Genomic DNA, 70,922 nt, shown 5'->3' with positions numbered 1-70,922 from the left:
AAATATATCAGCCGTTCCTTCACTGTCGCTGGGTCAGAATCCTGGAAATCCGTCCCTAACAGCACCATGGGTGTACCTACATCACATGGACTGCAGTGATTCACGAAGGCAGCTCACCACCACCTTCTCAAGGGCAATTAGGGATGGGCAATAAATCCATGAAAGAATACATTTTAAAAAGATTTCTGACCCTGATAATGAGACAATTTACTCAACGATGGATTCATGTTTTGGACCCTGGGCTGGGACATGGTTCCTCGCCACTGCAGTAAAACCAACAGTGGTCTTGCTCACTCCGCCTCCAGCCTTGCTGTGGACATGGGGCCACTCCCGATAGTTTTAAAACCAAGGCAAGGGTGAAAAATAAGATTTTGATCAAAAAGGGGTGAAGTTGATCACAAACCCACTTGACGAGATCTTACTTCCTGCAAATTGAAGTTCCTCCTCTTGCCTCTTGCTTTTCATTTCCTCAACCCACGCTCATAGCAGGACCAGGAGCAGCGAGCAGGAGAGTTGGAGAGCCGGAGATTCAGCAAAAGCAAGGATCGATAAGAGGGTAAGTCAGGGAGCGACAGAGGCAGTGAACTATAGGGTTGGCGAATGGAAGGGTCCACAGCAGCCAGGAGGGTCAGAAGGCAGGACATGCGCAGGTACAGCAAGCGGTTAGGAAGGCAAATGGTATGTTGACCTTCCTTGCAAGAGGACTTGAGTACAGGAGTCACTGCAGTTGTACAGGGCCTGGGTGAGACCACACCTGGAGTACTGTGTGCAATTTTGGTCTTCTTATCGAAGACTTTCCATCGAGGGCGTGCAGTGAAGGTTCACCAGACTGATTTCTGGGATGGCAGGATTGTCGTACGAGGAGAGGTTGGGTCGACTGGGCCTGTAGTCAGTGGAATTGAGAAGAATAAGAGGGGATCTCATTGAAATTGATACAATTCTGACAGAGCTGGACAGACTGGATGCAGGAATTTTGTTTCCTTTGACTGGGAGGGGGGGGGGGTTCTAGAACAATGGATCATAGTCTCAGGATATGCAGTAGGTTGTTTAAGACTGAGATGAGGAGAAGCTCCTTCACTCCGAGGGTAGTGAAGTTGTGGAATTCTCTACCAGAAGCTGTGGAGGCCAAGTCACTGGATATACTTAGAATGAAATAGTTAAGATTCCTAAGAGTGTCAACGGGTATAGGGAGAGTGTGGAAGTATGATGTTGAGTTAGAAGATCAGCCATGATCATGTCGAATGGCAGAGCAGACTTGAAGGGCTGGATGGCCTCCCCCCTGTTCCTTTCTCCTTCTTTGTAAACAATGTTTTTTTCCAATTGAGGGGCAATTTTAGCATGGCCAATTCACCTACGCTGCACATGTTTTGGGTTGTGGGGGTGAGGCCGTCCTCTCCCTCTGCCCCCCTCATCTTCCTAACCACCACCCCCTCCCCTTGCCCCCTCCCCCCTGTGAATAGTCCAACCAACTCCCCAAAACACCATTCCTCCCCAATGAAAACCCAACCAACCTAGCCATGCTGCCTTCCCCCACCAACCTAACCAGCCCCCCCCTGCCTCCCAGCTACCCTGTGCTGCCCCTCTCTCACACCATTCCCATTTACTCGCGCTCCTGCCAGCATGGTGACCCCCACTTGGAAAACGACAAAAAGAACCCAACCCAAACTCCACTCCCCCATCCAAACTACTGCCAACTGGGAAGAATAAATCCATACCCCCCCACTTGACGGGCCCAATACCTCAAACTCCCAAAATGCAGAACTCCAAGTAATCCCAACATCAGCCATGGTGAAGAACAACGCCATGAATATGTAAAACCTCCAAACATTCAAATAACAATAACACCAGAACTGTACATCATCGGTATTAATTCCCCCCCAAACCATTCTTTCTCACAAAGTCAGTCACCTCCTCCGACGTGTTCTCTGTACTTGAAGGTGATCCATTTGTTGTGCGGGGTACAGGATCCCAAATTGGACTTTGCTCCCAAAGAGTCGCCTTGGCCTTATTAAAGCCCACTTGACGTTTGGCCAGGTCGGTCCCAATGTCCTGGTAGATTCGTATGGACTGACAATCCCAGCTACAGTCTCGGCTGGTCTTCGCCCACTTCGAGATTCGCTCCTTCTCCGAATATTTATGCAACCAAACATTTACGCCCGTGACAGATCCCGGTCTCGCGTCTCCTGGCATGCAGCCATGATGAACCAAAATTATCCAACTTTACAATTGCAAATCATATTTCTATTCTAATTCATTGATAAAAATACAAGTCATGGAGTGTGGTCTGATACATCTTATCAAAATGATTGGGTTTTTCATATCTTAAACAAACATAAATGCTCCTTCCGTCATACACAAAGGTTCAAGGTTTTGGAGGCTTTGTGTTATTGTGTGTTTCAAAGTGACTTTGTATTCGGGGAGAGAATGCAGATATTACCTGCCCAACATCCACAGTAATTGAGTCTTGCTAACCAAGTAAGCAGGACAGTCTTGTTTATTCAGGGTAAGGGTCATTCATTGTGCAAAAGTAGAGAGTCACTGTCTATTCAGGGTAAGGATCACTCCCTGTACAGAGTCACTGTCTATTCAGGGTAAGGATCACTCCCTGTACAGAGTCACTGTTTATTCAGGGGGAGGAATCACTCACTGTGCAGTCAGTGTTTATTCAGGGTATGTAAAAGTAAAGTCGTCAATAGCTGCTTTCCCCTTTGAGGGGGTAAGAGCTGACTGGTGGTGATTTAACCTGAGGATCACCACACCTCAAGCGAGGGACAAGGTTGAGAAGGCAGGGCCTTCATGAACAATCTCAGCCGGTACGGGAATCGAACCCACGCTTGTCGGCTCCGCCTCATTCAGGGTATCGATCACTGTGTAACTGTCCAGAATCACTGTTTATTCAGCAGGGTACGGGCTGAGCAACATTGTTCCTTATTTATTTTTGATGTTAGGACAATTGAATTGACCATGTGCGTTTTTTGCAGAATTAAGAGCTGTTTGGGGTTTAATGTCTTACAACACCAGGTTAAAGTCCAACAGGTTTGTTTCGATGTCACTAGCTTTCGGAGCGCTGCTCCTTCCTCAGGTGAATGAAGAGGTCTGTTCCAGAAACACATATATAGACAAATTCAAAGATGCCAAACAATGCTTGGAATGCGAGCATTAGCAGGTGATTAAATCTTTACAGATCCAGAGATGGGGTAACCCCAGGTTAAAGAGGTGTGAATTGTCTCAAGCCAGGACAGTTGGTAGGATTTCGCAGGCCAGATGGTGGGGGATGAATGTAATGTGACATGAATCCCAGGTCCCGGTTGAGGCCGCACTCATGTGTGCGGAACTTAGCTATAAGTTTCTGCTCGGCGATTAGGGTAGCACGGTAGCATTGTGGATAGCACAATTGTTTCACAGCTCCAGGGTCCCAGGTTCGATTCCGGCTTGGGTCACTGTCTGTGTGGAGTCTGCACATCCTCCCCGTGTGTGCGTGGGTTTCCTCCGGGTGCTACGGTTTCCTCCCACAGTCCAAAGATGTGCAGGTTAGGTGGATTGGCCATGATAAATTGCCCTTAGTGTCCAGAATTGCACATAGTGTTGGGTGTGGTTGCTGGGTTATGGCGATAGGGTGGAGGTGTGGACCTTGGGTAGGTTGCTCTTTCCAAGAGCCGGTGCAGACTCGATGGGCCGAATGGCCTCCTTCTGCACTGTAAATTCTATGATTCTGCGTTGTCGCGGGTCCTGGAAGGCCACCTCGGAGAACGCTTACCTGGAGATCAGAGGCTGAATGAAGAGCAGTCAAGGGCATTCAGCCTCTGATCTCCGGGTAAGCGTTCTCCAAGGCGGCCTTCAGGACCCGCGACAACGCAGAATCGCCGAGCAGAAACTTATAGCCAAGTTCCGCACACATGAGTGCGGCCTCAACCGGGACCTGGGATTCATGTCACATTACATTCATCCCCCACCATCTGGCCTGCGAAATCCTACCAACTGTCCTGGCTTGAGACAATTCACACCTCTTTAACCTGGGGTTACCCCATCTCTGGATCTGTAAAGATTTAATCACCTGCTAATGCTCGCATTCCTAGCATTGTTTGGCATCTTTGAATTTGTCTATATATGTGTTTCTGGAACAGACCTCTTCATTCACCTGAGGAAGGAGCAGCGCTCCGAAAGCTAGTGACATAGAAACAAACCTGTTGGACTTTAACCTGGTGTTGTAAGACTTCGTACTGTGCTCACCCCAGTCCAACGCCGGCATCTCCACATCATGGGGTTTAATGGGCAGTCTGATTCAAAGGGCTGCTTCCCCTGCACATCCTGTTTGGCAGGTTAGAGATTCAAAACCCCAAAGCTGCCTTCATTCTGTCCTGACACATCATTCAAATTAACGAGCCTCTGGCTATTTTAGGTTGTTTGTTACTTTGAACCACTGTTAGTAGCAGAGGTCAGAGGTGAATGAACAATGAATGTTGGGGCTTCTGTATAATTGGCAGATTGCCTGCACTGGGTTTAATTGGTTAATTAAATACCCCTTCCAGAGTTCAATCTATATTGTAGGAAATGCAGGGTATTCATCTCTCCAGAACTGCATTCATTAATACATACCCTGCATGTTTGCATGGCAAGAGGTGTTGATCGATGGAGCACGTGAATCTGGTTGAATATGTTCGCTGGGAAACCCCATGCCTGCTGTGGGGGGTGGTTAACGCCAGTCATGTCCACACGGACTCTTACCAACCTTTACAGATGCATCCTACCTGGCTGCATCACAGCCTGGTATGGCAACTGCTCAGCCCAAGACTGCAAAAAACTTCAGAGAGTCATGAACACAACCCAGTCCATCACGCAAACCCATCCCCCGTCCATTGACTCCATCTACACCTCCCGCTGCTTGGGGAAAGCGGGCAGCATAATCAAAGACCCCTCCCACCCGGCTTACTCACTCTTCCAACTTCTTCCACCGGCAGGAGATACAAAGGTCTGAGAACACGCACAAACAGATTAAAAAACTTCTTCCCCGCTATTACCAGACTCCTAAACGACCCTCTTATGGATTGACCTGATTAATACTATGCTCCTGTATGCTTCACCCGATGCCGGTGTCTATGTATTTACATTGTGTTGCCCTATTATGTATTTTCTTTTCATGTACTAAATGTTCTGTTTGAGCTGCTCGCAGAAAAATACTTTTCACTGTACCTCGGTACACGTGACAATAATCAAATCCAATTCAATTCAATATAGACCCTCAGAACAAGGCCTGGCACTGGTCAACAAAACTCATTATATTCAAATTGTGATGAGATTTGTGCAGCATTTCAACCTCTTCTGTTCTGGGTTATAGATCACCTCAATGGTCATTGATCTGAAATGTTAACATTCACAACGATAATGCTGGAAGCCAGGAGGTCATGCATTTCAGGAAAGCTGTTGAGAGCTGTCTTGTGAAGTGACAGAATCCAGGATATTCTAATACGATTTGGAATCAGCGTGATGTTGGCAAGGAAGGACATGAAACCACGGCGGGATGTTAAAGTTCAACAACATTTTATTTTACTTTTCCCTTCCCTAATACAAAAACAAAAATAGTTGGGAATTCCATAGAAGGAAATGCTGAGTCAGGGAATGGTTATATAATCGGACAATGCACACAGCTCTCACATCAGAAGCCTGGAAGACCCTGGGTTCCATTCCTGGTCAATGTTGGGTTAATTGATCTGAGTCAGGATAGGGGCTTCAGGTGGTGAGAAATTAGCTGGGGTTCCCATTCCCGAATCCACAGTCAAATAGCTGTGCAACACCCTCCCTGTGTGGATTCACATAAAGAGTGAATACGGAGGATGAGGAGCTATGGCGGTGGCAGCCACTCATCTTCCCCACCCCACGTGTATCAGGAGAGAGGCAACATTTGAAACAAAATAGATGGAGTGTGCCGACCTTACTCAGCAAAACAATCTTCCACTTTGATGCCAGGGGGTGAAGGTGAATGAAACATGTCCGTCAGTAAGTCTCCATGTATTGTCCAATATATTAAAAATAAATTCCAATTAAGGAGCAATTTGGCATGGCCAATCCACCTACCCTGCACATCTTTTTGGGTTGTGGAGGTGAGACAAACGCAGACACGGGGAGAATGTGCAAACTCCACACGACAGTGACCCAGGGTCGGGATCGAACTCAGGTTCTTGTGCCGTGAGGCTGCAGTGCTAACCCACTGCGCCACCGTGCCGCCCTTTTGACCAAATTTAAACCCACATGCTTCCATTCCCTCAGCTTGATCCAGGGAGCTTACTGAATGACCTATAACGTGTTCCCTGGACCTGAATCCAGCAGGCTATCTGGATGCCTCAATGGCAACAGTTCTCTTTACACAGCTTAACACATCTGTCCACGCGAGGACTCTAGATAGCGTTTAAAATAAATCAAACACGAGCACTTTCTCCTGTGAAGTCAAGGCCTCAGTACATCATGAGAATGTTCTGTTTCACTCGCATCTGAAAATGATGCAAGTACGAACGATTAGCAGGAAACCAGCCCTTAGGAAGCTGTGGACACTGACCGCTAACCTCTGGGAAGGTCAGCAGGGTTCCTGCCACCTTGTGCAGACTGTAACCACTGACCAGATTAAATCTACTGAATTCAGCAAAGACCCAATTCTGTTCCCGTTAACCCATCTGTGTCACCTGATAAACGATTCTCCCCATTAAGACACCAAGTCAGTTCCTTCCACAGATTAACAGGAGATGGGCAACATTAAAAGTTAACAATGTCCGTTGAGAAGTCTGAATACATCTCCACTACATCCTTAAAATTTTCCAACAAAGAGCTTAAGGACGGATAATTTCAGTTCTATTAAATAGATCCTCCGATGTTAATATGTCTGTTTTAAAATATTCCTACATTGGATTTCACTGAATGTGGCACTTAAATCAGGAAGTTCCACGGCCCCATCCCAGGTTTTGCTAAGTTCTGCCGAGTTGGCATCTTTGGCTCCAATATATTCCCAGCTTGGTGTCAGGGAGAGAGGTCCAACTCCTGACCACAACTCACTTTGTGTCAAGTGCACTTCAGTTGAGGACAGGATCCAATATGGGTGCAAAGCACCCCCCCCCCCCCCCCCCCCCTACATTTGAACCCCCTCCTTACGCAGTAAAACTGTCTTTTGAACAAGGGTGAGGAAAGAGTGACTGCCTCGGACATCAAGGCGGCATTTGACAGAGTGGCTTCAAGGAGCCCTAGCTAAACTGAAGTCAATATGAATCAGACGGAAACTCTCCGCTGGTTGGAATCACACTTGGCACAAAAGAAGATGGTTGTAATTGTTGGGGGTCCATCATCTCAGCTCCAGGACATCACTGCAGGAGTTTCTCTGGTTAGTGGCCTTCCCAACAATCTTCAGCTGCTTCAGCAATGACCTACCTTCCATCATAAGGTCAGAAGTGGGAATGTTCACTGATGACTGCACCATGTTCAGCACCATTCGGGATTCCTCAGATATTGCAGCAGTCTATGTTCAATTGCAGCAAGACCTGGCTTGAGTTGACAAGTAACAACCATGCCACATAAGTGCCAGGCAATGACCATCCCCAACAAGATAGAATCTAACCATCTCCCCATAACATTCAATGGCATTACCATTACTGAATCACCCCACTATCCCCATGCTGGGGGGTTACTATTGATCAGGATCTGAAGTAGACTAGCCATATACTGTGGCTACAACAGCAGGTCAAAGGCTGGAGATTCTGTGACAAATAACTCACCTCCTGACGCCCTGAAGCTTATCCAACATCTACTAGGCACAAGTCACGAGTGTGCCCAGATACTTTCCACTTGCCTGGACGATTGGCACCCCTTCCACAAACATTCACTCCTTCCACCACCGCACACAGTGGCAGCCATGTGCACTGCAAAATCGCACAAAGGCTTCTTCCTTAGCACCATCCAACCCCACAACCTCTACTACCGAGAAGAACAAGGGCAAAAGATACAGCAAAACCTACAGGTTCCCCTCCAAGTCATTCACCATCCTGTCTTGGAAATATATCACTGTTCTTTCGCTATTGCAGGTTCAGTATCCTGGAACTCCATTCCTAACAGCACTGTGGGTGCATCTACACCACATGCAGTTCAACACCACCTTTTGAAGGGCAATTAGTAATGGGAATAAATGCTGGGCTAGCCAATGACACCCACATCCATTGAAAAAAATAGATAGATGTTATATAACATTAGGAGATTTATGGTTTCAAGCTCCACTCCAGATACTCAAGCACATAATCAAGGCTGACACTTCCAATGCAGTGCTGCACTGTCGAGGGTCAGTACTGAGGGAGTGCTGCACTGTCAGAGGGTCAGTACTGAGGGAGTGCTGCACTGTCAGAGGGTCAGTACTGAGGGAGTGCTGCACTGTCAGAGGGTCAGTACTGAGGGAGTGCTGCACTGTCGGAGGGTCAGTACTGGGGGAGCGCTGCACTGTCGGAGGGTCAGTACTGGGGGAGCGCTGCACTGTCGGAGGGTCAGTACTGAGGGAGTGTCATACTGTCAGAGGGTCAGTACTGAGGGAGTGCTGCACTGTCGGAGGGTCAGTACTGGGGGAGCGCTGCACTGTCGGAGGGTCAGTACTGAGGAAGTGCTGCACTGTCGAGGGTCAGTACTGAGGGAGTGCTGCACTGTCAGAGGGTCAGTACTGAGGGAGTGCTGCACTGTCAGAGGGTCAGTACTGAGGGAGTGCTGCACTGTCGGAGGGTCAGTACTGGGGGAGCGCTGCACTGTCGGAGGGTCAGTACTGGGGGAGCGCTGCACTGTCGGAGGGTCAGTACTGAGGGAGTGTCATACTGTCAGAGGGTCAGTACTGAGGGAGTGCTGCACTGTCGGAGGGTCAGTACTGGGGGAGCGCTGCACTGTCGGAGGGTCAGTACTGAGGAAGTGCTGCACTGTCGGAGGGTCAGTACTGAGGGAGTGCTGCACTGTCGGAGGGTCAGTACTGGGGGAGCGCTGCACTGTCAGACGGTCAGTACTGAGGGAGTGCTGCACTGTCGGAAGGTCAGTACTGGGGAGCGCTGCACTGTCGGAGGGTCAGTACTGAGGGAGAGCTGTACTGTCAGACGGTCAGTACTGAGGGAGCGCTGCACTGTCAGAGGGTCAGTACTGAGGGAGTGCTGCACTGTCAGAGGGTGAGCACTGAGGGAGCGCTGCACTGTCAGACAGTCAGTACTGAGGGAGCGCTGCACTGTCAGAGGGTCAGTACTAAGGGAGTGCTGCACTGTCAGAGGGTCAGTACTGAGGGAGAGATACACTGTCAGAGGGTCAGTACTGAGGGAGTGCTGCACTGTCAGAGGGTCAGTACTGAGGGAGTGCTGCACTGTCAGAGGGTCAGTACTGAGGGAATGCTGCACTGCCGGAGGGTCAGTACTGAGGGAGCACTGCACTGTCAGAGGGTCAGTATTGAGGGAGAGCTGTACTGTCAGACGGTCAGTACTGAGGGAGTGCTGCACTGTCAGAGGGTCAGTACTGAGGGAATGCTGCACTGCCGGAGGGTCAGTACTGAGGGAGCACTGCACTGTCAGAGGGTCAGTATTGAGGGAGAGCTGTACTGTCAGACGGTCAGTACTGAGGGAGTGCTGCACTGTCAGACGGTCAGTACTGAGGGAGTGCTGCACTGTCAGAGAGTCAGTATTGAGGGAGAGCTGCACTGTCAGAGGGGGTCAGTACTGAGGGAGAGCTACACTGTCAGAGAGGGTCAGTACTGAGGGAGCACTGCACTGTCAGAGGGTCAGTATTGAGGGAGAGCTGTACTGTCAGACGGTCAGTACTGAGGGAGTGCTGCACTGTCAGACGGTCAGTACTGAGGGAGTGCTGCACTGTCAGTGGGTCGGTACTGAGGGAGAGCTGTACTGTCAGAGAGGGTCAGTACTGAGGGAGAGCTGTACTGTCAGAGGGTCAGTACTGAGGGAGAGCTACACTGTCAGAGAGGGTCAGTACTGAGGGAGTGCTGCACTGTCAGACGGTCAGTACTGAGGGAGTGCTGCACTGTCAGTGGGTCAGTACTGAGGGAGAGCTGTACTGTCAGAGAGGGTCAGTACTGAGGGAGAGCTGTACTGTCAGAGAGGGTCAGTACTGCGGGAGTGCTGCACTGTCAGACGGACAGTACTGAGGGAGCGCTGCACTGTCGGAGGGTCAGTACTGAGGGAGTGCTGCACTGTCGGAGGGTCAGTACTGAGGGAGTGCTGCACTGTCGGAGGGTCAGTACTGGGGGAGCGCTGCACTGTCAGACGGTCAGTACTGAGGGAGAGATACACTGTCAGAGGGTCAGTACTGAGGGAGTGCTGCACTGTCAGAGGGTCAGTACTGAGGGAGTGCTGCACTGTCAGAGGGTCAGTACTGAGGGAGCGCTACACTGTCAGAGGGTCAGTACTGAGGGAATGCTGCACTGCCGGAGGGTCAGTACTGAGGGAGCACTGCACTGTCAGAGGGTCAGTATTGAGGGAGGGCTGTACTGTCAGACGGTCAGTACTGAGGGAGTGCTGCACTGTCAGACGGTCAGTACTGAGGGAGTGCTGCACTGTCAGAGAGTCAGTATTGAGGGAGAGCTGTACTGTCAGAGAGGGTCAGTACTGAGGGAGAGCTACACTGTCAGAGAGGGTCAGTACTGAGGGAGCACTGCACTGTCAGAGGGTCAGTATTGAGGGAGAGCTGTACTGTCAGACGGTCAGTACTGAGGGAGTGCTGCACTGTCAGACGGTCAGTACTGAGGGAGTGCTGCACTGTCAGTGGGTCAGTACTGAGGGAGAGCTGTACTGTCAGAGAGGGTCAGTACTGAGGGAGAGCTGTACTGTCAGAGAGGGTCAGTACTGCGGGAGTGCTGCACTGTCAGACGGACAGTACTGAGGGAGCGCTGCACTGTCAGAGGGTCAGTACTGAGGGAGTGCTGCACTGTCAGACGGTCAGTACTGAGGGAGCGCTGCACTATCAGAGGGTCAGTACGGTGGGAGTGCTGCACTGTCAGAGGGTCAGTACTGAGGGAGCGCTGCAGTTTCGGAGGATCCATCCTGCGGCAAAGCTGCTGTTGGAGATGCTGCCTTTCAAATTTAATGTGTAACTGAGGCTGTCTGTCCACTCAGGTGCATGTAAAAACATGTCTATTGGATACCTCAATCTTGCCAGCCCCCATCACCCCCTCAGGAAGTTTGTTCCAGACTCGGTGCAATTTGGGATTTGCTGAAGCCGTGTTGTAATAATACCCTGTAAATAATGTCACATTATGACTAGGATAGCAATCGTTTCTCATTAATGCTGTGACAGCAATAATGTAACACTAAGTAGCTGTAATAATGTGGTTTAGCACAGTGGGCTAAATAACTGGTTTGTAACACAGACCAAGGTCAGCAATGTGGGTTCAATTCCCGTATCGACCTCTCCGAACAGACAATGTGGCGACTAGGGGCTTTTCACAGTAACTTCATTCAAGCCTACTTGTGACAATAAGTGATTTTCATTTATAGTGATAGCATTCCTGACACAAAGGAGTCCCTCAGTGATAATGACTTAATATAGTACCTAATGGGGGCAGCCTGATGGCACAGTGGTTAGCACTGCTGCCTCATGGCGCCGAGGTCCCAGATTTGACCCCGGCTCTGGGTCACTGTCCGTGTGGAGTTTGCACATTTTCCCCGTGTTTGCGTGGGTTTCGCCTCCACAACCCAAAGATGTGCAGGCTAGGTGGATTGGCCACGCTAAAATGCCCTTTAATTGGAAAAAATTAATTGGGCTTCTAAATTAAAAAAAAATAAAATATATAGTACCTAATGCTGGCCTAGCCAGTGACCCCATGAACAAATTAAAACAAAAAAAAAAAATTAGGACAGACACTCTGACAGGGCAGCATTCCCTCAGGAAATACCCTCCGACAGTGCAGCACTCCCTCAGTACTGACCCTGCGACAGTGCAACACTCTCTCAGGAAATACCCTCCGACAGTGCAGCACTCCCTCAGTACTGACCCTCTGACAGTGCAGCACTCCCTCAGTACTGACCCTGCGACAGTGCAACACTCTCTCAGGACATACCCTCTGACAGTGCAGCACTCCCTCAGTACTGACCTTCTGACAGTGCAGCACTCTCTCAGTACTGACTCTCTGACAGTGCAGCACTCCCTCAGTACTGACCCTCTGACAGTGCAGCACTCCCTCAGTTCTGACCCTCTGACAGTGCGGCACTCCCTCAGTACTGACCCTCTGACAGTGCGGCACTCCCTCAGTACTCAGATAGAGAAATAGAGAAACAGCCCATTGAGAAAAATAAAGGAAGAGAGATAGAAAGAAACAAGGCCACCAAGAGAAAAAGTGTAAGAAATGCTCACTGACTTACATTAGACAACAGCCCGATTTTAAAGTTCTCAACCTTGCTTTCAATCTCTCCATGGTCAGCCCTCACCCCATCTCTGAAATCTCCTCCAGCCCTACAATCCTCCAAGACATTTGCACTCCTCCAATTCTGGCCCCTCGTTTGTACTTGATTTTAATAGCTTCACTCTGGGTGGCCGTGCCTTCAGCTGCTCAGGCCCAAAGCGTCCCTAAACTTCTCCAGCTCTCTTTCCTCCTTAAGACACTTCTTAAAATCGGTGTCTTTGACCAGATTTTTGGTCGACTGATTCTAATATCTCCTTATATAATAACAATCTTTATTGTCACAAGTAGGCTTACATTAACACCGCAATGAAGTTACTGTGAAAATCCCCTAGTCGCCACATTCCGTCCCCTGTTCGGGTACACCGAGGGAGAATTCAGAATGTGCAAATTACTTATGTGACTTGGTGTCAAATTTGATTTGCTGATGCTCCTGCGAGATAGTGTGACAGAGGGCAAATGATTCAGACCAAAGAGGGACAGAGTACGAGAGAGAGAGACAGAGAGAGAACAAATAAACAGAGCAAGCAAGACATTGTCTAAGCTCTAGGCAGTTAAAAAACTTTACAATAAATTAAATTAAAAGTTAAATGGGGAGAAAACCCAAGGGACCTAGTGAACGATGGGACAACTAGCTGCAACACCCAGTGCGATACTAAAGTACTCAGAGCAGATAATTCTCATCTTCCAGCTCTGACCCGGCGGGGGGTGGTGTGTAGAGAATCAGTCAGGGTTCCTACTCTGATCATCACACAGTGGAATGTGTACATGCAGGGACTGCAGGTGAGGACCTGAGAACATTGGGAGACAATTCAGTCCTTGGGGCTGCCTCGAAACTCCATCTCCATTAAAACGGGCTCATCAGCGACGCCTTTCACTGTTGAATAGCTTGCCAATGCTCTCAGGCCACACATGATGAATAATCACTTTGCTGGTGTGCCAGAAGTTTCTTCTTCTCACGGAGTCCCAAAGGCAGCAACAGGCCCCCAAGATTATCAGGAACTGTGATGGATGTACTGCACTTATCAAACCTAGCCTTGGGTGTGGGGGTAACCAGAGGCAACATACAATTCATTTTGGGGGGGGGGGGGGGGGTGACTCAATCAAACAAAACTGGCTCCCTCAGAGTCCTCATCAACATTCAGGAGCTGTTGCTGAATTAACTCTCCCAACACTCACATGGGCAGACAATCACAATATTCCATTTCTTTCCATGTATATTTCCTCTCCTGGTTACAGAAACTCAACAGCCAACCTTTCCTTCCTGTATAAAATCTGCAAAGTCATGGTTGGCGTGGGGGAGGGCAGGAAGAAATGCAACACTTCCAGGTTAGCAGGAAGGCTAATAGATTTGACCCTTGCCTAGTTGAGTTGAAATGAAGCAAAGATAATTCCCCTGGTGTTTTGTCCATCGTCCAACACAGGGTCCCTCTTAAAAGACAATTTATTCCCCAGCCCCATCTCAAAATCATATACTCATCTAAACCCACCTCCTGTAGCTCAGAATCCACGAGTCAAAATCCAACACTCCCTCTCCATAATTCAAGACCAAATGGATCCTCCCTCCTCTCAATAGCCTCCAGTCCAGGAATCCCTTCAAAGTCTCCAAGAGAGACTTGACTCAGATCCCCCTCCCCTAAACTCACTCTGTCACAGTCACAATGACCAAAGATCAAAGTAGGATCCTCCATGACAGGGTCCAAGTCACTGAGAACACGTGGTCAGGTCAGATCGGGGCCACAATAAGGTCGAGAGGGATCTGAAATCTTCCCAGAATCCTGCAAACTCCTCCTTTAGGACTCAAAAGAAAGATTCAGGAATTTGGGATCCTGGGCAGTCTGATGTTTACGTGGTGTCTAAAGGTTTTTCAATCTCCTGTTAGATTCCAGAAAGTGGAATCCAGGAGATTATTTCACTGGGTGACAGTCCTGAATATGAAAGGAGCTATAGGGGAAAACATGTCAATATTTCTCAACTTTGTTCAGAACCTTGAGGAAGTTAGGGCAGGCTTTCTCTTTAATCTGGGAATAGGAAAGTTCTAGATAAGGGTTTTATTCAGATCCACTTTCACAGGCAGAGGTCCCACATCCTCCTCCTCCTGCTCCCTCAGTGACACGGCGATGAGAGCCGTCAATCCATACGAAGGGCTCTTCTCCTCACCCTCCTGATCACCATTAATGCTCAGGGGCTGCAAGTCAATAAGAGAGAGTGACAGACAGACAATAAGCAGAGAGAAATAATGACAAAACCCAATCAAACACTCCCGGACAGGTACAACACAGGATTAGATACAGAGTAAAGGTCCCTCTACACTGTCCCCATCAAATACTCCCAGGACAGGTACAGCACGGAGTTAGATACAGAGTAAAGGTCCCTCTACACTGTCCCCATCAAATACTCCCAGGACAGGTACAGCACGGGGTTAGATACAGAGTAAAGCTCCCTCTACACTGTCCCCATCAAACACTCCCAGGACAGGTACAGCACGGGGTTAGATACAGAGTAAAGGTCCCTCTACACTGTCCCCATCAAATACTCCCAGGACAGGTCCAGCACGGGGTTAGATACAGAGTAAAGCTCCCTCTACACTGTCCCCATCAAACACTCCCAGGACAGGTACAGCACGGGGTTAGATACAGAGTAAAGCTCCCTCTACACTGTCCCCATCAAACACTCCCAGGACAGGTACAACACAGGATTAGATACAGAGTAAAGGTCCCTCTACACTGTCCCCATCAAATACTCCCAGGACAGGTACAGCACGGGGTTAGATACAGAGTAAAGCTCCCTCTACACTGTCCCCATCAAACACTCCCAGGACAGGTACAACACAGGATTAGATACAGAGTAAAGGTCCCTCTACACTGTCCCCATCAAACACTCCCAGGACAGGTACAGCACGGGGTTAGATACAGAGTAAAGCTCCCTCTACACTGTCCCCATCAAACACTCCCAGGACGGGTACAGCACGCGGTTAGATACAGAGTAAAGTTCCCTCTACACTGTCCCCGTCAAACACTCCCAGGACAGGTACAGCACGGGGTTAGATACAGAGTAAAGCTTCCTCTACACTGTCCCCATCAAACACTCCCAGGACAGGTACAGCACGCGGTTAGATACAGAGTAAAGTTCCCTCTACACTGTCCCCGTCAAACACTCCAAGGACAGGTACAGTGTGGAGTTAGATACAGAGTAAATTCCCTCTACACTCCCAGGACAGGTTTGGAGATATCCGCTTGTTGTATAAAGTGATGGTTTAAGGCAGGAAGATCCTGAACTCTGACAGATCTTCAATCAGTATTTACGTCAGCTTATAAAACCGTAGTAAGATTCTTGAGTAATTTTAAAGCACATAGAACATTACAGCGCAGTACAGGCCCTTCGGCCCTCGATGTTGCGCCGACCTGTGAAACCACTCTAAAGCCCATCTACACTATTCCCTTCATGTCCATATGTCTATCCAATGACCATTTGAATGTCCTTAGTGTTGGCGAGTCCACTACTGTTGCAGGCAGGGCATTCCATGCCCTTACTACTCTCTGAGTAAAGAACCTACCTCTGACATCTGTTTTATATCTATCTCCCCTCAATTTAAAGCTATGTCCCCTCGTGCTGGACATCACCATCCGAGGAAAGAGGCTCTCACTGTCCACCCTATCCAATCCTCTGATCATCTTGTCTGCCTCAATTAAATCACCTCTTAACCTTCTTCTCTCTAACAAAAACAGCCTCAAGTCCCTCAGCCTTTCCTCATAAGATCTTCCCTCCATACCAGGCAACATTCTGGTAAATCGCCTCTGCACCCTTTCCAATGCTTCCACATCCTTCCTATAATGCGGCGACCAGAATTGCACGCAATACTCCAAATGCGGCTGCACCAGAGTTTTGTACAGCTGCAACATGACCTCATGGCTCCGAAACTCAATCCCTCTACCAATAAAAGCTAATACACCGTACGCCTTCTTAACAACCCTCTCAACCTGGGTGGCAACTTTCAGGGATCTATGTACATGGACACCGAGATCTCTCTGCTCATTCACACTGCCAAGAATTTTACCATTAGCCCAGTACTCTGTCTTCCTGTTATTCCTTTCAAAATGAACCATCTCACACTTTTCTGCATTAAACTCCATTTGCCACCTCTCAGCCCAGCGCTGCAGCTTATCTATGTCCCTCTGTAACTTGTAACATCCTTCCGCACTGTCCACAACTCCACCAACTTTAGTGTCATCTGCAAATTTACTCACCCATCCTTCTACACCCTCCTCCAGGTCATTTATAAAAATGACAAACAGCAGTGGCCCCAAAACAGATCCTTGTGGTACACCACTAGTAACTGGACTTCAGTCTGAACATTTCCCATCAAGCACCACCCTTTGTCTTCTTCCAGCTAGCCAATTTCTGATCCAAACTGCCAAATCACCCTGAATCCCATGCCTCCATATTTTCTGTAGTAGCCTATCGTGGGGAACCTTATCAAACACTTTACTGAAATCCATATACACCACATCAACTGCTTTACCCTCATCCACCTGTTTGGTCACCTTCTCAAAGAACTCAATAAGGTTTGTGAGGCACGACTTACCCTTCACAAAACCGTGTTGACTATCTCTAATCAAATTATTCCTTTCCAGATGATTATACATCCTATCTCTTATAAACCTTTCCAAGATTTTGCCCACCACAGAAGTAAGGCTCACTGGTCTATAGTTACCTGGGTTGTCTCTACTCCCCTTCTTGAACAAGGGGACAACATTTGCTATCCTCCAGTCTTCTGGCACTCTTCCTGTAGACAAAGATGACTTTAAAGATCAAAGCCAAAGGCTCAGCAATCTCCTTCCCAGAGAATCCTAGGATAAATCCCATCCGGCCCAGGGGACTTATCTATTTTCACACTTTCCAGAATAGCTAACACCTCCTACTTATGAACCTCAAGCCCTTCTAGTCTAGTACCCTGAATCTCAGTATTCTCCTCGACAACATTGTCTTTTTCCTGTGTGAATACTGATGAAAAGTATTCATTTAGCACCTCTCCTATCTCCTCGGACTCCAAGCACAACTTCCCACTACTGTCCTTGACTGGCCCTACTCTTACCCTAGTCATTCGTTTATTCCTGACATATCTATAGAAAGCTTTAGGGTTATCCTTGATCCTACCTGCCAAAGACTTCTCATGTCCCCTCCTGGCTCTTCTTAGCTGTCTCTTTAGGTCCTTCCTAGCTAACTTGTAACTCTTGAGCGCCCTAACTGAACCTTCATGTCTCATCTTTACATAAGCCTCCTTCTTCCTCTTGACAAGTGTTTCGACTGCTTTAGTAAACCACGGTTCCCTTGCTCGACCACTTCCTCCCTGCCTGACAGGTACATACTTATCAAGGACACGCAGTAGCTGTACCTTGAACAAGCTCCACATTTCCATTGTGCCCATCCCCTGCAGTTTTCCTCTCCATCCGATGCATCCTAAGTCTTGCCTCATCGCATCATAATTGCCTTTCCCCCAGATATAACTCTTGCCCTGCGGTATATACCTATCCCTTTCCATCACTAAAGTAAACGTAATCGAATTGTGGTCACTATCACCAAAGTGCTACCTCTAGCACTATCACTACCTCCAAATCTAACACCTGTTCTGGTTCATTACCCAGTATCAAATCCAATATGGCCTCGCCTCTCGTTGGCCTATCTACATACTGTGTCAGGAAACCCTCCTGCACACATTGGACAAAAACGGACCCATCTAAAGTACTCGAACTATAGCATTTCCAGTCAATATTTGGAAAGTTAAAGTCCCCCATAACAACTACCCTGTTCCTTTTGCTCCTATCCAGAATCATCTTTGTATTCCTTTCCTCTACATCTCTGGAACTTTTCGGAGGCCTATAGAAAATCCCTAACAGGGTGACCTCTCCTTTCCGGTTTCTAACCTCAGCCCATACTACCTCAGTAGACGAGTCCTCATCGAGTCTCTCCCAGAATGGAAGTGATTGTGTTCCCACCTCACTATAGAAATATAGTGCCTCTCCTTTTGGGAACTAGATTATAAAAGTAATATAGAGAAGGTGCAACAAATTCATAGGCGGAGAGGTTATAAGCATCAGGAAAGGCTGAACAGGCTGGAGTGCCTTTCTCTGAGAGATTACTGAGAGGAGGCCAGAGAGAGAGCTTTAAAAAGATGAAGGACTTTGTTCAGGTAAACATAGACAATGGGCAAAAATTCTCCGCCTCCCGACGCCACAAACGCGAACAGCGACTGGGTGGACAATGGGGCGTCTGAGCAAAATCGAGGACTGTGCTCGGTGCGGATTCGGGCGCCATGGTCTGATCCCTCGCTGGTGACGATAACGAGGTGCGCCCCCGTGCCAGCGCGGCCATGCAATGCCGGCATTTTCATTCATTTACATGGGATTAGCGGGTTGGACACACTATGCTCCTCCCTTCCGCGATGCTCCGCTCCCCTCAGGCGGAAGTCTCGCGGGTGTTAATTACTACAAGTATTTACAAACATGGATTGGGCGCCAGGGCTGCGGAGGGGGAGCAGGAGGCTAAACAAGCATTGGGGAAGAATCTGGTGAGCACCACACAGCTGCTGGTGCACATCAGGTGGAGGCAGGAATCCCCAGGCGAGGCAGCAGTCGGAGGTCTGCTGGATCCCAGGACCCAGCCTGGTGCTGAGCCTGAGGAAGAGGTCATTCCGCAGCTGATGGAGGCGTTAGGGAGCAGCCGGGACATTCAGAGGGAGATGTCAGCAACACTCCAGCAGATCCATAGCCGCTTGGAGGACTCCCAGAGACCACGGGTGCAGGAGATGATGCCAGCAATATGTGGCACTGAGGCCAACACTGCTAGGGTGGTGACCGCAGCGGAGAGCCCGGTGCACAACATCAGCACCGTTAGTGAAGGTGTCCAAGGCGGCGCGCAGTAGGTGACGCCCATGGCTGAGGGTTTTGGCAGAATGTCCGATTTGCTGGGGGGTGTCACCCAGCACCAGGCTGATGAGGTTCTGTGGGACGTGTCCCGCTCTCAGATGGGAATGGCTGAGGTGCTGCAGAGCTTGTCCCAGTTGCAGGTGGGCATTGCCGAGGCGCTGCAGAGCGTGGCCCAATCACGGAGCAGCATCGCCGAGGGTGGCGACACGATGGTGCAACCATGGGGAACCGCCAGGACTGGCAGAGCCAGATGATACAGGGGAAGCCCAGGCTCGAACCAGCTGCCTCTCCAACCCAAGGTGAACCCCAGGGCCCTATGGGCACCGAGCGGGCGGAGCAGGCACCGGGTTCCTGGAGTGTCGACAGTGGCCTCCTGCTCCCCGACCTCCACCCCTCTGGTGAGGCCGCGTCTCACAGCCAGCACATGGGACAGGGTGGCACGGCTGTACATGTGCCACCGACAAGTGCGCCAGGACACTACGGCACCAGAGCCCCCCCCCCGCCAGGGGCATTGAAGGCCACAGGACGAGGTAAGAAGCTGGCTGCCTACGCCTTTGATGTGCATCCTGGGGACACAACTCGACGTAGTGGTAGAGCTAGGAAGGCACAGAGGATCACTGAGGACACCGGGGGAAGCAGTGAGTGGGGGTTGGGGGAGAGTTGGAAATTGTTAGGCACAATAAACAGCCTTGCGCACAACCTGTATGATGCCTCTGTCATTTTCTTCTGCAATGCGGGCCGACCTCTGAACCCTTAGACCATCTCTCCAGGACTTACCCACTCTCCGGCCGTGGACATGTCCCCGGAGCTGTGTGCCATCCCCTGGGTGTTCGGATGTTGGCTGCTGCATGCGTGGTGGTGCCTCCCGTAGTGTTCAAGCACCGTGTCCAGGCATCAAAGTGTGATTGGGATGCGAGGCAATGACTTCCACATGCTACATGGCCCGCCTACCCACGGGAATCCACTTGGGTTGTGTGAAGTGCTCCCTTAACCACAATTACCAATTCCCTATTATCGACAGCCTTCAGCCGCACGGCCAGAGGCCTTGGCAGTCGGTGAGAGCTATGGGTGATCGGTGGGGCAGACGGGCAAGGACAAGGGTTGCCCGCCAGAACGGGTACACAGGATCCAGGATGGCATAATGGTGATGAGTGCAGTTGCCCCCCCCGGTTGCTCTCCCCATCCTCCCATGGCTCCCCACCTGTGCGGAGGGTCCCCCCACTCCCTCGCTGAGCACTGTGGTTGCTCCGGGCTCTTAGCCTGTGAGCAAAGATGGTTACTCACCTCCTCGGCTGCCCACAGAAGCCCTTCCACCAGGTTCACGCTGGGGAGGCTGCTGAATGATGGGAGGCCGTTGGATATGGAGTGGCTCCCGTTAATTGTATGAAAATAGCGTTTTAAGTGGTGATAATTGCTTTCTTGCCATGCTACAGCAGAGATCCCGATTTCCCCGATTGGGAGGCGGGCCGGTTGCATTGCAAACTGTTTGGCGCCTGGCGCGGTTCCCATTTTTGGCCTCTCTCGCTATTCACTGGCCTTGTTTCGCTCGAGCGAGAGCGTAATGAGGCTGGAGAATCGCGCCATCAGAATTTCACCCAATGTTTCCACTCACAGGGTAAGACGAGATCGTCACTAGTAAATCCAATAGGAATTTCATGAGACACGTCTTTAGCCGGAGAGTGGGGGGAATGTGGAACTCGCTCCCACAGGGAGTGGTTAGATATGTTTAAGGAGAAAGCTCGATAAACACATGGGGAAAAAGGGATAGAAGGAAATGCTGAGAGGGTGAGATATGGAAGGATGAGAAGAAGCTCAATTGGAGCCTGAATGCTACCATAGAACAGAAGGGCTGAATGGCCTTTTTCTGTGCCATGAATTCTATATCACTCACCTGTGACTTCATGTGTTGCTCTGGGGCAGTTACTAAACTGGCACAACTGAGCCACAACATCACCAAGATAGAGAGAACTAGGCAAGCTGCCAGAATCCAGCGGGGAAGCCCAGAGCGCCTGTAATAGGAAAGGCAAAGGACAGGTCAGAATGGCTGTAACCTACTCTCCTACCCACTTACTAAGATGAGAGAGGAACAATACGCCGCCATCAGCTATACACCCCAGACACATTTATGTGTCAGAAGCTTCACTCCAGACACTTGTGAGATAATCCAGGCTGACACTACACGCAAAGCACTGAGGGGTGCTGTACTGTCAGAGGGTCAGTACTGAGGGAGCGCTACACTGTCAGAGGGTCAGTGCTGAGGGAGTGCTGCACTGTCAGAGGGTCAGTACTGAGGGAGTGCTGCACTGTCAGAGGGTCAGTACTGAGGGAGCGCTACACTGTCAGAGGGTCAGTACTGAGGGAGTGCTGCACTGTCAGAGGGTCAGTACTGAGGGAGTGCTGCACTGTCAGAGGGTCAGTACTGAGGGAGTGCTGCACTGTCAGAGGGTCAGTACTGAGGGAGTGCTGCACGTCAGAGGGTCAGTACTGAGGGAGTGCTGCACTGTCAGAGGGTCAGTACTGAGGGAGTGCTGCACTGTCAGAGGGTCAGTACTGAGGGAGGCTGCACTGTCAGAGGGTCAGTACTGAGGGAGGCTGCACTGTCAGAGGGTCAGTACTGAGGGAGCGCTGCACTGTCAGAGGGTCAGTACTGCGGGAGTGCTGCATTGTCGGACGGTCAGTACTGAGGGAGTGCTGCACTGTCAGAGGGTCAGTACTGAGGGAGTGCTGCACTGTCAGAGGGTAAGTACTGAGGGAGCGCTGCACTGTCAGAGGGTCAGTACTGCGGGAGTGCTGCATTGTCGGACGGTCAGTACTGAGGGAGTGCTGCACTGTCAGAGGGTCAGTACTGAGGGAGTGCTGCACTGTCAGAGGGTCAGTACTGAGGGAGCGCTGCACTGTCAGAGGGTCAGTACTGAGGGTCAGTGCTGCACTGTCAGAGGGTCAGTACTGAGGGAGGGCTGTATTGTCAGAGGGTCAGTACTGAGGGAGTGCTGCACTATCAGAGGGTCAGTACTTAGGGAGTGCTGCACTGTCCGAGGGTCAGTACTGAGGGATTGCTCTACTGTTAGAGGGTCAGTACTGAGGGAGTGCTGCACTGCCAGAGGGTCAGTACTGAGGGAGGGCTGTATTGTCAGAGGGTCAGTACTGAGGGAGGGCTGCACTGTCAGAGGGTCAGTACTGAGGGAGTGCTGCACTGTCAGAGGGTCAGTACTGAGGGAGAGCTGCATTGTCTGAGGGTCAATGCTGCACTGTCAGAGGGTCAGTGCTGAGGGAGTGCTGTATTGTCAGAGGGTCAATACTGAGGGAGTGCTGCACTGTCAGAGGGTCAGTACTGAGGGAGTGCTGCACTGTCAGAGGGTCAGTACTGAGGGAGCGTTGCACTGTCAGAGGGTCAGTACTGAGGGAGTGCTGCACTATCAGAGGGTCAGTACTGAGGGAGGCTGCACTGTCAGAGGGTCAGTACTGAGGGAGCGCTGCACTGTCAGAGGGTCAGTACTGCGGGAGTGCTGCATTGTCGGACGGTCAGTACTGAGGGAGTGCTGCACTGTCAGAGGGTCAGTACTGAGGGAGTGCTGCACTGTCAGAGGGTCAGTACTGAGGGAGCGCTGCACTGTCAGAGGGTCAGTACTGAGGGAGTGCTGCATTGTCTGAGGGTCAGTGCTGAGGGAGTGCTGCACTGTCAGAGGGTCAGTACTGAGGGAGCGCTGCACTGTCAGAGGGTCAGTACTGAGGGAGTGCTGCATTGTCTGAGGGTCAGTGCTGAGGGAGTGCTGCACTGTCAGAGGGTCAGTGCTGAGGGAGGGCTGTATTGTCAGAGGGTCAGTACTGAGGGAGGGCTGCACTGTTAGAGGGTCAGTACTGAGGGAGTGCTGCACTGTCAGAGGGTCAGTACTGAGGGAGTGCTGCATTGTCAGAGGGTCAGTGCTGAGGGAGGGCTGTATTGTCAGAGAGTCAGTACTGAGGGAGAGCTGCACTGTCAGAGGGTCAGTACTGAGGGAGTGCTGCACTGTCTGAGGGTCTGTGCTGAGGGAGTGCTGCACTGTCAGAGGGTCAGTGCTGAGGGAGTGCTGCACTGTCAAGAGGGTCAGTACTGAGGGAGGGCTGTATTGTCAGAGGGTCAGTACTGAGGGAGGGCTGCACTGTTAGAGGGTCAGTACTGAGGGAGTGCTGCACTGTCTGAGGGTCTGTGCTGAGGGAGTGCTGCACTGTCAGAGGGTCTGTGCTGAGGGAGTGCTGCACTGTCACAGGGTCAATACTGAGGGAACACTGCACTGTTGGAGGGTTAGTACTGAGGGAATGCTGCACTGTTGCGGTTGCTATCTTTTGGATAAAACCAAGGTACTGCTGTACCTCTCTCATGGATGTAAAAGGTCCCATGGCAACTGTCTTGAAGAAGAGAGTTCTCTCGATATTGAAACAACATGACTGTACACTGCAGTCTCACGGCGCCGAGGTCCCAGGTTTGATCCCGGCTCTGGGTCACTGTCCGTGTGGAGTTTGCACATTCTCCCCGTGTTTGCGTGGGTTTCACCCCCACAACCCAAAGATGTGCAGGGTAGGTGGATTGGCCACGCTAAATTGCCCCTTAATTGGGTACTCTAAATTTCTCCAAATAAAAAAAGGAATATGCACCGGGACTGAAAGGGGAATCTCAATGGGCTCACTGACTGTCAATGCTGGAGTTCCCAATGTGTGCTTCTGTCCAGTGAAGTCCTGAAGTACAGCTTGATCCTGGAAACTGTCAGTCTGCCCCCCACACACTCGGCAGAGCCCCTGACATTGCAGTGGGTCAGTATCAGGAGGTGCTGGTGGGATCCCAGGTTCGATTCCCAGCTAGGGTCACTCTGTGCGGAGTCTGCACGTTCTCCCCGTGTCTGCGTGGGTTTCCTCCAGGCGCTCCGGTTTCCTCCCACAAGTCCCGAAAGACATGCTTGTTAGGTAATTTGGACATTCTGAATTCTCCCTCCGTGTATCCAAACAGGCGCCAGAATGTGGACTCGGGGATTTTCACAGTAACTTAACGTAAAACTAATTTTAAAACTAAGATTATTACTTAATCGTCCAGTTGACCCTTTCCCCACCAACTTTCGTCGCACAATCTAATAATCAACAGTCTTTGTTTTGGAAAGAGAGATAAATGGGGTAACAATCCAAACAGGTCAGAGTTACAATACTCGGATTGGACAGGTGCGGGGGCGGTAAAGAAAGAGAGAGTGTTGCCCGCATTGGGCAGATACGCAACCTCTGTGGGTTTGACAGTTAGGTAATTACGATACCTTTAAACCCGGGTCTGACTCCTGCCAATGTTGAGCCTTTACAATGAGCTCTCGTACCGTGACATGCAGCCCAGGAAGTCGTGTTGAGACTGTGACGCATCTCGATGTGCAAGTGCCTGTTTGAAGATCGGCTCTGGTTTCTCATTGGCTGTCCTCTCTGCACCTTGATGTACAACTGCAAGCAATGGGAAACATTCTGAGGTAGCGTCTACGCTCCCAGTTAGCAGACTGCCTGTGGGATCTGTGGTGAGGGGGGTGGGTACGCACATACACACGCACACACACAGTGTAAACATCTATAAAGGAATCTTAGCCTTGGGCAGGCCTGAGTCAGGCACAGCTCAGCGCAGACCAAAAAAAGATTAATTAGAGTTCTCAATTGTGTCTTTTTTATTGAAGATTTTTCATTTTTAATAATAAATTTATAGCAAAACTAATATCACAAACAACGGAGGCAACACAAAACAGTATAACAAAAGCATAACCAACCATATAAATCTCATCCAAAAGAAAAAAGTAAAACAACACCCCCCCCCACCCCAACAACTGATGGTGACAAACTCCTTAAAGAAAGAAATGATTGACTGCCATCTCGGCAAAATCCTTCAACCGACCCCCAGCTGGTGTCCTTTAAAAAAAATAAAATTAGAGTACCCAATTATTTGTTCCAATTAAGGGGCAATTTAGCGTGGCCAATCCACCTAACCTGAACATCTTTGGGTTGTGGGGGCGAAACCCACGCAACACGGGTAAAATATGCAAACTCCACACGGACAGTGACCCAGGGACGGGATCGAACCTGGGACCTCGGCGGCGTAGTCCCAGTGCGAACCACTGCGACACCGAGCTGCCCCCCCCCCCCCCCCGCGCTGGTGTACGTGACCTTTTCCAGATGCAGAAACTCCATGAGGTCACTCAACCAGACCGAGGTGGAGTAGGAGATCTCCACCCCAGCAGAACTGGCCTCCAGGCTATCAATGAGGCAAAGGGGAGGACGTGGCCGTCACCCCCATTTGCGGTGAGTCCGACACCCCGAAAATGGCCACCAAAAGGACGAGGCACCAGATTAATGTTCAGAATCTCAGACATGGTGCTAAAGAAGGAGGCCCAAAAGCTTGGGACACAACCAGAAGATATGGATGTGGTTGGCCAGGCCTCCGGAACACCGCTTCCACTTGCTTTCTACCCCTGGGGAAAAAAAATTCTTCCTTGCCTTAGTTAGATGAGTCGTGTGATCAGGCTGACCATACAAGGAGGATGTGGAGTTTACCCAGTTTAGGGCCTCACTCCAAACTCCCTTATCCAAAATAGGTCCCAAATCCCCCTCCCACTTCGCTTTCACCTCATCCACAGGGGCCAATTCCACTGACAGGATCTGGCTGTAGACACCTGGGGCGAAATTCTCCCCCAACGGCGCGATGTCCGCCGACTGGCGCCAATCAGACGGGCATCGCGCCGGCCCAAAGGTGCGGAATGCTCCGCATCTTTGGCGGCCTAGCCCCAACATTGAGGGGCTAGGCCGATGCCGGAGGGATTTCCGCCCCACCAGCTGGCGGAAATGGCGTTTGTTGCCCCGCCAGCTGGCGCGGAAATGTGGCGCATGCGCGGGAGCGTCAGCGGCCGCTGAAAGTTTCCTGCGCATGCGCAGTGGGGAGAGTCTCTTCCGCCTCCGCCATGGTGGAGGCCGTAACGGAGGCGGAAGGGAAAGTGTGCCCCCACGGCACAGGCCCGCCCGCGGATCGGTGGGTCCCGATCGCGGGCCAGGCCACCGTGGGGGCACCCCCTGGGGTCAGATCACCCCGCGCCCCCCCCCCCCCCCCCCCCCCCAGGACCCCGGAGCCCGCCCACGCCGCCTGGTCCTGCCGGTAAATACCAGGTTTGATTTACGCCGGCGGGACAGGCAATTTCTGGGCGGGACTTCGGCCCATCCGGGCCGGAGAATTGAGCCGGGGGTCCTGCCAACCGGCACGGCCCGATTCCCGCCCCCGCCCAATCTCCGGCGGGGGGTCGGAGAATGACGCCCCTGAAATCTAATCCCCTTATTGAATCGGACGTACTCCCCAATGGCCACAGACGTACGCCTGCAAAACTCCAAATCCACAGGGAAAAAGAACAAGAATTCCTTATCTCTTGGGTGTAAATATCACCACGGATTCCCCCCCCCCTCAGCATCTGTTGCATAAAAGCTAACAGTACCTTACTACCCCCAATGGACCCAATGACTTTGGCCTAGAGCGATCCAGGCTAGGATCAAGACCACAATTTAAATCCCCCCCCAAAAACCACCTGATGTTTGTCCAGGTCAGGAATGGAAGAATAAATGCAGTATTATCCCAATTCGGTGCAGGGACATTGACCAATGTGCCCACTAACGACCCGGTGACCATTACGTGCCTGCCATAAGGATCTGTGACAGTCTTAACAGCCGATAAAATAACCCTTTTTTTGTTTTAAATCAAAATTGCCCCTCCCCGTGCCCTACTGTCAAAGCCCGAATTAAATACCTGGCTCACCCACCCCTCCTGCAATCGGATTCCTTATTCACAAATGAGTCTCCTGCAAAAACAACGCATCAGCCCACACTAGGTGAGCAAAAAACTCTTGGCCTTTTCACCGGGCTCCCCAACCCCCTTACATTCCAGGTGACCAACCAAATCGCCCACCCCAACTCACAGTCACTTCCCCCGAAAGAGATTGTCAAACACCTGGTCAGAGAGTGGAGGCCCAAGGCCCACTCAGGATGGCTGCCCCATCCACTCACAATGTGAAACAAAGAAAATTCGATAGTCACCGTCAGTGAACTAACGCTCCCCTCTCCTCGCTCCACCCCTCGCCTCTCTCCACCCCTGAACAACATCCCTCCCAAATGTGCATATTGATTACACAAAAACGAACAATACCCCCTCTTAACTAACCCCAACAAACAAAAACGCGAGGCTCATTAAACCAAGCAAAACTGGTCCAACAAGCTGCAGCCCCTCCCCCCATCTCGCTCTGGTTCGCTAGCTAAATTTACTGCTAGCCCCCACCGAGGGTAGAGAAAAGAAAAAGAAAATATTACTGCCCGAACCGGGTATAAAAAGTAAAAATAAACCAGCACCCCTACCAAGGCCAAATTCCCAACAGGAGTTATATATTTCCAACAATGTTACATAAAGCCAAACTCCTCAGAACAAGAACAATAACAAACATACAACATGTAAAACCATCCCACCCAAGAACAAAATATTACCAACAGAGGTGTACAAGACACCCCACCCTTCCTCATCCATAACAATAAAAGCTCCCACAGAGCTCAATTAACTCGAACCAAGTCCATGTCTCTGAATAAAGCCTCCTCCGGCATTTCAAAATAATAGTCCTTCGACTCATAGGTAACCCTCCGCCTCGTCAGGTATACCACCTCAAACCAACCTCCTTCCTTGTATAAAGCGACCTTTGCCTTATTGAAGGCCGCCCGCTTCCTCGCCAGCTCCGCTCCGACATCTTGGTAATCCTGACAAGGTTACCTTCTCACTTCCAATCTTGGTGTTCCTTGACTCACTTCAGGACCCACTCCTTCTCCTGAAAGCGGTGTCATTGCCCGTGGTGGTTCGTTCAGTCAGGGCCTCTGCCAGAGTGTCTGATGGGCCCTGCCTAACTCTGGAGGGGGCGCGTGTCCGCTCTCCCCCGTTATCTTCCCACATCTGCGAGAAATACACCGTGGGAGTTGGGCCCTCCACACCCTCCCGCAGCCCCATGACTCTGAGGTTCTGTCCCTTTGACTGATTCTCAAGGTCTCGCCTCTCCTGCCGCCAGGGAGACCACAGCCTCCAGCGAGGCAATTTGCTCACCGTGTCTCGACACAGCCTTCTCCAGGCCCTCCAACTCCTCACCATGCTCCTTCGCCGCCTTGGCCACCTTCTCCAGCTTCGCTCGGATGGGACCCAGAGCCTCCTCGATCGACTTTCGAACATCACCTTTCACTGTTTCCCAAATTGCTGATTGAACTCTGTCGTCGCTGACATACCGGTAAGCATGTCCGCTGTGATCGGAACGCCTGCAGATGCCTCCGCCATTTTCTGTACTCAGGAGCCATGCAACGCCTCAGAGGCTGTTGACGAATTCCTGTCCACAGGCTACTTACCTCCAGTCTTTCTTGGCGTTCTCCAGATACAGACTCCGTATAGCTTAGGATGGATGGGTTTTTTTTTTCTAAAAGAACACCCCAGAAATCGGACAAAAAACGGCCAAAAAAATAAGTACCCCAGTGGGAGCTACTTAGTGCACGACCTCTCCTGACAGGTCACCACCGCTAGAGTCAACTTTGTACCAAGTAAAGCAAGTAATTCTGCATCTGTGCTGGCTTCTCTCTGTGAGTCCGCAGTGAAACAGTGACATCCCTCCCGCTCACCCCCCTCGATAAGTGAGATTAAACAATGCTGGCTGGCCGTGTGTTGAAGCTGTCGATCACAGCCCAGTAAAATCAACTTCACATTGATATTAACGAAAGGCTTGCAGATCAAAGATCTGGGGGGGGTTAAACCCAGCTGACTGGTTTTCTCTTTCTGGGAATTGACAGGTGCTGCTTCCTCTGCCTGAGCCATTACGTGTACTGGCACAGCTAAATTTTAAAGCAGTGATTTTTTTTTTTCACTGTCTCTGTCTGGACTGCTCTCTAGCTTCCAGGCAGGGTCTCTGTAATGTGGGGGCTTCCAGTCAGGGGTCTCTGTAATGGGGGCCTTCCAGAGAGTTGGCTCTGGAATGGGGGGCTTCCAGAGAGGGTTCTCTATAATGGGGGTCTTCCAGAGAGGGGTCTCTGTAATGGGGTGGGGGAGGGGAGTAGGGGGGGGGGGGGGGTTGTTCCAGGCAGGGGTCTCAGTAATGGTGGGGGTGGGGGGGTGGTGGGGAGATTCCAGGCAGGGGTCTCTGTAATGGTGTGGGGGGGGGGGGGGGGGATTCCAGGCAGGGGTCTCTGTAATGGGGGGTGGTGGGGGGATCCAGGCGGGGGTCTCTGTAATGCGGGGAAGTTTCTGGTGGAGTTCTCTCATATGAGGAGGTCTCTGGTGGTGGGGGGTGGGGGGGGGGGGTTGTGTCTCTGAAATGAGGGGGTTCTGCTGGGGGTCTCATAGGGCGGTCTCTGATGCGAGCCTCTGCAATGGTGGTCTCTGGCGGTGGGGGTCATGTCACTCTTGTACTGTGGGGCGACCAAGAAAATTGCATGTTGTGGGGAGTGGGGAGGTGGGCAGAATTGCGTTGCGGGGCTGCCCAGCTACTGGACCTCGTTAGTGGGCCACCCACTCAAAATGGCGGCCCGGTAGCGGGATTTGTGAGGGAATCTCTCGCAATTCTCGCCATTTATACATTTGTATGGTAAGGGATGGTGAATCGCCTCTGGTTCTAGGCTCCGCATCAATCAGAGGCAATTTTTCTCCAGCAGGAGAACATAATCTCCCCAACGAGAATTTCAGCCTCTGTAATCAGGAAATTATAGTTTATTCAATCTTTTTTTCGAATTAAGGGGCAATTTAGTGTGGCCAATTCAACTACCCTGCACATCTTTTTGGGTTGTGGGGGTGAGACTCACGGAGACACGGGGAGAATGTGCAAACTCCACACGGTCAGTGATCCGGGGCTGGGATCGAACCCGGGTCCTCAGCGGCGTGAGGCAGCAGTGCTAACCATTGCGCCGCCATGCCATCTGGGCATATACGGCTATATCCTCTCAGCGGAGTCAGCTCCATTTAATGAGGTGAGGGTGAAAGGGAAGGTGTGGGGGCAGCATGGTGGCACAGTGGGTTAGCATTGCTGCCTCACGCGCCGAGGTCCCAGGTTCGATCCCTGGCTCTGGGCCACTGTCCGTGTGGAGTTTGCACATTCTCCCCGTGTTTGGGTGGGTTTCGCCCCCACAACCCAAAGGTGTGCAGGGTAGGTGGATTGGCCACTCTAAATTGTCCCTTAATTGGAAACAATTAATTGGGCACAATTAATTGGGCACTCTAAATTTATTTAAAAAAAAGAAATGGGAGGGTGAATTGGGTCCCATTCTGGGTGGTGAGGTGTGGAGTGAGACCTTTCACAGGGTCAACTGGGCAGCACAAGTGGCTAGCACTGTGGCTTCGCAGGGCCACGGTCCCAGGTTCAATTCCCCGCTGGGACACTGTCTGTGCGGAGTCTGCATGTTCTCCCCGTGTCTGCGTGGGTTTCCTCCGGTTTCCTCCCACAGTCCAAAGACGTGCAGATTAAAAGTGGATTGGCCATGATAAACTGCCCTTAGTATCCAAAAAGGTTCGGAGGGGTTTTGGGGTTACAGGGATAGGGTGGAAGTGAGGGCTTAAGTGGGTCGGTGCAGACTTGATGGGCCGAATGGCCTCCTTTTGCACTGTATGTTCTATGTTCTAACTCCACATCTTCATTTGCTTGGCTAAGTTTGATTCAATTCAAGGTGGTGATCTGGATGCATTTGACTAAAGCGAGGATGAGCCGATTTTTTGATGGGTGGAGGATAAATGTGAGCGTTGCTGACTCGGCCGGCTAACCACACTCATATGGCCTGGTCTTGTCCCAAGTTGGTAAGTCTCAGTGCCTCTTTCTTTAATATCAAGTCGGAGATACTCAATGTTGATTTGGTTCCATGTCTGAAGATGGTAATATTTGGGGTGTTACACTCGCCGGTGCTTCAGACGGGAGTGACGGTGGATTTCCTTGCCTTCGCCTTGTTAATAGCCCTTGAAGAGTTCTGCTTGGGTGGAGGCCTCCTACTCCACCCAGCGCCTCGGTCTGGTTGGTGATCTCATATCTTTTCTACATTTGGAGAAGGTTAAGTTCACCATTAGAGGGCCAGTGGAGACGTTCTAACTAAGATGGCAGCTATTCATTTCCTTTTTAAGGAGCTAGTCACCATCAGCTGTTCGGGGGGATTGGTTTAGTTTTTTGGGTTGTAGTTAACATGAGTATTTGCAGGGCAGCACGGCGGCGCAGGGGTTAGCACTTCAGCCTCACGCCGCTGAGGACCCGGGTTCGATCCCGGCTCTGGGTCACTGTCCGTGTGGAGTTTGCACATTCTCCCCATGTCTGCGTGGGTTTCACCCCCACAACCCAAAGATGTGCAGGGTTGGTGGATTGGCCACGCTAAATTAGTTGTTTAAAATTTTCAGATTAAACAAAAACATCCAAAACAATGAGGTAAAATTACACAATAGAAGAAAGAAACAATATTAAACCCGACATTAAAATCTTTTAATAAAAATATTTTAAAAAATTGTTCCAGAATTTGTCCCCATTGCCTCGTCAGCTCACCTGTCCGTGGTTTCAGCGTTCCAGGCTCCAGTTCCTGGTGATTGTTGGGAATCCAGTGCTGGGAAATCTCCCCCACATTGGACTGCATGGCCTGTAACTCTGGAGGAGGGAACTCCATTTCTGGGTGAGCCTAATGGGGCAAGAAAACAGATATTAAAGGGAAATAATAAAGAGAGGGAATGGGGAGGAGGGCGGCCAGGGAGAAGGTGGAAAGGATGGGCAAAGAAGGGAGAGAGGGAGAGGGGGCGGGAGTGGAGTGGGGGCGGGGGTGGAGCGGGGCCGGGGGTGGAGCGGGAGCGGGGGGTGGGGGTGGTGCGGGGGTGGAGCGGGGGGCGGGGGTGGCGGGGGTGGAGCGGGTGGCGGGGGTGGAGCGGGAGGCGGGGGCGGGGGGGCGGGGGTGGAGCGGGGGTGAGAGGGCGAGGGCGGGCGAGGGCGAGGGCGGGCGAGGGCGAGGGCGGGCGAGGGCGAGGGCGAGGGCGGGCGAGGGCGAGGGCGGGAGAGGGCGAGGGCGAGGGCGGGAGAGGGCGAGGGCGGGAGAGGGCGAGAGAGGGGAGAGGGCGAGGGCGGGAGAGGGCGAGGGCGGGAGAGGGCGAGGGCGAGGGCGAGGGCGGAGGGCGAGGGCGAGGGCGAGGGCGAGGGCGAGGGCGAGGGCGGGCGAGGGCGAGGGCGGGCGAGGGCGGGCGAGGGCGAGGGCGGGCGAGGGCGAGGGCGGGCGAGGGCGAGGGCGGGCGAGGGCGAGGGCGGGCGAGGGCGAGGGCGGGCGAGGGCGAGGGCGGGCGAGGGCGAGGGCGAGGGCGGGCGAGGGCGAGGGCGGGCGAGGGCGAGGGCGGGCGAGGGCGAGGGCGGGCGAGGGCGAGGGCGGGCGAGGGCGAGGGCGGGCGAGGGCGAGGGCGGGCGAGGGCGAGGGCGGGCGAGGGCGAGGGCGGGCGAGGGCGAGGGCGGGCGAGGGCGAGGGCGGGCGAGGGCGGGCGAGGGCGAGGGCGGGCGAGGGCGAGGGCGGGCGAGGGCGAGGGCGGGCGAGGGCGAGGGCGGGCGAGGGCGAGGGCGGGCGAGGGCGAGGGCGGGCGAGGGCGAGGGCGGGAGAGGGCGAGGGCGGGAGAGGGCGAGGGCGGGAGAGGGCGAGGGCGGGAGAGGGCGAGGGCGGGAGAGGGCGAGGGCGGGAGAGGGCGAGGGCGGGAGAGGGCGAGGGCGGGAGAGGGCGAGGGCGGGAGAGGGCGAGGGCGGGAGAGGGCGAGGGCGGGAGAGGGCGAGGGCGGGAGAGGGCGAGGGCGGGAGAGGGCGAGGGCGGGAGAGGGCGAGGGCGGGAGAGCGAGGGCGGAGAGGGCGAGGGCGGGAGAGTGGGCGAGGGCGGGAGAGGGCGAGGGCGGGAGAGGGCGAGGGGCGGGAGAGGGCGAGGGCGGGAGAGGGCGAGGGCGGGAGAGGGCGAGGGCGGGAGAGGGCGAGGGCGGGAGAGGGCGAGGGCGGGAGAGGGCGAGGGCGGGAGAGGGCGAGGGCGGGAGAGGGCGAGGGCGGGAGAGGGCGAGGGCGGGAGAGGGCGAGGGCGGGAGAGGGCGAGGGCGGGAGAGGGCGAGGGCGGGAGAGGGCGAGGGCGGGAGAGGGCGAGGGCGGGAGAGGGGCGAGGGCGGGAGAGGGCGAGGGCGGGAGAGGGCGAGGGCCGAGAGGCGAGGCGGAGAGGGCGAGGGCGGAGAGGGCGAGGGCGGGAGAGGGCGAGGGCGGGGAGAGGGCGAGGGCGGGAGAGGGCGAGGGCGGGGAGAGGGCGAGGGCGGGAGAGGGCGAGGGCGGGAGAGGGCGAGGGCGGGAGAGGGCGAGGGCGGGAGAGGGCGAGGGCGGGAGAGGGCGAGGGCGGGAGAGGGCGAGGGCGGGAGGAGGGCGAGGGCGGGGAGAGGGCGAGGGCGGGAGAGGGCGAGGGCGGGAGAGGGCGAGGGCGGGAGAGGGCGAGGGCGGGAGAGGGGCGAGGGCGGGAGAGGGCGAGGGCGGGGAGAGGGCGAGGGCGGGAGAGGGCGAGGGGCGGGAGAGGGCGAGGGCGGGAGAGGGCGAGGGGCGGGAGAGGGCGAGGGCGGGAGAGGGCGAGGGCGGGAGAGGGGCGAGGGCGGGAGAGGGCGAGGGCGGGAGAGGGCGAGGGCGGGAGAGGGCGAGGGGCGGGAGAGGGCGAGGGCGGAGAGGGCGAGGGCGGGAGAGGGCGAGGGCGGGAAGAGGGCGAGGGCGGGAGAGGGCGAGGGCGGGAGAGGGCGAGGGCGGGAGAGGGCGAGGGCGGGAGAGGGCGAGGGCGGGAGAGGGCGAGGGCGGGAGAGGGCGAGGGCGGGAGAGGGCGAGGGCGGGAGAGGGCGAGGGCGGGAGAGGGCGAGGGCGGGAGAGGGCGAGGGCGGGAGAGGGCGAGGGCGGGAGAGGGCGAGGGCGGGAGAGGGCGAGGGCGGGAGAGGGCGGAGAGGGCGAGGGCGGGAGAGGGCGAGGGCGGGAGAGGGCGAGGGCGGGAGAGGGCGAGGGCGGGAGAGGGCCGAGGGCGGGAGAGGGCGAGGGCGGGAGAGGGCGAGGGCGGGAGAGGGCGAGGGCGGGAGAGGGCGAGGGCGGGAGAGGGCGAGGGCGGGAGAGGGCGAGGGCGGGAGAGGGCGAGGGCGGGAGAGGGCGAGGGCGGGAGAGGGCGAGGGCGGGAGAGGGCGAGGGCGGGAGAGGGCGAGGGCGGGAGAGGGCGAGGGCGGGAGAGGGCGAGGGCGGGAGAGGGCGAGGGCGGGAGAGGGCGAGGGCGGGAGAGGGCGAGGGCGGGAGAGGGCGAGGGCGGGAGAGGGCGAGGGCGGGAGAGGGCGAGGGCGGGAGAGGGCGAGGGGCGGGAGAGGGCGAGGGCGGGAGAGGGCGAGGGCGGGAGAGGGCGAGGGCGGGAGAGGGCGAGGGCGGGAGAGGGCGAGGGCGGGGAGAGGGCGAGGGCGGGAGAGGGCGAGGGCGGGAGAGGGCGAGGGCGGGAGAGGGCGAGGGCGGGAGAGGGCGAGGGCGGGAGAGGGCGAGGGCGGGAGAGGGCGAGGGCGGGAGAGGGCGAGGGCGGGAGAGGGCGAGGGCGGGAGAGGGCGAGGGCGGGAGAGGGCGAGGGCGGGAGAGGGCGAGGGCGGGAGAGGGCGAGGGCGGGAGAGGGCGAGGGCGGGAGAGGGCGAGGGCGGGAGAGGGCGAGGGCGGGAGAGGGCGAGGGCGGGAGAGGGCGAGGGCGGGAGAGGGCGAGGGCGGGAGAGGGCGAGGGCGGGAGAGGGCGAGGGCGGGAGAGGGCGAGGGCGGGAGAGGGCGAGGGCGGGAGAGGGCGAGGGCGGGAGAGGGCGAGGGCGGGAGAGGGCGAGGGCGGGAGAGGGCGAGGGCGAGGGCGGGAGAGGGCGAGGGCGGGAGAGGGCGAGGGCGGGAGAGGGGCGAGGGCGGGAGAGGGCGAGGGCGGGAGAGGGCGAGGGCGGGAGAGGGCGAGGGCGGGAGAGGGCGAGGGCGGGAGAGGGGCGAGGGCGGGAGAGGGCGAGGGCGGGAGAGGGCGAGGGCGGGAGAGGGCGAGGGGGCGGGAGAGGGCGAGGGCGGGAGAGGGCGAGGGCGGGAGAGGGCGAGGGCGGGAGCGGGGCGAGGGCGGGAGCGGGGCGAGGCCGGGAGAGGGCGAGGCCGGAGAGGGCGAGGCCGGGAGAGGGCGAGGGCCGGGGAGGGGGCGAGGCCGGGGAGGGGCGAGGCCGGGAGGGGGGCGAGGCCGGGAGGGGGCGAGGCCGGGAGGGGGCGAGGCCGGGAGGGGGCGAGGCCGGGAGAGGGCGAGGCGCGAGAGGGCGAGGGCGCGAGAGGGCGAGGGCAGCGAGAGGGCGAGGGCGCGAGAGGGCGAGGGCGCGAGAGGGCGAGGGCGCGAAGAGGGCGAGGGCGCGAGAGGGGCGAGGGCGCGAGAGGGCGAGGGGCGCGAGAGGGCGAGGGCGCGAGAGGGCGAGGGCGCGAGAGGGCGAGGGCGCGAGAGGGCGAGGGCAGCGAGAGGGCGAGGGCGCGAGAGGGCGAGGGCGCGAGAGGGCGAGGGGCCGAGAGGGCGAGGGCGCGAGAGGGCGAGGGCGCGAGAGGGCGAGGGGCCGCGGAGAGGGCCGAGGGCGGGAGAGGGCGAGGGCGGGAACGGGGCGGGGGGGGGGCGAGGGGGGCGGGAGAGGGCGAGGGCGGGAGAGGGCGGGAGAGGGCGAGGGCGGGAGAGGGCGGGAGAGGGCGAGGGCGCGAGAGGGGCGAGGGCGGCGAGAGGGCGAGGGCGCGAGAGGGCGAGGGCGCGAGAGGGCGAGGGGCGCGAGAGGGCGAGGGCGCGAGAGGGCGAGGGCGCGAGAGGGCGAGGGCGCGAGAGGGCGAGGGCGGGAGAGGGCGAGGGCGCGAGAGGGCGAGGGGCGCAGAGGGCGAGGGGCGCAGAGGGCGAGGGCGCGAGAGGGCGAGGGCGCGAGAGGGCGAGGGCGCGAGAGGGCGAGGGCGCGAGAGGGCGAGGGCGCGAGAGGGCGAGGGCGCGAGAGGGCGAGGGCGCGAGAGGGCGAGGGCGCGAGAGGGCGAGGGCGCGAGAGGGCGAGGGCGCGCGAGAGGGCGAGGGGCGCGAGAGGGCGAGGGCGCGAGAGGGCGAGGGCGGGAGAGGGCGAGGGCGGGAGAGTGCGAGGGTGGGAGAGTGCGAAGGCCGGACGAGCGGGCCAGGGTGCCAGGGCGGGAGGGGTGCGAGGCGGGTGCGTGAGAGAGAGCGAGGGAGGGGGGGATGGTGGGAAGGAGGGCGCATGGGGGAGTGAACGAGAGGAGTGTGTGGAGGGAGGGAGCGAGGGAGGGAATACGGGGAGGGAGGGAAGAGAGAGGGATGGGAGGTAGAGGTGAGGGGACTGAGCGAGGGAGAGAAGGCAGGGAATGAGGGTTGGACTGACGGGAGAGAGCAAAACATTTTATTGACCTATTTTTGGTTTTACAACGACAAAATAAACAACATACATTAGTCTATAAACATAGTGCAAAAAGCCTGCTTCCTCCCTTACGGATCCCACCCTTTATTAACCCCCCCTACTCTAATCTAAACGAACCACCCTCCCCCCCCCCCTTCTGCTGACGTTTTAATTTTCTGCAAAGAAGTTGACGAACGGTTGCCATTTCCGGGTGAACCCCTAACAGTGACCTTCTCAAGGCGACCTTTGATTTTCTCCAAACAGAGAAAGCTAGCCGTGTCCGATAGCCAGGTCTCCGACTTCGGGGGCTTTGAGTCCCTCCAAGCTAATAATATCCGTCTCCGGGCTACCAGGGAAGCAAAGGCCATAACGTCTGCCTCTTTCTCCTCCTGGATTCCCGGGTCTTCCGAGACCCCGAATATTACCACCTCCAGACTCAGCGCCACCCTTGTTTTTAACACCGTGGACATGACATCCGCAAACCCCTGCCAAAATCCCCTGAGCTTTGGTCATGTCCAAAACATGTGAACATGGTTCGCTGCCCCCCCCCCCCCCCCAAAACCTTGCGCACCTGTCCTCAACCCCAAAGAACCTGCTCATCAGGGCCACTGTCATGTGAGCCCCGTGAACAGCCTTGAACTGTGAATGGCTGAGCCTGGCACCTGTTGTGGACGCGTTGACTCTACTCAACGCCTCTGCCCAGAGACCATCGTCTATCTCTCCGCCCAACTCCTCCTCCTACTTGCGCTTCAGGTCCTCAGTCTGCATGTCCTCTGACCCCATGTGCTCCTTATAGATGTCGGAGACCTTCCCTTCTCCCACCCACACTCTGGCAACTACCCTATCCTGAATCTCCCTTGGTGGTAGGAGCGGGAAGGTTGAGACCTGCCTGCGTAGGAAGTCCCGCACCTGCAGCTACCTAAATTTGTTTCCCCTCGCCAATGCAAATTTCTCCTCCAGCTCCCTCAAACTAGGACAGCTCCCGTCCATAAACATATCCCCCATCCTCTCAAATCCTGCCCTCTGCCATCCTCCGAAACCCCCCTCCATCCTTCCCGGGGCAAACCGGTGATTGTTACAGATTGGGGACCAGACCGATGCTCTCTCCGCTCCCACATGTCTCCTCCATTGCCCCCAGACTGTCAGGGCTGCCACCACCACGGGGCTGGTGGAGTACTGTGCCGGCGGGAACGGCAGAGGCGCCGTTATCAACGCCCCCAAGCTGCTGCCCTTACATGATGCCGCCTCCATTCGCTCCCACACCGACCCTCCCCCCACCACCCACTTCCTGATCATGGCTATATTCGTTGCCCAATAGTAATTACTGAAGTTGGGCAGCGCCAGCCCGCCCTCTCCCTGGCTCCGCTCAATCACCCCCTGTTTTACTCGCGGGGTCTTGCCCGCCCATACAAAGTCAGTAATAACTTTGTTAACCCGTTTAAAAAAGGACCTCGGAATAAAGATGGGGAGACACTGAAACACGAACAGGAATCTCGGAAGGACCATCATCTTCACCGTCTGCACCCTCCCAGCCAGTGACAACGGGAGCGCGTCCCACCTCCGAAAATTGTCCTTCATTTGGTCCACAAGACGGGCCAGATTAAGTTTGTGTAACCGTTCCCATTCCCGCGCCACTTGGATGCCTAGATACCGAAAACTTCCCCCTACCACTCTAAACGGCAGCTCCCCCAGTTGTCTCTCCTGTACCCTTGCCTGGATCGCAAACATCTCACTTTTCCCCATATTTAGTTTGTACCCCAAAAACCGGCCAAATTCCCCAGAATCCTCATGATTTCTTCCATCCCCTCTGCTGGGTCCGATACGTACAGGAGCAGGTCGTCAGCGTAAAGCGAGACTCTGTGTTCCACTCCCCCCGGACCAATCCCTTCCAGCCCCTTGAAGCTCTCAGCATAATTGCCAGCAGCTCTATAGCTAGCGCGAACAACAGTGGTGAGAGGGGGCATCCCTGTCTCGTCCCCCGGTGTAGCCTAAAATAGCCCGATGTCCCATTCGTCCGTACGCTCGCCACAGGAGCCTGATACAGCAACCTGACCCAGTCAATAAAGCCCCGTCCAAATCTGAACCGTCCCAGTAACTCCCACAGATATTCCCATTCTACTCATTCAAAAGCCTTCTCTGCGTCCATTGCGACCACTACCTCCACCTCCCTACCTTCTGGGGGCATCATGATCGCATTCAGCAACCTTCTTACATTGGACACCAACTGCCTTCCCTTAACGAACCCCGTCTGGTCCTCCCCAATCATGTCCAGAACACAGTCTTCAATCCTAGAGAACAAGGTTTTAGCCAACAGTTTGGCGGCCACATTCAATAGGGATATCGGCCTGTAGGACCCACACAGCTCCGGATCCTTATCCCGCTTCAGAATCTGCGAGATCATGGCCTGTGACATCATCGTGGGAAGCACCCCTCTCTCCATTGCCTCATTGAATGTCCTCATCAACAGCGGCCCCAATATCCCAGCGAACTTTTTATAAAACTCTGCTGGGTACCCATCCGGCCCCGGGGCTTTACCCGACTGCATGGCCTTCAGCCCCTGCGCTATCTCTTCGATCCCAATCGGGGCCCCCAGCCCTTCTACCAGCTCCCCGTCCACCTTTGGGGAATTCAGCCCCCCGAGGAAGTGCCTCATCCCCTCTGGCCCCGGTGGGGGCACCGACCCATACAGCCTACTATAAAACTCCTTAAATGCCTTATTCACCCCTGCTGAGTCTCCCACCAGGTTCCTCTCTCCATCCTTTACTTTCCCTATCGCCGTGGCTGCCTCCCTCTTTCTAAGCTGCTGTGCAAGCATTCTGCTGGCCTTCTCTCCATGCTCATAAATCGCCCCCCTCGCCTTTCTCAGCTGCCCAACCGCCCTCCCTATGGTTAACAAGCCGAACTCCGCATGTGGCCTCCGCCGTTCCCTTAAAAGCCCTGCCTCTGTGGTCCCCGCATATCTCCTGTCGACCTGTAGTATCTCCTTTACCAGTCGGTCCGTCCCTGTCCTGTCTACCTTCTCCCTGTGGGCCCTGTATCGAGATCAGCTCCCCTCTAACCACCGTCTTCAGTGCCTCCCAGACCACCACTGCCGAAATTTCCCCCGTGTCACTGACCTCCAGGTAATTCTGAATACATTTTCTCAACCGCCCGCACACCTCCTCGTCCGCTAAAAGCCCCATGTCTAACCTCCAGTGCGGGTGCTGATTACTGTCGTTACTAACCTGTAGGTCAACCCAGTGCGGGGCATGGTCTGAGATTGTAATCGCCGAGTACCCCATGTCCACCACCCCCGTCAGTAGAGCTGTGCTCAGAATAAAGAAATCGATCCGGGAGTACACTTTATGCAAAGACGTGCAGGTTAGGTGGATTGGCCATAATAAAAGTGCTCTTAGTGACCAAGAAAGGTTAGGAGGGGTCATTGGGTTACGGGCATAGGGTGGAAGTGAGGGCAGAAGTGGGTCGGTGCAGACTCGATTGGCCGAATGGCCTCCTTGTGCACTGTATGTTCTATGTACTATGCACGTGTGAGTAGAAGGAAAACTCCTTCACTCTTGGCTGTCCAAAGCTCCATGGGTCCACGCCCCGCATCTGCTCCATGAACCCTTTTAGCTCCTTAGCCATTGCTGGCACCCTGCCCGTTTTTGAGCGTGACCAGTCTAACCCAGGGTCAATAACGGTGTTAAAGTCCCCTCACGTGACCAGTTTATGCGAAACCAGTTCCGGTATCTTCCCCAGCATCCTCTTTATAAACTCTACATCATCCCAGTTTGGCGCATACACATTCACTATTAGCACCTGCACCCCCTCCAGTTTCCCACTGACCATAATGTACCGGCCTCCCACATCCGAATCTATTCTTCCTGCCTCAAACACCGACCACTTGTTGATCAGAATCGCAACCCCCCTGGTCTTAGAGTCCAGTCCCGAATGAAAAACCTCTCCGACCCAACCTTTCCTTAACCTAATCTGGTCAGTTGCTCCAAGGTGCGTCTCCTGCAGCATTACCACGTCCGCCTTCAGTCCTCTCAAATGCGCGAACACGTGTGCCCTCTTGACCGGCCCATTGAGCCCTCTTACATTCCAGGTGATCAGTCTAGTTGGGGGGGGCTCATCGCCCCCCCCCCCCCCCTCCCCTCACTTTGCCGATCAGCCATTCCTTCTCTTGGGCCTGTTGCCAGCCCGTGCCCCACACCTCCACCGGCCAGCCCCCAAGCAGCCTCCACCCCCGGCCTCCTCACTGTCCCTCAGCAAAAGTCCCTCCCTCATCAGAAGAACATTTTCCCCCTCTCCCCCCCCCCCCCCCGCCCCCCCTAGTAACAGCACAAAATAAATCAGCCCCTTTGATAAGCCTAGCATCTGTTCACCCCCCACTACGCTTCCATAAACTAGCCCGCCCAGCTAGCTTGGTGGCCATCGCCCTTGGCGCCAGACAATCTCCCACCTATTGTTCGCTCCCCACCCGCTATGCTTAACATTTAACTGAAGTCTTTTGTAACTTGTGAGTCTTCATGCAGGGGCCGAGAAGTTATCTACTGGCAGCAGCTGAGGGAGGCAATTAGGGAAACTGGTTTGAACTGGTCTCTGCTCAGCCAGTCTCTTTGTTCAGATTCAGTCACGTTGTGTGACCAGCACTGAATGCAGCTTTGCGCAGAATGTGGATGTTTGGTGAGAAGAGGAAGTTTGTGAGGAGCGGAGGGACGTACTCCTTTGCTTTTCTCACATTTTCACCCTGTAGGAATTGGTTTGTGATGTTCCACAGGAGAGAAGGTGTGCTGCTGATGAGTATCTAGTGACTATCTGGTAAGTGGTCCAGGTCTATTTTCCAAAGGTTTAAATTTGTCCTGCAGATTGTGAGAAGATTAATTAATATCTTAAATAAAATAAATGTTGAATGAAATAATTAAGTAATAATGGCAGGACAGGTGTTGTGTCAAAGCTGCAGCATGTGGGAGCTCTGGGGTACTGGTGTTATCCAGGACAAGCACGTCTGCAGCAAGTCCAAAGATGTGCAGGTTAGGTGGATTGGCCATGCTAAATTGCCCTTCGTGTCCAAAATTGCCCTTAGTGTTGGGTGGGGTTACTGGGTTATGGGGATAGGGTGGAGGTGTTGACCTTGGGTAGGGTGCTCTTTCCAAGAGCCGGTGCAGACTCGATGGGCTGAATGGCCTCCTTCTGCACTGTAAATTCTATGAAAAATTCTATGAAAGTCTGTGGCTTGAGGAGCTTTGGCTCAGAGTCATTGAGCTGAAGTCTGAACTGCGGACACTGCGACACATCAGGAAGGATGACAGTTACCTGGATGCTTGGTGTCAGGAGACGGTCACACCCGTTAGGATAAAATAGGAGGGTGTGACTGCAGCTGAGGCAAGTGAGGTGACCCAGAGGGCAGGAGTGCAGGAGTGACAGCCTCTGCAATCGTCCAATGGGTTTGAGGTTCTTTCACCTTGTTTGGATGAGAGTGGGGTCTGCACACTGGATGTGTTGACTGGCCAGGGCACCGTGGTTCAGGAACCATTCAAGTGGGGGGAGCACATATGGTGGTAGTGGTAATAGGGGACAGTATAGGAAGGGGAGTTGACTCTGTTCCCTGTAGCAAAGAGCCAGAGTCCAGACAGCTGTGTTGCCTGCTGCCCGATTCCAGGGGTCGGAACATTTATTCAAGGCTGGACAAGAACCTGCAGTGGGATGGGGAGCATCATTGTCGTGGTCCATGTAAGTACCAACAACATAGGTAGATCGAGGAAAGCGAGAGTTTGAGGGGCTAAGCACTAAATTAACCAACAGAACCTCCAAGATTATAATCTCTGGATTGCTACCTGAGCCATGTGCAAATTGGCAAGGGTACTTAAAATTAGAGAGAACAATATGTGGCTCAAAGACTGATGTGGGAGAAGAGGGTTTCTGTTTGTGGGGCACTAGCATTAGTATTGGGAAAAGCTGGGGCTGTACCATTATGGGCGGCCTACATCGGAATTGTGCTGGGATCAGTGTTACTGTAAATTGCATAGCTAGGGGAGTAGAGAGGGCGTTAAACTAAATAGAGGGGGTGGGGTGGAGCGAAGCAACAAATAAGGTCAACGGGTAGAAAGGAAACATTAATGGCTCTTTACTTAAATGCACCTCGTATTCGGCACAAAATAAATGAATTAATGACACAAATTAAGGTTAACGGGTATGATCTTATAGTCATTACAGTGATGTGGTTACAAGGAGATCAAAGTTGGGGACTAAATGTTCAGGGGTTTGTGAGCTTTCGCAAGGACAGGTAGGAAGGAGGGTGGTGGGGTAGCTTTGTTAATACGAGATGGAATATATACTATAGCAAGAAATGATCTTGGATTGGAAGATTTAGAATCCATATAGGTGGCGGTCAGAAATCGCAAGGGGAAGACGACACTGGTGGGAGAGGTCTATAGGCCCACAAACAGTAGCTATGCTGTAGGACGAAGAATAAATCAGGAGATAATAAAGGCATGTAAAAAGAGGCAGCACTTTAATCATGGGTGACTTTAATCTTCATGCAGGTTGGGAAAATCAAATTGCTAGAGGTAGCCATGAGGAAGAATTCAGAGAATGTATTCTAGACAGTTTCCTAGAACAATATGTTGTGGTTCCAACTAGGGATCGGGCTTTTTTGGATCTGGCAATGAAAAATGAAAGAAAAAAATGAAAATGAAAATCGCTTATTGTCACGAGTAGGCTTCAATGAAGTTACTGTGAAAAGCCCCTAGTTGCCACATTCCGGTGCCTGTTCGGGGAGGCTGGTATGGGAATTGAACCGTGCTGCTGGCCTGCCTTGGTCTGCTTTAAAAGCCAGCGATTTAGCCCAGTGAGCTAAACCAGCCCCTACAATGTGTAATGAGGCAGGCATAATAAACAATCTCAGAGTAAAAGATCCTCGAGGAAACAGTGACCATAATATGTTAGAATTTGGCATTCAATTTGAGAGCGAGAAACTTGAGTCACAAACAACTGTACTTGTCTATGAGTATGGGGAGAAGGGCGTAAGTGGGCAGGTCAGTTTCAAAGAGAGGCTGCGATGAGGGAGATAGTTTGGGTGCGGGATAAGGTGGGAGAGTTGATGGTGGCTCTGGAACACATTAATAAAGTGTTTGAGGTGTTCTATAGGGACTTGTATAGGTCGGAGCCACCAGAGGAGGAGCGGGAGATGAGGGAGCTTCTGGGTGGGCTGGAGTGTCCGAGATTGGGAGAGGCAGTGAGGGCAGGGTTGGAGGAGCCGGCGGGGGGAGCAGGAGGTGAAGGTGGCGAATGGGAGGATGCAGGCAGGGAAGGCGGCTCGGCCCGGCAGGTTTCCGGTCAAATTTTATAGAAGATTCAAAGATAGGCTGGCACCGTTGAGGCTAGCACCGTTGAGGCTGGCACCGTCGATGGTGGGAATGACTGAGGATGCAGTGGGTAGGGGTGTCTTGCCACAAACAATGGGGCAGGCTTCCATCTCGCTGTTGTAAAGAAGGACAAGGATTTGGTGGCGTATGGACCGTATAGGCCCACTGTACCGTATAGGTATGGTGCTCTTTCCAAGAGCCGGTGCAGACTTGATGGGCCGAATGGCCTCCTTCTGCACTGTAAATTCTATGATAATCAACAAGGCACTAATTGGACCACACCTGGAATACTGTGAACAGTTTTGGTCTCCTTATCCAAGGGAAGATATACTGGCATTGGAGGCAGTCCAGAGAAGGTTCACGCGGATGATCCGGAGTCTGTAGGGATTTTCTTATAAGGAGAGATTGAGTAGGTTGGGCTGTACTCATAAGAGTTTAGAAGAATGAGAGGCTGGGCAGCACGGTGGCACAGTGGTTAGCACTGCTACCTCACAGCGCTGAGGACCCGGGTTCGATCTCGGTCCCGGGTCACTGTCCGTGTGGAGTTTACATATTCTCCCCGCGTCTGCGTGGGCCTCACACCCACAACCCAAAGATGTGCAGGGTAGGTGGATTGGCCACGCTAAATTGCCCCTTAATTAGAAAAAAAGAATTGGGTACTCTAAATTTAAAAAAAAAAATTTTAAAGAATGAGAGGCGATCTTATTGAGACATACCGGATTCTCAGGGGCTTGACAGGGTAGATGCTGAGAGGTTGTTTCCCTTTGTGGGAGAGTCGAGGACCAGGGGGCATAATCTCAGAGTAAGGGGTCACCCATCTATGACAGAGTTGAGGAGGGACTTCTTCTCTTAGAGGATGGTGAATCTGTGGAATTCTTTACCGCAGAGAGCTTTAGAAGCTGGGTCATTAAGTATGCTCAAGGCTGATATAGACAGATTTTTAATCAGTAAGGGAATTCGAGGGTTATGGGGATAAGGCGAGGAAATGGAGTTGAGGATTATCACACCCGATCAGTCATGATCTCATTGAATGGGGGAGCAGTGTCGATGGACCGAATGGCCTAGTTCTGCTCCTACGTCTTATGGAGAGGGGGAAGAGAGGCGACAAGAGTGAGGTGAACGAGAAGGCTGGGTTGGATAAGAGGGAGGGAGAAAGAGAGAAGGAAAGCAAAAGAGGGAGGACAGAGAAAGAGATGGAGGACAGAGAGAGAGACAAGCGCAATGATTGCTTTACCTGGAACACAACAACTTTGCCATCATCAGCCTGCAGATAGAAGGTCCAGGTGGAGGAGATGAAACTCTGAGCTGAGCTCACAATGTCATTGCACAGGGTGGATACATAGTCAAAGATGGAGATTGACGCGTCTTCAGGGGGTGTTGTCAGGAGCTAGAAAGAGGCAGGGAGAGACATCCTCCATCAAAATCTATTCTCAGCTTAACATAATAACTCTTTTCGAGCAAACCCATCGTTACGCCCGGTACTAAGCTGGACAGACTAGCTGCCTCAGCCTGATGTTGATCTCATCCAGGACACAGTAGGAAGAGCTTCAATTGGCCTCAGTGCACATGGCGGAGAAGGTCCAAGTCAAGAATGAATCTCGTCAGAGAGCACATGCCCGGTTAAAACAGGAACTGAAGGGCAGCACGGCGGTGCAGTGGTTAGCACTGCTGCCTCACGGCGCCGAGGTCCCAGGTTCACTGCCCATGTGGATTTTGCACATTCTCCCCGTGTTTGCGTGGGTTTCGTCCCCGCAGCCCAAAAGATGTGCAGCGTAGGTGGATTGGCCACGCTAAATTGCCCCTGAATTGGAAAAACTGAATTGGGTACACTAAATTATTTTTTTAAAACAGGAACTGTCCTCAGAAGTGATTCCCCCTAAAGTTGAACAGTCTGCTATCCAAACATCAGACATGAAGAATGACCACCTGGGTGGTCAGTGGAAGATGGACATACAACCTATAGGGGCAGTGAGTGTCCACCATTTAATTACAGCGTGGCTAACTGAAATCTACCCACCTTGGTTCAGTAACCCTCAATACTTTTACCCTACAAACACCTATGAGCTGTGTTCTTGATATTTATAGGGAGATGTTGGTTTAGTGGCAATGTCACTGAACTAGTGGTTCAGAGGCCCAGGCTAATGTCTTGGGGATTCGGGTTCAAATCCCACCACGGCAGCTGGTGGAATTTAAATTCAATTAATAAATATAGAAGCTAGTCTCATTAACGATAACCAGGAAACCATTATCGATTGTGGTAAAAATCCATCTGGTTCATTAAAGCCTTTTAGGGAGGGACATCTGCCCTCATTCCTGCTCTGGCCTACAGGTGACTCCAGACCCACAGCAAAGTGGTCAACTCTGAACTGCCCTCGGAAAAGGGAGCCCAGAGAGCTGGAAGCATGGCCACTGGAGGATCGCAAGGTTACAAAAAAAAAAAAAAAGAGGGCTGAATCAGAGGAACACAGAGATCTCGGTGAGGTGTGGGGCAGAGATAGGGTGGGGCAGAGATAGGGCAGGTCAAAATCAAGGAGGGAGTTGAACACAAAGATCAGAATTATCATGAGAGTGATATTCACTGAGCAATAACATCAGGCCCGAGCATTGTGTTTCACTGTAGGGGAGGGGAGAGAGGATGGGACTGCCTTGCAACACAGTCTTCACTACCAGCTGACCCCTGACTGAGGTTCTGAGTCCCAGGGAGCAGTCAGCTGGTCAGGAGCTCCTGGGGGGAAAGTCTGATTACTGGAGAAGTCTGATTACTGGATTAGCATCTTCCAAAAATCTTGTCTTTTTTATTCATTTACAGGATGTAGATATCGCTGGTTAGGCCAGCATTTGTTGCCCATCCCTATTTGCCCTTCAAAAGGTGGTGGTGAACCGCTGCAGTCCCCGAGGTGTAGGTACACCCATGGTGCTGTTAGGGAAGGAGTTCTAGGATTTTGACCCAGCGACAGTGAAGGAGCGACGATATATTTCCAAGTCAAGGTGGTGAGTGGCTTGATGGGGAACATCCTGGTGGTGGGGTCCCCATGTGTCTGTTGCCCTTCTCCTTCCAGATGGCAGTGGTTATGGGGTTGGAAGATGTTGTCTAAGGAACCTCGGTGAGTGAGTGCAGTGCATCTTGTAGATAGTACACACGGCTGCCACTGTTTGTTGCGGGTGGAGGGTTTGAATGTTTGTAGTAGGGCGAGCAATCCTGACTTGTGCCTTACACATGGTGGACAGGCTTTGGGGAGTTAGAAGGTGAGAAGTGCACTGCAGGGTTCCCAGCCTCTCACCTGCTCGTGTAGCCACACTATTTAAATAGCTAGTCCAGTTCAGTTTCTGATCACTGGGAGATTCAGCGATGGTAATGCTATTGAATGTCAAAAACAATGGTTACATTCTCTCTCGTTGGAGATGGTCATTGTCTGGCACTTGAAAGATATTGCCACTTGTCAGCCCAAGCCTATTAAACAAACAGCCTCCTGAGTAACACCTGGAAATCTGAACCATTGAGCATGGCTCTAAAGGTACAAGAACACAGCTGAGGGATTGTGATGTATTGGAGCTCGACAGGGTACCAAGTGTCAGAGAGCTGCCACAGTGACTTTCCACACTGAAACCTCTGCAGCTTGGACTTTCATTAAACACAGAGCGAACTAACAACAGGCCGGGCATTAACCGAAAACTCAGGCAGGGAATTAACGGACTGGGAGGTTACCTTACAAGTAGAGGAATAAAAAGACCCATTGCTTCAAACCCCACTGCAGAGACTTCAGAGAATGATAGGATCTCTATAGTGCAGAAGGAGGCCATTCGGCCCATCGAGTCTGCACCAATTCTCTGAATGTGCACCCTACCTAGGCCTACTCACCCGCAACCCCACCGTTTATAAAATCAATTTAGAGTACCCAATTAATCTTTTCCAATTAAGGGGCAATTTAGCGTGGCCAATCAACCTACCCTGCACATTTTTGGGTTGTGGGGGCGAAACCCACAGGGAGAATGTGCAAACTCCGCACAGACAGTGACCCTGAGCCGGGATCGAACCTGGGACCTCGGTGCCGTGAGGCAGCAGTGCTAACCACTGCGCTACCGTGCTGTCGTACCCGTAACCCCACCTAACCGTTGAGCATTACCATGGACAATCCACCTACCCACACTTCTTTGGACTGTGGTAGGAAAGCGGAGCACCCGGAGCAAACCCATGCAGACACGGGGGGAAAGTGAAAACTCCACACAGTTACAGAATGGTAACATAGTGGTTAGCACTATGGCTTCACAGCACCAGGGTCCCAGGTTCAATTCCCGGCTTGGGTCACTGTGCAGAGTCTGCATGTTCGAGGCTTACGTGGGTTTCCTCCGGGTGCTCTGGTTTCCTCCCACAAGTCCCGAAAGACATGCTGTTAGGTAATTTGGACATTCTGAATTCTCCCCTCATGTACCCGAACAGGCGCCGGAATGGGGCTTTTCACAGTAACTTCATTGCAGTGTTAATGTAAGCCTACTTGTGACAATAAAGAATATTATTATTACCCGAGGCTAGAATTGAACCCCGGACCCTGGCCCTGTGAGGCAGCAGTGCTAACCATTGTGACACCATGCTCCCTCACTTGAGCAAATAATCCAGACTGACATTCCCACTGCAGCACTGAGGGTGTGCTGCCCTGTCAGAGGGTCAGTACTGAGGGAGAGCTGCACTGTCAGAGGGTCAGTACTGAGGTAGTGCTGCACTGTCAGAGGGTCAGTACTGAGGGAGTGCTGCACTGTCACAGAGTCAGTACTGAGGGAGTGCTGCACTGTCAGAGGGTCAGTACTGAGGGAGTGCTGCACTGTCAGAGGGTCAGTACTGAGGGAGTGCTGCACTGTCAGAGGGTCAGTACTGAGGGAGTGCTGCACTGTCAGAGGGTCAGTACTGAGGTAGTGCTGCACTGTCAGAGGGTCAGTACTGAGGGAGTGCTGCACTGTCAGAGGGTCAGTACTGAGGTAGTGCTGCACTGTCAGAGGGTCAGTACTGAGGGAGTGTTGCACTGTCAGAGGGTCAGTACTGAGGGAGTGCTGCACTGTCAGAGGGTCAGTACTGAGGGAGTGCTGCACTGTCAGAGGGTCAGTACTGAGGTAGTGCTGCACTGTCAGAGGGTCAGTACTGAGGGAGTGCTGCACTGTCAGAGGGTCAGTACTGAGGTAGTGCTGCACTGTCAGAGGGTCAGTACTGAGGGAGTGTTGCACTGTCAGAGGGTCAGTACTGAGGGAGTGCTGCACTGTCAGAGGGTCAGTACTGAGGGAGTGCTGCACTGTCAGAGTGTCAGTACTGAGGGAGTGCTGCACTGTCAGAGGGTCAGTACTGAGGGAGTGCTGCACTGTCAGAGGGTCAGTACTGAGGTAGTGCTGCACTGTCAGAGGGTCAGTACTGAGGGAGTGTTGCACTGTCAGAGGGTCAGTACTGAGGGAGTGCTGCACTGTCAGAGGGTCAGTACTGAGGGAGTGCTGCACTGTCAGAGGGTCAGTACTGAGGGAGTGCTGCACTGTCAGAGGGTCAGTACTGAGGGAGTGCTGCACTGTCAGAGAGTCAGTACTGAGGGAGTGCTGCACTGTCAGAGGGTCAGGACTGAGGGAGTGCTGCACTGTCGGAGGGTAGGTACTGAGGGAATGCTGCACTGTCAGAGGGTCAGTACTGAGGGAGTGCTGCACTGTCAGAGGGTCAGTACTGAGGGAGTGCTGCACTGTCAGAGGGTCAGTACTGAGGGAGTGCTGCACTGTCAGAGGGTCAGTACTGAGGGAGTGCTGCACTGTCAGAGGGTCAGTACTGAGGTAGTGCTGCACTGTCAGAGGGTCAGTACTGAGGGAGTGCTGCACTGTCAGAGGGTCAGTACTGAGGTAGTGCTGCACTGTCAGAGGGTCAGTACTGAGGGAGTGTTGCACTGTCAGAGGGTCAGTACTGAGGGAGTGCTGCACTGTCAGAGGGTCAGTACTGAGGGAGTGCTGCACTGTCAGGGGTCAGTACTGAGGTAGTGCTGCACTGTCAGAGGGTCAGTACTGAGGGAGTGCTGCACTGTCAGAGGGTCAGTACTGAGGTAGTGCTGCACTGTCAGAGGGTCAGTACTGAGGGAGTGTTGCACTGTCAGAGGGTCAGTACTGAGGGAGTGCTGCACTGTCAGAGGGTCAGTACTGAGGGAGTGCTGCACTGTCAGAGGGTCAGTACTGAGGGAGTGCTGCACTGTCAGAGGGTCAGTACTGAGGGAGTGCTGCACTGTCAGAGGGTCAGTACTGAGGGAGTGCTGCACTGTCAGAGGGTCAGTACTGAGGGAGTGCTGCACTGTCGGAGGGTAGGTACTGAGGGAATGCTGCACTGTCAGAGGGTCAGTACTGAGGGAGTGCTGCACTGTCAGAGGGTCAGTACTGAGGGAGTGCTGCACTGTCGGAGGGTAGGTACTGAGGGAGTGTTGCAAGGTTGGAGGTGCCTTCTTTCATATGAAACATCAAATCATTAAATCGACATCCTACCTGGTGAACACTATTCCATTGCTACGTGTGGTATCCTGACCAGGTGGAAATGATGGAAGAATAATTCAGTTCACCCTGGCTGGCCCTTTATCTTATTTTATAAACAGTGACTAATATTCAAAAAGTACTTTTTTTGTCTGGAATGAATCTTGCGATGTCCTGAGATGGTGACAGAATGGCTGAACAGCGCCTCCTGCTGCCCCTCAAATCTGTCCACTCTCTGTCTTCCCCACCCCCCTGCCGTTTTGCCCATGTGTTTGAACAGGACAGTGGAATGTCCTCCAGCGTGTTCTTTCCTGTATAGCCACAACTCGCCCTTCTCGATGTGCCGCTCGCTGCCAGTGAGGGCCGTTACCTGCTTCTGTCTCTTCTCTGCCTCGAAGAACTGATCTCTGCAGCCAGTGTTGCAGCCGTACTGCTGCTCCATCTGAGTGTAAGCCTCCAAACATGCTGTAAACACAAGTACACACAATCAACGGTCGGACACTGGGAAGTACAGAGGACCAGAGGGGCCTTGGGGGTTACATGTCCTGACGGCAGCAGGACAGGTGGATAAGGTGGTTAAGTAGGCACATGGGATACTTGCCTGGGTTAGCCGAGGCATAGAATACAAGAGCAGGGATGTTATGGTGGAGCTGAATAAAGTCTGGTTAGACCACAGCTGGAGTACTGTGTTGTTCTGGTCTCTACACTGCAGGAAGGGTGTGATTGCACGAGAGAGGGCGCAGAGGAGATTTGCCAGGATGTTGCCTGGACTGGAGCGTTTCAGCTATGAAGAGAAGCTGGTTAGGCTGGGGTTGCTTTCCTTAGGAGCAGAGAAGACGGAGGGGGGAACTGATCGAGAGGTGCACAATTATGAGGGACATAGATAGGGTGGACAAAAATTCTTCTTTCCCCTTAGTAGAGGGTTCAATGACCAGGGGGCATAGATTGAAGGTAAGGGGCAGGAGATTTAGAGGGGATTTGATGAAAAATGGTTTCACTCAGAAGATGGAGGGAATTTGAAACTCTCTGCCCTGAAAGGGTGATAGAGACGGGAACCCTTGCAATATTTAAGAAGCATTTAGCCGAGCACTTGTTACTGTGGTTAGCACCGCGGCCTCACAGCGCCACGGGACCAGTTTCAACTGGGTAACTGTCAGTGTGGAGTTTGCACATCCTCCCCGTGTCTGCGTGGGTTTCCTCCGGGTGCTCTGGTGTCCTCCCACAGTCCAAAGATGTGGTTAGGTGAATTGGCCTTGATAAATTGCCCCTTAGGTGGGGTTACTGGGTCACGGAGGTTAGAGTAGGGATGTGGGTGTAGGTAGGGTGCTCCTTCAAATCGTCTGTGCAGATTCGATGGGCTGAATGGCCTCCTTCTGCCCTGTAGGGATTCTATGCATAGTAGGTGCTTGATGGACAGCACAGACACGATGTGCCGTAAAACTATTAGGGGCTGAATTCTCTACCCTGTGAAGCTGGAAACGTGAGTCATGATTGGGCAGTGATTGGGGGCGAAATTCTCCGGTATCAGCGCGGTGTCCGCCGACCGGCGCCAAAAACGGCGCAAATCAGTCGGGCATCGCGCCGCCCCAAAGGTGCGGAATCCTCCACATCTTGGGGGGCTGAGCCCTAACCTTGAGGGTCTAGGCCCGCGCCGGACTGATTTTCCGCCCTGCCAGCTGGCGGAATGCCCCGCCAGCTGGCGCGGAAAAGACATTGCCGGGCGGCGCATGCGCGGGAGCGTCAGCGGCCGCTCACGGCATCCCCGCGCATGCGCTGTGGAGGGGGTCTCTTCCGCCTCCGCCATGGTGGAGACCATGGCGAAGGCGGAAGGAAAAGAGTGCCCCCACGGCACAGGCCCGCCCGCGGATCGGTGGGCCCCGATCGCAGGCCAGGCCACCGTGGGGGCACCCCCCGGGGCCAGATCGCCCCGCGCCCCCCCCAGGACCCCGGAGCCCGCCCGCGCCGCCTTGCCCCGCCGGTAAGGTAGGTGGTTTAATCCACGCCGGCGGGACAGGCATTCTAGCAGCGGGACTTCGGCCCATCCGGGCCGGAGAATCGCGGGGGGGCGGGGGGGGGGGGTGCCCGCCAACCGGCGCGGCGCAATTCCCGCCCCCCGCCGAATCTCCGGTGCCAGAGAATTCGGCAACCGGCGGGGGCGGGATTCACGCCGGCCCCCGGCGATTCTCCGACCCTCTCGCCCTGGGTGTCTGGCAAAAAACTGATGTTCGCGCCCGGCGCTTTCCACTGCACAACCAGATGCCACCCTGCTGGCGGGATAACACACAGCCTACCCAGTGAGGAGACCCACAGTCTGGGGAAACAGGATAGGGACCACAGAGTCTATCAATGACACGCGTTACGGCAGCCACTGGTACTCCTGTTGACAGGGGTGGGTGGTGAGGATAGAGGCTCCCCACATCATAGGCTACTCTGATGGGGACCGTGGTCCAGTGTTGGAAGGCCACACATCGGAGGGGGGAGGGGCGGGGCGCTCATGAGGGGCAGCACGGTGGCACAGTGGTTAGCTTTGCTGCCTCACGGCGCCGAGGTCCCAGGTTCGATCCCGGCTCTGGGTCACTGTCCGTGTGGAGTTTGCACATTCTCCCCGTGTTTGCGTGGGTTTCGCCCCCACAACCCAAAGATGTGAATGGAGGTGGATTGGCCACGCTAAATTGTGATGCACAACATCACGCAGCAAAGGGGCGACATACTGGAGGAGGAAGAACGCCAGGCCTCATCGGACGAGGAGGATGAGGAGGGTGTCCAGGAAGAACCGAGTGTGGAGCCTGGTCTGGCAGGACAAGCCGTCCAACGTGGGCTCACGGGACAACCTCATCACCTCCAGATTTGCCAACTAGGAGGCCTGGCCACCGGAACTCCTGTCACCCTGTCCCACCTCTCCATACTCCCCCCCCCAACGTGGTGCCCCCTTCCCCATAACCACTCCTTCCCTGTCCCTCCTCCATTCACTGCACTTTCCCTGTCCGACTCCCATTCACTCCATCCCACCACCCCAGTTCCGCCTCCCCCTCCCAGGGTCCTACCAGCATCACTACAGAGTGCCGGCCCTAGGTTGGCAGTATCAGCGGGTCTTGTTCACGGGATGGAGGATGATGATGACTCGCTGTGGGATGTGCTCTGGAGCTCCTCATCGTTTGACAAAGTCTGACTCCTGCCATCAGGATCACCTTTCACTGTCTGCCCGGGTGATCACTACATGTGTGCTGGCCATTCCATCTCACAGGCCCACATATCCTTTGGGGAGGGGTGGTTATGAAAATGAAATGAAAATCGCTTATTGTCACAAGTAGGCTTCAAATGAAGTTACTGTGAAAAGCCCCTAGTCGCCACATTCCGGCGCCTGTTCGGGGAGGCTGGTACGGGAATTGAACCTGCGTTGCTGGCCTGCCTGGGTCTGCTTTCAATGCCAGCTATTTAGCCCACTGTGCTAAATCAGCCCCTCATGGAGGTGGTGAGGGGTGATGGGTCACTCATTGGGTAAGCTGTCCTACAATGCGGCCTCACGCTTCTGGCCCTGTTCCTTGCTGCCTCTGAGGATGACCCCAGGTGGACCCCAGGCCCTACCACGTGCCATCCTCCAACACCCACACCACCAACCTCCCCCCACCCAGCCCATCCCTCACTCCCTACAGTCAGAGGATTGAAGCAGGGCAGAATTTTGGTGGAAAGGTGTTTAATGGTGACTATGTATGTTATTGTGCCCTGACCCCTACCTATAACCTATGTGCTACACATGTGCCAACTTAAGTGGTGTCTAACTTTCTTATCTCTAGTGCTCTAATGCTCCTTTAATGTGTGACCCCAGACAGCATATCAGATGTGGAGGTGGCCTGCTGCGTATCTCACCCTCTGACCTCAAATGACTTTGGCGGCCGTCCTTCTGGAGGACCTGGATGGGCCCGGCTGACTTTCTGGTGCCACAGGTGACGGGGTGCCACCTTAGTCTGCCTGCATGAGGTACAAAAGTGTCAGGTGGGTGGTGGGGGGTATTCAGAAGCTCTGAGGTGTTCGAGCACCTCCCCTGTTTGTGGCACTGGCACGGGCCCCGTCACTTCCTCCTCCCTCGGGGTGCTCAGAAGTCCCCAGGTTACTCCACGGGACGGAGGCGAGGCCAGAGTGAGCTCCAGAGGCTCCACGGTCACCTGGCAGTGCCAGTCATGGAGGTCCATCCTTGTCTGAACCAGGGTCTCGATGCCCTCAACCATGAGGCACTGAGACTGCCCCATGAGCCATGCCCCTCACTGCCTCAGTCATGTCCCTCTGTGACTGGCTAGGGTCAGTCAGCACCCGGCCAATGCTCTCGCCACCCTCAGCCATGACCCTTTGTGACTGGACCAAACTCTGGTCCATGTGGGCCCAGGACATGTCTGCCTGTGACTGGGCTTCTCTATCCTGAGTCTCAGCTATCACCGCACAGTCTGCCCAAGCCTTTGACGTTTTGATCAATGGCTTTACCGCTGAAGCCACCCATTCAGTATTGGGCTGGGTGCCATGCATCGTTGGCAACATCTCCTGCACCTGAATGCGGTTGGACTCCTCCAGCTGCACCTGCAGGCGCTGGAAAGTTGCTGACACCCCGCCCTGTAGATCCTGGTTCTGCGTCTGCCTCTGTACCAGTGATGGGATCCTACTTTCCAGAAGCATAACACCTGTCCGGACTGCAGCTGCTTCCTGGGTTTGGTCAGCCCTCTGACCGCCCCTTCCCTCAGGAGACCCGACCTCCACCTGATGTGCTGCAGCATGTGTGACGTGCGCACCAGTAGGCAACCCAGGAGCTTCATCACTAAAATGTCCCACCGAGGGGATAGTCTCTGCGATGGTGGAGGGTGCAGGTGACAGCAGTGACAGAAATTTGGTGTCTTCCCCGGAGTGGTGCTCTGGGGTGTGCTGGGGATCTGACTGGGGGCGAGGTACCTCAGGGGCAATTTATCAAGGCCAATTCACCTAACCACATTAGGCCTGGCCTGACGGTGACCCTGCAAGACAAAAGACAAGGAAACATGATGAGATCGTGGGACGGAGTGGTCTGTGGGAGAGGGGTGACCGCTTGCTATCGGGCTCACTTGGTTCACGCATAACGACCTCCGCATCAAAGATAGTGCTCTCCTTAAGTTCGCCGGCTCTCTGCTTCATGTGGGTCAGAGCCCCGAGGTTCGGGATGCCCACTCCTTCCTGCTCCCGGCGATTATGGGCTGCCTTTTCCTCGGGGACACATAAAAGGAGACGGTGAGACGCATGGAGGCGAGGTACACGGGGGGGGGGGGGGGGGGGGTGGCATGTCTGTGCATGACACCTGGACAAAGAGGACATTACAGGTGTTGAGATTTGGTGCAGGGCGGGATGTAAAGGAGATACAGACAGGAGGGTTTTGATTGGCCTCTGGTGGATTGGGGGGTGATGCAAGGAGCGAGGGACTGGAGTGGTGCCAGGGGAATAGAGGTGGTGACTCACCCGAGCTGCCCTAAGAAGGTCATGCATCTTCCTCCCAGGCCTGGTTCACAATGCTGGGCCGGAACCTCCTGACCACCCTGGGGAAGAGGGTGCTCTGCCCTCTCCTGCACTGTCAAGCATTCTTTCGAGGTCTGAGTCCAGGAACCGGGTGGGAGGGCTCTTTGTGCAGCCATTTTCTTGTCTGGAATGAGAGTGGAATGGAGTGCATAATGTGCAGCTCCAGTTTGTCAAGCTCTCCAGCACCAATTCCGGTCCCAGCGAATCCGACTCCCGGCGGGAATGGGAACGGCTCGAGATTCACGCGAGCAGAGTGCTGGCCCATCAGCAGGTCCTGAATTGCTCCACCAATCGCGCTCCCAACGGGAAGGCGCTCCACATGCAATTCAGTCCCTGCATCAACACTTGTCTCCCAAAAGGGGAATCCTGTCCTATGACTATGATCACAATCTCTTTCTTTGGAAAGCCCCTACCCATCCCAAGAGGAAGGGTCCAGGTGGAAGCTGGGAGCCCAGGGTGAAGACTCATGGCCAATGAATTGATGGAAGAATAGTTCAGTATCAGGACAAGCTTGAACTTCATTCGGGTAGGCTGCATGGGGATGAAGCGTAGGTGATTCACGGAGAGCAGATTGGGGTGCTGGAGGGAGCAGAAGTTCAGAATTCGAAAATGAGAGCCATTCAGGGGCGATGTCAGGAAGCACAGGGGAGGGGAAATCTGGAACTCTCTTGGAAGTTTGGTATCTATCTGGGCTCTCTTGACACTCAACACGTGAGCAGAGTGCTGGCCCGTAACAGCCTCCCCGAACAAGCGCCGGAATGTGGCGACTAGGGGCTTTTCACAGTAACTTCATTTGAAGCCTACTTGTGACAATAAGCGATTTTCATTTCATTTTCAACACTGTCACCAATCCTTACCTGCCTCACACTCAGCCCTGGTGCTATTCAAGCGATTGATCCCATCCACAAACTGACAAATGGAGAACAGTCGACAGCCTCGTTGACAAGCACTCAACGGCGCCTCCTGTAGGAGAAATCAAAACACAAGGCAATGAATGAGAGAGTGTGGGCAGGTCAATCACTCATAACTGCCCCTCTTGTCTAGAAGTGACTGTTCAGCACTGTAAACCCTCGCAGTGTGGCACAGGACAATAAAAAATCATCACAATTAAATTCATCACTGATGGTTTTAGTTTGGTTGCACATTTTTATTATTTATAAACTAAAATCTGGCAAAACGCTCCGCTTGACTTTTTAAGATTTGTAACTCTGAGATGGGTTCTACAGGATCTGCAATTTGACTGGGGTACGGGTTCCACGCACACTGACTCTCACTGGGGTACAGGTTCCACTCACACTGACTCTCACTGGGGTACGGGTCCCACACCCACTGACTCTCACTGGGGTATGGGTTCCACACACACTGACTCTCATTGGGGTACGGGTCCCACACACACTGACTCTCACTGCGGTATGGGTTCCACACACACTGACTCTCATTGGGGTACGGGTCCCACACACACTGACTCTCACTGGGGTATGGGTCCCACACACACTGACTCTCACTGGGGTAAGGATTCCACACACACTGACTCTCACTGGGGTACGGGCTCCACACTCAGTGACTCTCACTGGGGTACAGGTCCCACACACACTGATTCTCACTGGGGTGCAGGTTCCACTCAACTACTGATACAAGCAGTTGTTCCTCGTGTAGATGCTGTAAATTGCCTGATAACTGGATGTTGAATTGTGATCACTACCCTTTGCTGCTCCATCATGGACAAACAGGTACTTCGCAGATGGTCAATCAGTTGTAACCCGTTTCTTCACTCCACCCAGACTAACATTGGTGTGGCAGACTGTTAACACAGCTGATGTCAGCTCTCTTAGGGCAAGCTGGCATTGAGTGTCCACTGTGCACAGCCCAGTACCATTGCACTGTTTGTACATTTCCAGGGGGACTATAGGGTTAACAATTCATGTACAAAACACATTGAAGGATTAAAAATAAGGTTTCACTCAGATTCTTAGAAAAATCAATCCCCCTAGTCGCTGCATCGCGGATTGGATTAAAACCAGACGTTAATGTTCCTCTGCCTATCAGGCGAAATGCAGAGCGATTATCGACCCTTCTCCATCCCCTGGCATGGAGACCAGATGGAAATCGGGTACCATTATATACACCTCGGGATCAATCTGTTCCACAGAGACAAGATGGGACCTGTGCTGCAGCTGGGGACAAACACACCCAACGCAATATGTGCAAACATTAACTGCAAAGCTTTGCAAATACCGGGCAATAAACATTGATGTGGAGATGCCGGCGTTGGACTGGGGTCAATAAACCCCAAACTCAATAAACATTGAGGTAATGATTTGAGAAATCGGATTGAAAACAGAAGAAACAGATCGCGGGGGGGGGGGGGGGGGGGGTAAGAATCAATCAACCCTCCCTCCCCTCCCCTCCTCCTCCCCTGACCATTCCCTCCCTCACACAGACATTTTCAGGGATTCAGTGGGAAATGGGTTGCAGCCTGCGGGAGATTCGCGTTACATTTCCTCCCTATTCAATTTCTGGCTGGTTCTTCCCAGACCCAAATGGCTAAATTCTGGGTCCATCGCCCAGTGTATCTCTCCCCCCCCCCCCCTCCCCCCTCATCCCTCCAGCTCTCCCCTCTCACTCTGTCCAATCTTCATTCATCCTCTTTTCCTCCAATCTATCTTCCTCCCCCCCCGTGTACATTTACAGCGAAGCCCCAGGGTCGCTCCGGTTGCTGCCCTTTGCCGAGCGGCTGCCTTACCCTGGGCTGGCCGGCCTGGGTGAAGGTTTCGCGGCACAGGCTCTGACACCGAGCCGTGTCCCCCAGGAGGCTGTCGAAGGGGTCGGTACCGGCTGGGCTGCAGGTGGCGGCCGCCGAGAGCAGCAGGAGAGCGGCGCGGATGCCGGCAGCCACTGCCATTGTTCCAGCGCAGAATGAGCCGGGCTGCAGGAGCCTGACGTCAGGAAGAGGCAGAGGGAGGGACAGAGCGGGGTAATAAATCCTGGAGTAATAAATACTGGGGTAATAAATTCTGGAGTAATAAATCCTGGGGCAATAAATACTGGGGTAATAAATGCTGGAGTAATAAATACTGGGGTAATAAATTCTGGAGTAATAAATACTGGGGCAATAAATACTGGGGTAATAAATCCTGGAGTAATAAATACTGGGGCAATAAATACTGGGGTAATAAATCCTGGGGTAATAAATCCTGGAGTAATAAATACTGGGGCAATAAATCCTGGGGCAATAAATACTGGGGTAATAAATCCTGGAGTAATAAATACTGGGGTAATAAATTCTGGAGTAATAAATACTGGGGCAATAAATACTGGGGTAATAAATCCTGGAGTAATAAATACTGGGGCAATAAATACTGGGGTAATAAATCCTGGGGTAATAAATCCTGGAGTAATAAATACTGGGGCAATAAATACTGGGATAATAAATACTGGGGCAATAAATCCTGGGGTAATAAATTCTGGGGTAATAAATCCTGGAGTAATAAATACTGGGGCAATAAATACTGGGGTAATAAATCCTGGGGTAATAAATCCTGGAGTAATAAATCCTGGGGTAATAAATCCTGGAGTAATAATACTGGGGCAATAGATACTGGGCAATAAATCCTGGGGTAATAAATCCTGGAGTAATAAATCCTGGGGTAATAAATCCTGGAGTAATAATACTGGGGCAATAGATATGGGCAATAAATCCTGGGATAATAAATCCTGGAGTAATAAATACTGGGGCAATAAATACTGGGACAATAGATACTGGGGCAATAAATCCTGCGGTAATAAATCCTGGAGTAATAAATACTGGGGTAATAAATCCTGGGGCAATAGATACTGGAGCAATAAATCCTGGGGTAATAGATACTGGGGTAATAAATCCTGGAGTAATAGATACTGGAGCAATAAATACTGGAGTAATAGATTCTGGGGCAATAAATCCTGGGGTAAAAGACATGGGGCAATAAATCCTGGGGTAATTGATTATGGGGTAATATATACCAGGGTAATAAATACTGGAGTAATAGATACTGAGGGTGAAATTCTGAGGTAATAAACACTAGGGTAATAAATCCTGGGGGTAATAAATTCTGGAATAATAAATACTGGGGCAATAAATACTGGGGTTATAGATTGTGGGGCAATAAATCCTGGGGTAATAAATACTGGAGTAATAGATACTGGGGCAATAAATACTGGGGTTATAGATTGTGGGGCAATAAATCCTGGGGTAAAATACGCTGGGGCAATAAATCCTGGGGTCATTGATACTGGGGTAATATTTACCAGGGTAATAAATACTGGGACAATAAACCCTGGGGTAAAAGACACTGGGGCAATAAATACTGGGATAATAGATACTGGGGTAATAAATACTGGGACAATAAACCCCGGGGCAATAAATCCTGGGGTAATAGATACTGGGGCAATAAATCCTGGGGCAATACATACTAGGAACGACAAATCATAGGGCAATAAGTACTGGGGCAATAAATACTGGGGCAATAGATCCTGGGGCAATAAATACTGGAGCAATAAATCCTAATAATAACTCCTGGGGCAATAGATACTGGACAACTAATCCTGGGACAATAAATCCTGGGGTAATAAATACTGGGGCAATAGATACTGGGGCAATAAATCCTGCGGTAATAAATCCTGGAGTAATAAATACTGGGGTAATAAATCCTGGGGCAATAGATACTGGAGCAATAAATCCTGGAGTAATAAATACTGGGGTAATAAATACTGGGGTAATAAATACTAGAGCAATAAATTCTGAGGCAATAAATCCTGGGGCAATGAATACTGGAGAAATACATCCTGGGGTAATAACTCCTGGGGCAATAGATACTGGAGCAATAAATCCTGTGGCAATAAATCCTGTGGCAATAAAAACTGGGGTAATAAATCCTGGGGCTATAAATGCTGGAGCAATAAATCCAGCCTCCCTACGCATCCCTTCCCTTCCCCACTTCTCTCCCCCCCCCCCCCCCCCCCCCCGCCCCCAACCCCCAGACTCCCCTCCCATCCCTTTCTTTTCTGCTACTCTTTCTTTCCTGCTGGGTTTGGCTACTCCCTCTCGCTCAACACCGCCCTGGCTACTTTCCCCTGGCTCTTGGCTACTTGTTTATTTGTCTGTTTGTTTTTGTTTTGTTTGTTGGCCGCAAACAGGTCCTGGAACAGTCGGGTGAATGGCCCCTATGTTTTGAGGAAGCCATCTTCCGACCCTTGGGTGACAAATTTGATTTTCTCCATTTGGAGAAATTCCGATAGGTCGGACAGCCAGTCTGCAGCTTTAGGTGGGGCTGCTGACCGCCAACCGAGCACGATTCTACAGCGGACGATCAGGGAGGCAAAGGCAAGGGCATCGGCCATCGTCCCCATGAATAGATCTGGCTGATCTGATACCCCAAAGACCACCACCTTCGCGCATGGCTCCACCCTCATCCCCACCACTTTGGACATTGCCTCGAAGCAGGCTGTCCAGCACCCAGCAAGACCAGAACATGTGGGCATGGTTGGCCGGGCCTCCTTGGCATCGTTCACATCTGTCCTCCACCTCCGGGAAGAACCTACTCATTTGGGTTCTGCTTAAGTGGGAGTCTTGCTATGATTGACAGCTCCTGACTACATCCAGCAGCTCAGTGTTTATCTGATGCCCCCACCCTCTATTGGACTGTGCGGGCTCACCCATATGGATCACAACAGATCCCCTACGACAGCACTTAGCCAGCAGAAACCGCCAGAGTTGCACAGGAGCATACAGCCCCCAGGGGGTAGATGGTAATGCCTGGGCAGTATCCTGGCACTGCCCCTTGGCACTGGCTGGGCAGCGGGGGAATTCCATGGTGGGGGGGGTTCCTATTTCTATCGTTTCAAAATCTTTTTAAAACCTTCACCATTGGTGCCCAGATCTTTTGAAAACCTATGTTGCTTGCAGGGTTGGCTGGATCAGATTTATAGGCCAGAATTCTCTGGCCGTTAGGATTCTCTGTTTCTGTCAGAAGCCCCCCCCCCCTTCATGCCCATGGGTTTCCCGGTGGCGTGTGGTGGATTCAATAGGAAATCTCATAGACAAGCAGCAGGAACAGAGAATCCCGCCGTCCGTTTATGGTGGGGTGAGAACCATAGAATTTACAGTGCAGAAGGAGGCCATTCGGCCCATCGAGTCTGCACCGGCTCTTGGAAAGAGCACCCTACCCAAGGTCAACACCTCCACCCTATCCCCATAACCCAGTAACCCCACCCAACACTAAGGGCAACTTTGGACACTAAGGGCAATTTATCATGGCCAATCCACCTAACCTGCACATCTTTGGACTGTGGGAGGAAACCGGAGCACCCGGAGGAAACCCACGCACACACGGGGAGGATGTGCAGACTCCGCACAGACAGTGATCCAAGCCGGAATCGAACCTGGGACCCTGGAGCTGTGAAGCAATTGTGCTAACCACCATGCTACCGTGGCTGGGGGACTGTAGGACCTATCCCATAGAGTTGTTCAGCACAGAAAGTAGCCCTTCGGCCCATACTGTCTGTGCCAGCCATCAAACACCTATCCTAATCCCATTTTTCAACACTTGGTCCCTGGTCTTCTATGTATGATGTTTCAAGTGCTCATCTAAATGTTTCTTAAATGTTGTGAGGGTTCCTGCCTCTATCACCCTTTCAGGCAGTGTTCCAGATTCCAACCATTCTGTGGGTGAAAAAGCTTTTGCTCAAATCCGTTCAAAATATCCTGCCCCTTTCCATAGTTCTAGGCCCCTGGTTATAGACCTCTCTACAAAGGGGAGAGGATTCTTCCTATGTCCCTCGTAATTCTGTACACCTCGATGGGGTCTCCCCTCCGCCTTCTCTGCTCTAAGGAAAGCAACCACAGCCTAACGATCCTCTACAGCTGAAACTCTCCAGCCCCACTAACATCCTAGTGAATCTCCTCCGCACCTTCTCGAGTGCAATCACATCCTTCCTATACTGAGCCTGCCCCACCAGCGTGACATTGTGCCCCTGAATGGTTTTTTTGCCTGAGTAGCTAAAGATACAGCGGAGGAAGTTGCCCTTAGGGCCGGCAGATTCTTCCTCCTTTTTCAAGGCCACTGTGCCACTCTGCAGGAAAATGAGAAAATTCCCCCCTACATTATTTACAATTTTCATCCCGCCTGAGATGATCGCTCGCACTCGAGTGACTCACACACACACACACTGATACCCCTTGTACGGATGAATGAGCTCATGGGCGCTGCCAGGGGAAGTGAACCCTCGATTGCGCACACTCAGCTCAATGAATGGTAGAGGGCCCACCGGCCTCAGGACAAGGGCCACATCCATGCAGCCCATGCATGAAGGAGATACTCAATGTGATCAGGTGATGCCTCATAGTCCCACTGCAGTCCATCTAGTCTGCAGGTGGCGAGACTGTTCACTGTCAGAGAATGCTCCGTGAGGGGGGGGGGGGAGAAGGATCGTGAGAGAGTGCTCGCTAATTACATGCTACTGTATTAAAATGAGGTTCCCGGACTCCAGTGGGACAATTCGCACTAATTCCAAAGCTCAATCAATCAGGTGAGAATTATGTTTTTTGATTCTTTCCAGATTTTGAGCCCACGCCAAGTTTCTCACGAGGCGGAGAGTGCGGGCTCAAAATGCACCCCCCTCCCCCAAAACATCCAATGAGGTGTTGATGGCCCAGCCATTACCTGCTCCAAACCACAATGGGTTTCAACCAGGTGCCACATTAGTCAAACTGTCACATGATCGAGACTGGAATTTCTTTAATTTATAAGCTATCGGATCTTATTTGCAGTCTCTGAGTGACCTCTGCAGAGGACTCCAGGCTAGCAACCTGTGTGTGTCTACCATCACACCATGGAACAGGCAGCAGCAGAGGGAGCTCTGTCCTCATCTACACTGCGAACTACTGGGACATTGGAACTGGTGCCTTCAAGACTATTCAACTCTATGTGCCTTCTCCCTTCGTGGAAGTCTGCATTTCAGGAAAGACTGATCACACTGAGACAGCCAACCAACCTACCCTCTGAAGGAACCCTCCGTCAAACTGTTGATTCTTGACTCACATAAAAGTATATGTTGTGTTTTTATTGTGGTCTGGGCCCAGGTCCCCTTTCATTCCCTTAGCCCTCTTTTATATTAGGAGTGGGAAAAGAGCTGGATGTTGCAAAGCCTCTTTCCCGCAGTTTGTGTGCATGTGTAAAATAAAACAACCCTTTTAATTTACCATATCTCAAGTTTGCTGTGTGAGCTATTCAGAGAGAATTGGAACATCCAATTTTAAGGGTTGGGGAGAATATGCCACCACTGAGAAAAGGGGTCAATAAAAATCAAAAACACATTTTCTGTTTACAGAAGAGTAAGGAGGGGAACTAATCAGAGCTGTTTAAATAAATCCCCTACCTTTTATAACATGAAGGATTGCTGCTCTGTCAGAGGGTCAGTACTGAGGGAGTGCTGCACTGTCAGAGGGTCAGTGCTGAGGGAGCGCTGCACTGTCAGAGGGTCAGTACTGAGGGAGTGCTGCACTGTCAGGGGGTCAGTACTGAGGGAGTGCTGCACTGTCTGAGGGTCAGTACTGAGGGAGTGCTGCACTGTCAGAGGGTCAGTACTGAGGGAGTGCTTCACTGTCAGAGGGTCAGTACTGAGGGAGTGCTGCACTGTCAGAGGGTCAGTGCTGAGGGAGTGCTGCACTGTCAGAGGGTCAGTACGGAGGGAGTGCTGCACTGCCAGAGGGTCAGTATTGAGGGAGTGCTGCACTGTCAGAGGGTCAGTACTGAGGGAGTGCTGCACTGCCAGAGGGTCAGTATTGAGGGAGTGTTGCACTGTCAGAGGGTCAGTACTGAGCGAGTGCTGCACTGCCAGATGGTCAGTATTGAGGGAGTGCTGCACTGTCTGAGGGTCAGTACTGTGGGAGTGCTGCACTGTCAGAGGGTCAGTACTGAGGGAGTGCCGCACTGTCAGAGGGTCAGTACTGAGGCAGTGCTGCACTGTCAGATGGTCAGTACTGAGGGAGTGCTGCACTGTCAGAGCGACAGTACTGAGGGAGTGCTGCACTGTCAGAGGGTCAGTACTGAGGGAGTGCTGCACTGTCAGAGGGTCAGTACTGAGGGAGTGCTGCACTGTCAGAGGGTCAGTACTGAGGGAGTGCTGCACTGTCAGAGGGTCAGTACTGAGGGAGTGCTGCACTGTCAGAGGGTCAGCACTGAGGGAGTGCTGCACTGTCAGAGGGTCAGTACTGAGGGAGTGCTGCACTGTCAGAGGGTCAGTACTGAGGGAGTGCTGCACTGCCAGAGGGTCAGTACTGCGGGAGTGCTGCACTGTCAGGGGGTCAGTACTGAGGGAGTGCTGCACTGTCAGAGGGTCAGTATTGAGGGAGTGCTGCACTGTCAGAGGGTCAGTACTGAGGGAATGCTGCACTGTCAGAGGGTCAGTACTGAGGGAGTGCTGCACTGCCAGAGGATCAGTACTGCGGGAGTGCTGCACTGTCAGAGGGTCAGTACTGAGGGAATGTTGCACTGTCAGAGGGTCAGTACTGAGGGAGTGCTGCACTGTCAGAGGGTCAGTACTGAGCGAGTGCTGCACTGTCAGAGGGTCAGTACTGAGGGAGTGCTGCACTGTCAGAGGGTCAGTACTGAGGGAGTGCTGCACTGCCAGAGGGTCAGTACTGCGGGAGTGCTGCACTGTCAGAGGGTCAGTACTGAGGGAATGTTGCACTGTCAGAGGGTCAGTACTGAGGGAGTGCTGCACTGTCAGAGGGTCAGGACTGAGCGAGTGCTGCACTGTCAGAGGGTCAGTACTGCGGGAGTGCTGCACTGTCAGAGGGTCAGTACTGAGCGAGTGCTGCACTGCCAGATGGTCAGTATTGAGGGAGTGCTGCACTGTCAGAGGGTCAGTACTGAGGGAGTGCTGCACTGTCAGAGGGTCAGTACTGAGGGAGTGCTGCACTGTCAGAGCGACAGTACTGAGGGAGTGCTGCACTGTCAGAGGGTAAGTACTGAGGGAGTGCTGCACTGTCAGAGGGTCAGTACTGAGGGAGTGCTTCACTGTCAGAGGGTCAGTACTGAGGGAGTGCTGCACTGTCAGAGGGTCAGTGCTGAGGGAGCGCTGCACAGTCAGAGGGTCAGTACTGAGGGAGTGCTGCACTGTCAGAGGGTCAGTACTGAGGGAGTGCTGCACTGTAAGAGGGTCAGTACTGAGGGAGTGCTGCACTGTCAGAAGGTCAGTACTGAGGGAGTGCTGCACTGTCAGAGCGACAGTACTGAGGGAGTGCAGCACTGTCAGAGGGTCAGCACTGAGGGTATGCTGCACTGAGGGAGGGTCAATACTGCGGGAGTGCTGCACTGCCAGAGGGTCAGTACTGAGGGAGTGCTGCACTGTCAGAGCGACAGTACTGAGGGAGTGCTGCACTGTCAGAGCGACAGTACTGAGGGAGTGCTGCACTGTCAGAGGGTCAGTACTGAGGGAGTGCTGCACTGTCAGAGGGTCAGCACTGAGGGAGTGCTGCACTGTCAGAGGGTCAGTACTGAGGGAATGCTGCACTGTCAGAGGGTCAGTACTGAGGGAGTGCTGCACTGTCAGAGGGTCAGTACTGAGGGAGTGCTGCACTGTCAGAGGGTCAGTACTGAGGGAGTGCTGCACTGTCAGAGGGTCAGCACTGAGGGAGTGCTGCACTGTCAGAGGGTCAGTACTGAGGGAGTGCTGCACTGTCAGAGGGTCAGTACTGAGGGAGTGCTGCACTGCCAGAGGGTCAGTACTGCGGGAGTGCTGCACTGTCAGGGGGTCAGTACTGAGGGAGTGCTGCACTGTCAGAGGGTCAGTATTGAGGGAGTGCTGCACTGTCAGAGGGTCAGTACTGAGGGAATGCTGCACTGTCAGAGGGTCAGTACTGAGGGAGTGCTGCACTGCCAGAGGATCAGTACTGCGGGAGTGCTGCACTGTCAGAGGGTCAGTACTGAGGGAATGTTGCACTGTCAGAGGGTCAGTACTGAGGGAGTGCTGCACTGTCAGAGGGTCAGTACTGAGCGAGTGCTGCACTGTCAGAGGGTCAGTACTGAGGGAGTGCTGCACTGTCAGAGGGTCAGTACTGAGGGAGTGCTGCACTGCCAGAGGGTCAGTACTGCGGGAGTGCTGCACTGTCAGAGGGTCAGTACTGAGGGAATGTTTCACTGTCAGAGGGTCAGTACTGAGGGAGTGCTGCACTGTCAGAGGGTCAGGACTGAGCGAGTGCTGCACTGTCAGAGGGTCAGTACTGCGGGAGTGCTGCACTGTCAGAGGGTCAGTACTGAGCGAGTGCTGCACTGCCAGATGGTCAGTATTGAGGGAGTGCTGCACTGTCAGAGGGTCAGTACTGAGGGAGTGCTGCACTGTCAGAGGGTCAGTACTGAGGGAGTGCTGCACTGTCAGAGCGACAGTACTGAGGGAGTGCTGCACTGTCAGAGGGTAAGTACTGAGGGAGTGCTGCACTGTCAGAGGGTCAGTACTGAGGGAGTGCTGCACTGTCAGAGGGTCAGTACTGAGGGAGTGCTGCACTGTAAGAGGGTCAGTACTGAGGGAGTGCTGCACTGTCAGAAGGTCAGTACTGAGGGAGTGCTGCACTGTCAGAGCGACAGTACTGAGGGAGTGCAGCACTGTCAGAGGGTCAGCACTGAGGGTATGCTGCACTGAGGGAGGGTCAATACTGCGGGAGTGCTGCACTGCCAGAGGGTCAGTACTGAGGGAGTGCTGCACTGTCAGAGCGACAGTACTGAGGGAGTGCTGCACTGTCAGAGCGACAGTACTGAGGGAGTGCTGCACTGTCAGAGGGTCAGTACTGAGGGAGTGCTGCACTGTCAGAGGGTCAGCACTGAGGGAGTGCTGCACTGTCAGAGGGTCAGTACTGAGGGAATGCTGCACTGTCAGAGGGTCAGTACTGAGGGAGTGCTGCACTGTCAGAGGGTCAGCACTGAGGGAGTGCTGCACTGTCAGAGGGTCAGTACTGAGGGAATGCTGCACTGTCAGAGGGTCAGTACTGAGGGAGTGCTGCACTGTCAGAGGGTCAGTACTTAGGGAATGCTGCACTGTCAGAGGGTCAGTACTGAGGGAGTGCTGCACTGTCAGAGGGTCAGTACTGCGGGAGTGCTGCACTGTCAGAGGGTCAGTATTGAGGGAGTGCTGCACTGTCAGAGGGTCAGTATTGAGGGAGTGCTGCACTGTCAGAGGGTCAGTACTGAGGGAATGCTGCACTGTCAGAGGGTCAGTACTGAGGGAGTGCTGCACTGTCAGAGGGTCAGTACTGAGGGAGTGCTGCACTGTCAGAGGGTCAGTACTGAGGGAGTGCTGCACTGTCAGAGGGTCAGTACTGAGGGAGTGCTGCACTGTAACAGGGTCAGTACTGAGGGAGTGCTGCACTGTAACAGGGTCAGTACTGAGGGAGTGCTGCACTGTCAGAGGGTCAGTACTGAGGGAGTGCTGCACTGTCAGAGGGTCAGTACTGAGGGAGTGCTGCACTGTAACAGGGTCAGTACTGAGGGAGTGCTGCACTGTCAGAGGGTCAGTACTGAGGGAGTGCTGCACTGTCAGAGGGTCAGTACTGAGGGAGTGCTGCACTGTCAGAGCGACAGTACTGAGGGAGTGATGCACTGTCAGAGCGACAGTACTGAGGGAGTGCTGCACTGTCAGAGCGACAGTACTGAGGGAGTGCTGCACTGTCAGAGCGACAGTACTGAGGGAGTGCTGCACTGTCAGAGGGTCAGTACTGAGGGAGTGCTGCACTGTCAGAGGGTCAGTACTGAGGGAGTGCTGCACTGTCAGAGCGACAGTACTGAGGGAGTGCTGCACTGCCAGAGGGTCAGTACTGAGGGAGTGCTGCACTGTCAGAGCGACAGTACTGAGGGAGTGCTGCACTGTCAGAGCGACAGTACTGAGGGAGTGCTGCACTGTCAGAGGGTCAGTACTGAGGGAGTGCTGCACTGTCAGAGGGTCAGCACTGAGGGAGTGCTGCACTGTCAGAGGGTCAGTACTGAGGGAATGCTGCACTGTCAGAGGGTCAGTACTGAGGGAGTGCTGCACTGTCAGAGGGTCAGCACTGAGGGAGTGCTGCACTGTCAGAGGGTCAGTACTGAGGGAATGCTGCACTGTCAGAGGGTCAGTACTGAGGGAGTGCTGCACTGTCAGAGGGTCAGTACTGAGGGAATGCTGCACTGTCAGAGGGTCAGTACTGAGGGAGTGCTGCACTGTCAGAGGGTCAGTACTGCGGGAGTGCTGCACTGTCAGAGGGTCAGTATTGAGGGAGTGCTGCACTGTCAGAGGGTCAGTATTGAGGGAGTGCTGCACTGTCAGAGGGTCAGTACTGAGGGAGTGCTGCACTGTCAGAGGGTCAGTACTGAGGGAGTGCTGCACTGTCAGAGGGTCAGTACTGAGGGAGTGCTGCACTGTAACAGGGTCAGTACTGAGGGAGTGCTGCACTGTAACAGGGTCAGTACTGAGGGAGTTCTGCACTGTCAGAGGGTCAGTACTGAGGGAGTGCTGCACTGTCAGAGGGTCAGTACTGAGGGAGTGCTGCACTGTAACAGGGTCAGTACTGAGGGAGTGCTGCACTGTCAGAGGGTCAGTACTGAGGGAGTGCTGCACTGCGAGAGGGTCAGTACTGCGGGAGTGCTGCACTGTCAGGGGGTCAGTACTGAGGGAGTGCTGCACTGTCAGAGGGTCAGTATTGAGGGAGTGCTGCACTGTCAGAGGGTCAGTACTGAGGGAATGCTGCACTGTCAGAGGGTCAGTACTGAGGGAGTGCTGCACTGCCAGAGGATCAGTACTGCGGGAGTGCTGCACTGTCAGAGGGTCAGTACTGAGGGAATGTTGCACTGTCAGAGGGTCAGTACTGAGGGAGTGCTGCACTGTCAGAGGGTCAGTACTGAGCGAGTGCTGCACTGTCAGAGGGTCAGTACTGAGGGAGTGCTGCACTGTCAGAGGGTCAGTACTGAGGGAGTGCTGCACTGCCAGAGGGTCAGTACTGCGGGAGTGCTGCACTGTCAGAGGGTCAGTACTGAGGGAATGTTGCACTGTCAGAGGGTCAGTACTGAGGGAGTGCTGCACTGTCAGAGGGTCAGGACTGAGCGAGTGCTGCACTGTCAGAGGGTCAGTACTGCGGGAGTGCTGCACTGTCAGAGGGTCAGTACTGAGCGAGTGCTGCACTGCCAGATGGTCAGTATTGAGGGAGTGCTGCACTGTCAGAGGGTCAGTACTGAGGGAGTGCTGCACTGTCAGAGGGTCAGTACTGAGGGAGTGCTGCACTCTCAGAGCGACAGTACTGAGGGAGTGCTGCACTGTCAGAGGGTAAGTACTGAGGGAGTGCTGCACTGTCAGAGGGTCAGTACTGAGGGAGTGCTTCACTGTCAGAGGGTCAGTACTGAGGGAGTGCTGCACTGTCAGAGGGTCAGTGCTGAGGGAGCGCTGCACAGTCAGAGGGTCAGTACTGAGGGAGTGCTGCACTGTCAGAGGGTCAGTACTGAGGGAGTGCTGCACTGTAAGAGGGTCAGTACTGAGGGAGTGCTGCACTGTCAGAAGGTCAGTACTGAGGGAGTGCTGCACTGTCAGAGCGACAGTACTGAGGGAGTGCAGCACTGTCAGAGGGTCAGCACTGAGGGTATGCTGCACTGAGGGAGGGTCAATACTGCGGGAGTGCTGCACTGCCAGAGGGTCAGTACTGAGGGAGTGCTGCACTGTCAGAGCGACAGTACTGAGGGAGTGCTGCACTGTCAGAGCGACAGTACTGAGGGAGTGCTGCACTGTCAGAGGGTCAGTACTGAGGGAGTGCTGCACTGTCA

At 53.7% G+C, this 70,922-nt stretch overlaps 1 protein-coding gene across 1 annotated transcript; it reads right to left on the bottom strand.

The window, feature by feature from the left end:
• Positions 1-13,479: 13,479 nt before the first annotated feature.
• tmem59l (transmembrane protein 59-like) lies at positions 13,480-59,038 on the bottom strand. The gene is made up of 8 exons (XM_072482374.1): positions 58,853-59,038; positions 56,967-57,072; positions 50,951-51,045; positions 45,341-45,493; positions 31,878-32,007; positions 24,657-24,774; positions 21,215-21,332; positions 13,480-14,585 (listed from the first exon to the last, which is right to left on the bottom strand). The coding sequence occupies exons 1-8, from the start codon at positions 59,009-59,011 to the stop codon at positions 14,436-14,438; spliced, it is 1,029 nt and encodes a 342-aa protein (XP_072338475.1). The 5' UTR covers positions 59,012-59,038; the 3' UTR covers positions 13,480-14,435.
• Positions 59,039-70,922: the final 11,884 nt, after the last annotated feature.

Source organism: Scyliorhinus torazame, chromosome 18 (genome assembly GCF_047496885.1).
Source record: "Scyliorhinus torazame isolate Kashiwa2021f chromosome 18, sScyTor2.1, whole genome shotgun sequence".
Lineage (NCBI taxonomy): Eukaryota > Metazoa > Chordata > Chondrichthyes > Carcharhiniformes > Scyliorhinidae > Scyliorhinus > Scyliorhinus torazame.
Note: the sequence above shows the minus strand (reverse complement) of the source record. Positions and strands in the feature narration are given on the sequence as shown.

Bases quoted from the DNA above. Each gene is read 5' to 3' on its own strand.
- tmem59l (XM_072482374.1), bottom strand. From the start codon at position 59,011: ATGGCAGTGGCTGCCGGCATCCGCGCCGCTCTCCTGCTGCTCTCGGCG. The intron at 51,046-56,966 runs GTAAGGATTGGT...TTGTGTTTACAG, and splicing joins CAGGGCTGAGTGTGAGGCAG to CATGTTTGGAGGCTTACACT. The intron at 24,775-31,877 runs GTGAGCTGACGA...CATTGCTTGCAG, and splicing joins AACGCTGAAACCACGGACAG to TTGTACATCAAGGTGCAGAG.